Genomic DNA, 59,019 nt, shown 5'->3' with positions numbered 1-59,019 from the left:
GCCTATAAAAGCCAAAAGGCCCACCAAGCATCATGCCTCTGTTGCAGTGGTAGGTGATAGAGGATACAGCCACTTGGGTTTCAGCTCGAAAGATCTATTGCAACGTGCTCCAGACCATTAGCACATCAGAAACTTCACCACGCCACATGAGTCCCTGGATTTTTACGGGGTTTACCTCTCACTCTCCAACCTCACATGCATTTTACTAAGGCATCTCAAGTACTGTTTACTACCTTCGTGTCAGATCCAGTCTGCATTTCATCAGTGAAGTGGACCACTGTGATATACTGAAATGTCAGGATGACCCCAGTCTCTGCGGATTATATTGTAACAGACAGTAGGTTAAGGTTGCCCTAAGGGAAGACGGTAGAGGTGGTCTCTTGGTTCTGCAAGGTAAAAACAAGCTGCTTCTGGTCATCATTGCAAATTGATATGGGGGGGGGGGACATTTGCCAGATCACTAATGGTATATGAAGGGCCATAAGGGTTATGTTGATTTTCTCTCATAAAGATAGCACACCTGAAACAGCAGCTGTAATTGGAGTCCTCACCTGTTAAGTTTACAGTAATCCATAGTAAGTCTCAGATCCATCAACCTTTGGCACAGGACAAACAGATGAATTTAAGTGGAGACATGATAGATACCAAGCCTGTGGTGCATGAATCTCTTCAATTTCCTATAAGGATGTGCTGTTGCTTTTGGCTTGCTGCCTTGGTAAGGAGAGGACTTTCTAGGGTCTTCTACTTGACCGTTTTTACAACAATAACCCTCAGTACATGGATCAGAGAGGAAATTTGGGGATTCTGCCAGTTATGATGTATGTGTAATGTAATTAACATGTTCAAGAACTGGAGATACAACCACTGGGTTCACAGACCTACTAGGCTTTCTTTAATTTTAAGTCGGGCCAATATTCCATTCATTACCTGACTACCATTAGCCCCCATGTTGGCTGGTGGACCATCGTAGTGTTTTGAGGTCCCAGAAATTAGTGCCATTTCAGGACTAGTGCTTATTAATCCCCAACAGATCTGAGGATTTTTTTTTTTTTTTTTTTTTTTTTTTTTTTTTTTTTTGCAGTATACAGTCACCCCATTCAAGACTGCAACTCTCTGAGGAAGTATTGAAAGAAGGTTTATAGTATCTATTGTGGGAGTTTTGAGTTCTTAAGAGAACTCAGCATGTCCTTCAGTCAAGGGGCTCTGGGTCTGACAGCTGGTTTACGTCTGCAAGCTGGAGAAGAGGCTATGACTCTCTGTCTAGTGACTTTAGTCAGACTTCTGAGCACCAGACCTAGAGTTTTTCCTATTGTATGAATCAAGTAATATTTAGTAGACTTCCCATCTGTTTCGTTCCTAGGTCCCTATACCAACTACCTACTGCATTAGAGTTCTTCAGAGAAACAGAAAGAATAGGATGTGTGTATATATACATAGGAAGAGATTTATTATAAAAACTGACTCACATAATTATAGAAGCTGGCAAGTCCAAAATTGGCAGGGTGGGCTAGTAGGCCAGACAGGCAGCAAAGGGATCCAGTCTGAAGACAGTCTGCTAGAGATTGCATTCTTGATTGGGAAACTTGGTCTTTTTATTCTATTCAGGACTTCAACTAATTGGGTGAGGCACACTCATCTTTTGGAGGGCAATCTGCTTTACTCCAAGTCCACCAATTTAAATGTTAATCTCATCCAAATATACCCTTGCAGACACACCCAGAATAACATTTGCTCAGCCAAATTGACACATAAAAGTAACCATCAACAGCTACTATCAATGATCCCTGGTGGTCAAAACATTCTGAGGGCTGTTTTGTCCCTGCTGTGTATTATGTTAAGTGCATCCGCCTTGTTTCTAGCAACTGAACACTGCCATTTGGCCTCTGCTACTCTACATCCCTTCAAACCCAATGAAATTAATGAACAGCATTGAATCAATGACAGCATCTTCTACCATTATACCCACTAACAGAGAACAACCACCACAGAGATTTTCAAGAATATGGATGATCTCTTTAATGTATTGCTCAATACCTTAGTGAAGGAGTGTCCGCTGGGTCCTCTTCAACCATACCGTAGGGGGCAGTAGTGGGTGAGGGAATTTGAAGGTCACACACAGTGTATTTACCCCAACATTTCTCTCTCCCTAAATCTTTTAATTTCTTATTCTACATTATGCCAAGGAAGTTCTGGGATTTGAAACTCCTGATATTCAGGTCACTGTTGAGTCCAAATAAGCAAATTCTTAGTACAAGTTACCACATTAGAGAACCCCTGATAAGTACACCCATATCAGTCATTTGGCTGTTATATTCTGCTTTCTTGGGTCTAATGCTCTTAGACTCCCATTCCACACATATTCACTGGGTTTCTGCCTATATAAGTTAGAAATATCTTGCCGTTATCTTGGATGATAAAATCTTTCCTTCAGGATCAGACTCTGAACTTGTTTCCTTGTAATACGCTGGATCTGACTCTAGTTATGGGCCTAGTGGCAACAAGGAGCAGTGGCATAGATCTTGAAGAGCAAAAGCGACTCCTTGAAAAGCACCTGCCTCAGGTGAGGTTGTTACACAGAATTTAATTAAGCAAAGGAAGCCTAATCTCAGACACGGAAGGTGAAGACAACAAGGAAGGTTCAGAGTGACTTAGGGGTTAAGATTTTCAACTTCCTCTAAGCCTGTGCAGATGTCCTCATCCCAAGTCATGGAATCAGACACTGTCCCAATTCTCATCCAAGCTTTCAGTGGAAGACATAGACTGTGAATTCAATTTACATTTAAATTCTGCAACCCTCACAATTAAATATTGTGTCTGAGTTTGCAGCTACAAAAGATATGAGGTACTTCTAGGGCTGCCATGGACTCTCCCTAACCAGGAATTGACCTGAGACTTTGAAGACCCGAGTATGTCGCTTTCTTTGTGTAAGCACTCCTGCATTCTTAGAAGAAAGCATCCCACCCCACAGAGCTCGAAGTCCTCATTATTCCCAGCAGCCACTTGATCTCCCAAGGCACCTGCTTCAGGAAGTTGTTCATCACAATAATCTGCAGCCAATAATTTGATTAATCAGTACCGCTCTGTGCCACGGGTTACCAGCATCCCATTGCCATGACAAGAAGCTCAATATCACATTCAAGTCTAAAGACGTATCCAAACACCTGCAAAAATTGCATCTTTGGGCATCTGTTTCCTGAGAATTCTGGTACCAATTTCTGTATCAGTCAGGAGACACAAACTCTACTGATTACTCTCACAGAGAGAATTTAACATAAAGAATTGTTACCCAGGTATTAGAAAACTGGAAAAGCAAAAGTAATACTGTAGTAAAAACATAGAAAGCAGTTACCAACCTGACGGCCGGAAGAAAGAAGAGCTTGGGATTAATAAAATTTGGTAGCTTGGATAAAGGGTACCATGGAGCTGGGACAGGAAAGGCATCTGCAGGCTGTTACCAGTATGTCTGAAGAAGCATAATGAGGCTGGTTCTGAAATGTGAGGAAAAATGTAAACTTGAACCAGCTGCTCCCATAGGAAATAATTCTGTCATTGCCAGAGTGAGGAACTGTTGTTTGGGTGACACTGACTGTAACAGGAAGCAAAAGAGAAAAGAGCAAGATCCTTGCCACTCCTCTAGAGTTCCAGTCTCCCTCTAGTGCCTCCTGTTGGCAGACGACAGAAGGCCAGCTGGCAAAGAAGAAACCATTTGTGGAGTCCCAGCCTGGGCATCATAGAGCAGCAGCATTTGAAGCTAAGAAACTATAGCTTAATAGCTGTGTGTGTGTGTGTGTGTGTGTGTGTGTGTGTGTGTGTGTGTGTCATACTTCAGCATGCATCTCTGGACGATAACTCCCTAATACTAAGATCATATTCAAAGTTCCTCCAATTGCCCCCCAAATATCTTTTTAATTTTTTGAAACACCTTTTAGTTTTTTTAATGACATTAGCGTTTCAAAGAATGTTCCATTCTCTGAATTGTTTTCTCTTATATCATCTAACCAGTTCCTCTGTTCTCTATTTTCTGCTAATCAGAATTTAGCTATGAAGGCTTGATTATATTCAAGTTAAAATCCTTAATGCATCATATAATGTCAGACTGTTATATCCTTGGTAATATTGAATTTCCTTACATGTTAACAGAGCATTCCCCAAATGTCTCCATTTCTTAAGAGTGTGTTTTATTTCTAGTACAGAATACAGGCATGTGGGAAATGGAAAAAGCACAGTGAAGGCCGTGCCCCCCACCTCATTTCTCAGCCCCACATATCCTCTCCAGAGGCAGCTGCTGTTACCAGACTATCTTTAAAGAGATAGTTACACATAAACTGTGTGTGTGTGTGTGTGTGTGTGTGTGTGTGTGTGTGTGAGAGAGAGAGAGAGACAGAGAGAGAGAGGGAGGGAGGGAGAGAAGCTTTATTCTTCATAAGCAATAGCACGCATAAGGATTTTTTATTTTATTAAAAATTTATTATTTTTTATTTTTATTAAGTGAATAAGACATGTAGAGCTAAGTGTCTTCTGAGTGTTATTTCAAAGCAATCTGTAGAAGTCTTTTGAAATACAAGATTTAGAGAAATTAGTCTCCTTTCACTGCACAATAGCAGATAGATTAAAAAAGAACTTCCTATCCACTAGCTAAATCTCACCTATGCAGTTAAATTATGCCTTGTTTCCTCAGTCTGGGAGTTCTGCTTTTCTTTCCATTATTTCTCATAATCCCCCCTCAAATTATGCAGGCAAAACGTGGCAAGGCCTTGGTTTCTTTACTCATTCCCATGCTGCTCTCTCTCAGAGCTTGATTCTGCAAATCCTTAGACTTTCCTAGCAGGGCATGTCCCTGAAATCAAATGTCTGTTCATTTCTGTTCCCCACACTGACTTGAAAAACGTCATCAAGAGCTTTTTGCATTAGACTCCAAAATGTCTCTCCAACTGAAGTCCCTCGAGTTACATCTGGAAAGTGGTTGGATCTTTTCTGGGTCATTTCCTGTTGAACATAAGTGGTATCTATTTTGGTCTGACTTCATTTGTGCTGGGACTCTTGCAGGCCCGGGGCTTTAACTCTCCTGAAACCTTAGGCCAAAGGAGCCTCTCTGAATTCTCTGGTTTTTTTCCTTCCTGCGAAGACTTTGTGGAAGCCCTTGTCCCGCTGACTGTGGCCCCAGTAGAAGAACTTAGGGCTGGACAAGGGCTGCGCTCTCATCGCACCTCTGGCCCCCGCTCACTGTGTAACCTTGGGAAGATGGGCTGCTTCTGTGCCTCCGTTCCTTCAGCTGTATGACGGGAGAAATACTAGTCCCAAACTTGGAAGAATAGAACAGAATACTCTGTGAAATGTTTTTTTATTAACAGAAATTATATAATTGTTGGGGAGGTCACTATTATTAACTCTCTCAACTCTCTGCCACATCCCCAGATCCAACTCATCTATCAGAGCAAAGGAAGAATTTCCAAGAACTGCAACACAGTATATTCTGTATTTTTTTTTTAATTTTATTGAAGGGAAGGGTATACAATAAATACTAAATTCCCATGGTTTAAAAGTCAAATTATGGGGCGCCTGGGTGGCGCAGTAGGTTAAGCGTCCGACTTCAGCCAGGTCACGATCTCGCGGTCCATGAGTTCGAGCCCCGCGTCAGGCTCTGGGCTGATGGCTCGGAGCCTGGAGCCTGTTTCCAATTCTGTGTCTCCCTCTCTCTCTGACCCTCCCCCGTTCATGCTCTGTCTCTCTCTGTCCCAAAAATAAATTTAAAAAGTTGAAAAAAAAATTAAAAAAAAAAAAAAAAAGTCAAATTATTCCCAGGCGCCTGGGTGGCTCAGTTGGTTAAGCGTCCGACTTTGGCTCAGGTCATGATCTCATGGTTCATGGGTTCGAGCCCCACATTGGGCTCTGTGCTGAGAGCTCAGAGCCTGGAGCCTGCTTTGGATTCTGTGTCTCCCTCTCTCTCTGCCTCTCCCTTGCTCACACTCTGTCTCTCTCTCAAAAATAAATAAACATTAAAAAAATTTTTTTTAAGTCAAATTATTCGAGGAGTGCCTGGGTGGCTCATTCGGCTAAGTGTCCAACTCTTGGTTTCAGCTCAGGTCATGATCTCACGGTTCATGAGTTTGAGCCCTGCATCTGGCTCCACGCTGACAGTGCAGAATCTGCTTGGGACTCTCTCTCTCCCTCTCTCTCTGCCCCTCCCCCACTCTCTCTCTCTCCCCAAATAAATAAATAAACTTTGGGGGAAGAAAAAAGATTGGGACCCACCTTACATTTATTAAAAAAAAGCCAAATTTTCCCATACTGTGAAAAATAACTCTTCCTCTTAACAGTGTTTTCCAGTTCCCCTCCCCAGAGACAACTTCTTGGGTCACAATGTTTTGTCTATCTTTCTTGAGACAGATTATGCTTATACATCCTTGTGTGTTTGTGTGCATTTTCCTCACCTTTTTTTCTTTTAACTTGGATGATAGCAAACTATACACACTGTTCTGCTCCTTGTTTTTCCCCCTAAACAACGTACCTTGCAGATAATTCCATAGTAGTACATAGAGTTCTGCCTCTAGGTACGTATGCATAATGATTAATTATTTAATTAGCTTATTTAATTAGTTCCTTATGGCTAGCCATTTAGATTGTTTAAGTCTTTTATTAGTTCAAACACAGTTGCAATGAATAACTTCATGCACACTTCCAGGATGAGTTGTGGAAATAAAACAGCTGTGTCAAAAATAAACTGTATTTTCAATTTTTACAGATCTACAAACTTTCCTTGCAGTTCAGCTATCATCTTGTCTGATTCTAAGTGACATAGTACCCAGGGCAGCCAACACTCACTCCAACTTCACGATCTTTCTGTGGAATGGCAGCAAGTTCTCTCTTTCAGCAGCTGTCTCCCCAGTGCTGCCACATTAGCAAGACCCCATCTGGAATTATCTCATCCTGGAGAACTCCACAGCCCCAAAGCCCCTTGTTGAAAGTAAACATTGACAATCTGGGTCTTGGCCATTAGCTATTTGGAATGATTCGTTAATCATTTTTAACCCTCTTTTGTACCAAAATTGGAGAAAGGAAAGGGTGGAAGAAAAGGCAAAAAGAAAGGCCAGGAATGCCTACATTTTAATCATGGATGGAAGTCAAAAGATTGTGGACTTTCTTTGTCTTGATTCCACAACTCACTACCACAAGTCACTGAAGGACTCTGCCCTCTTTGTCTGCATGAAGACATGAAATGAAATGAAAACCAAAGACCAAATTATTCCTCAGGACCTTCCCTCCTTTGAAGATTCAGATGCAGTGTAGCTCAGGGGCACTTGTTCTCCCAAGTTCGCCATATTGAAAAGGCAAGAGATTTCACAAATCTGTACGTGATTAATGTCCAAATGGGTGGTACAGTTGAGAAGACATTTAGACAGTGGTGTGCTGGTAATCAGGCTGCAGGCTGGGTTGAAGGAAGAGAGTCTTGATTTCTAGCTTTTGCTGATTTCTGTCTTGTAATTATTCCCATTATGACAGTTACAAACTTAAGATACGTCACTTAACTCAGAATTGGAAAGGGAAGCACAGAATTGGCTGCTGTCTCCAGCTAACCACTAGTTAGGAACTCAAAGAAAGCATTTTCTTCAGACTGTTCTGTGTTGAGAGGCCCTTCATGAAAGAGAAGAGATTTGGGGATGCCTGGGTGGCTCAGTTGGTTGGGCATCCAACTTTGGCTCAGGTCATGATCTTGGGGTTTGTGAGTTTGAGCCCCGTGTTGGGCTCTGTGCTGACAGCTCAGACCCTGGAGCCTGCTTCAGATTCTGTGTCTCCCTCTCTCTCTGCACCTCCCCCACTTGTGTTCTGTCTCTCTCAAAAATAACATTTAAAAAAATTAAGAAAGAGAAGAGATTTGAAGTAGGCACTGAAGGATAGTGCTGTAGGAGTCTTCCCATGGTAAGTGACAGGAACAATTCACACCAGCTTAAGGAAAGAGAATGTGAGAATGTGAATGTTGTAGCACAATATCTGCACAAACGTTTTCAATAATGTAGTCAGAGCACTCCTCCCATCTTTCAGTTCTTACATCTGCTTCTATTTGTATATTGATGTCATTGACTCCTCCTTCAAGCAGGCTCCCTCCAAATGGCAGAAAAAATGGCTAGTGCAGCCCAGGGCTGTATCCTTACAATTAACAATTAAAAAGAAAAGCAGTACTCCTTTATAGAAATCACATGGAAAGACTGATTATCTCTGCTTGAGTCTCATGCCCACCATTTGGACTTTTAACTGGGCACAAAAGGAAGGGGTACCTGGTCCACATGCCCCTGCCCCTGCAGCTAGAGGGCAGGGAGAGTACTAAGATGGACCACTTTTTCTCTACTGCCCAATACATATGAGAATCACCCAAATAGAATTCCCCAATGGACAGAGGAATAATGGGCAGGTAAAAGCCATGAATCTCTAGTAGACATATGGGTAAGGTTGTGGAGAGACAGAAGAGGGGTGCTAGTTAGAGGGAATTGCATAAATGGAGGTACAGACACATAAAACTTGAAGGAGTAGTTGGGAGTCTGCAAAAAGATGACTCTGACCAAAGCAGAGCTACCCATAGGGCAGTAGTTCTCAATGGAGGGCGATTTTACCCACCTTGGGATATTTGGCAATGTCTGGAGATATTTTTGGCTGTCACAACTGGAGGTGGAAGGATTGCTGCTATCATCTGTAGAGTAGAAGACAAAGATCCTGCTAAACATCCTACAATGCACAGGATAGTCCCCCACAGTGAAGACTTACTGAGCCTCAGATGTAAGTAGTGCAGAGATTGAGAGATCCTGACACAGGAAAAATAGAAGTGTCTAGGAAGATGTCAAACCACAGAGGCTTCCAGTTAGTGAGGCTACAGAAAGGCTGACGGGTTGAGGATTTATCCTATGACCATTGCACAGGGAAGTATTATAAAGGTGTTGGGAACAGCTAGTGTAGCTCTTACATACAGGTCCTTCTGCCCTGTGCCTCTCTCACTCCTCCTTTGCCACCTTTGCATGGGTGGCTCGTTTTCATCCTTCATAAGTCAGCTTAGATGTCACCTACTCATGAGATCTTCCCAGACCCCCCAGTGAAGTAAATTCTCTCACGGGACTCTACACCACTGTTCTCTCCCATGGTTCATGGTTCCCTCTTCTTTTCCTTCATAACTCTTTTTTTTAATGTTTATTTATTTATTTTGAGAGGAGAGAAAAAGTGGAGGAGGGGCAGAGAGAGAAGGGGGAGAGGGGGCACTCATGTGCCTTCTCTGACACTCTCGGCACCTGTGGTTCACAGCATGACGTATCAGGGCTCTTGTGAAGGCACACAACTGTAGCTATTTTAAGAAAACACACATGAATAAAGAGAATCAAGTAAATTCAGAATCCTTGCAGAGCAAGTTCTGGCCTGGTGCTCCGAGAATGATTCCCAGAACACTACACAGTACTGACCCCCCAAGGAAGCTACTATTCCTACCACAATCTGGAAGCTGGCATTCAGGGAGTCGCCGGCCCAGTCTCTAGCTACAGGAATACACAGTTTGGGGTGTAATCTGGGACCAGGAGTTACTGCCCACACTCCAGGGCCATAATACATATGCTAGCTCACCACCAGCACAATGGATCCCTCTCAGACTGATGCCTCCTTTCCCCCAGACTCAATTGTTTTTCTTAACTCAATTTTGAATTCAGGTTTACACAAGTGCACAGGACTGGCTAAACATAAATTACAATGGGAACCCCAGCAGTAGAAACATTGGGAAGTGAGTTTTTAGCTTTCCAGCCTCTGTAGTATAGGAAGACACACCAAGAAAGGTTTGGACAGATGTGGAACAAGCCAATCTCCCACCTGGCACATGGCTGCCCCTGCTGGTTTGTAAGCACTCTATGGCCATAAATGTCACAAGGTCACTCATCTTCTCAATATGCTGAGCATGTTCTCCAAACATGAATAGTGTTATGGAATGAATTGAACTGAACCAAACAAACAGGAAAATCCTCATTTTTGTACACTGTATGTTTCCTGCAGCGCTTGTTGCATTATGCCTCTTAGACCAATTTGTGTTGATTCATTTTCCCTATAGACCAGAAGTTCACTTCTTTGTCCCCACACTCATAATAGGTAACAAATGTTTGCCAACTGAATTAAAGGCAGAAACAGGCTAGAGGAGGAAGTTCTGAGCGCCATTTCAGCTTCAGGCAGCTCCTGCAGCTCCTGGAACAACCATTTCATGAACTTTTTGGATTTCCTGCCACATGAAGTCATCACCACTAGGCTCCTAGGTTTCAGGTCTCCTCCATAAGTTGGAAGAACATCCGCTCCCATTCACTCCGCCAGGAAACATCCATTAAGTGCTTCCCTGGTACTGAGTGTGGCACCACTGCCTCTTCCTGTGCTTCTCTCTAACCATTTCCTTACCGACAAGAGCGTGTCAGGAATTTCAACCTCTGTGGCAGTGGAGTCCCATGGGTAACACATGGAGATTCCTACTCTACCCTAGAGTCTTTTAGGTTGAGAATGGCATCCATGCATCATTCAAAGGAGGGTTTCCTTACCTTTTCTGATTCCTGAAATATGTAGAAACAAACCAAGGTACCCAAAGGGAGTGGTGGACAGAGGTCCCCTCTCCAGCCATCTATGAATCAACACACTAAACCCTATTTCATAGGTCATCTTTCCTTTGTTTAGACCTCATACTTCCCCTACTCCCAGACAAGTCTCAGTTCTCCCTCAGGGCTCAACCCAGGCCTTCCTCTGAACACCCAGGTTTATATTCAGTGTTTTCCTTTTCTGTAACACTCATTTCACTTGTAGCCACTTGTGTCACCCCTACTAGACTCTAAGTTCCATGAGGACAGGCACCAAACCTATTTGGTTTATCTCCACATCTCCAGCACCTAACTCATAACACATAACCGATATTATCAACTGTTTGTTGAATGAATATCTGTTGAGCCCACTAACTTTCATCCTCAGACAATATTTATGTAGTGTTAGTAATAATTCTCTACATAGTTCAGTGGCTTATCAAACACCCTTATGGGTGAGTGTCCCAACTTCGGGGGGAAAGAGAATACAATAATATAATCATTACTCTCCACTTTTCAGAAAATAAAACACCATCCATCAAGTACTGACTTGACTTAGGTGGTGGAATCCGCAGAGGTCAAATGCATACCTGCATTAAAATTCTGAATGTGGGTCATGTATCATCTGCTAACCAGATGCTCTGACAGCTGAGTGAAATAGTGGTAGCTTGTAGAAAAGAACAGTGGAAAGAACAGGAAAAAGTTAAAGCCAGACCTCTATGATTTTTCTTTCCTCCGGTATCTGCTTGCAACCTAAACAGATCACTCTGTCTATTCTGAGACACTCAGCAATTTGACTCCAGGCCAGAGAGTTTGTGGAGCCAGTGAGCCTTTGCTTCTAAGAGGAGGGAGATGAGGGCTGGAACACAGGGGCACTATTATGTACATGCACACTCACATCTGGACAAATCTACACCAAGGCATGTGTACATATACAAAGTGAGCCACTGCACAAACAGGTGCCACACAGAAAATCATGCACATACACACTGATATGTGGTTGTGCACACTCATACACACATTTAAACATGTACCCAACACACAGATATCCAGCCACTGATGTGTACACCCGGAAAATGAAGTACACTTCAGTTATACACGGAGCTGCAATCTTGGACATGTGCTTATAAACGCACATACAGGAGCCCTGATGCACGTTTGGACACATGCGCTTATGAATGCACACACATACAACTAAACATGCACACACGATTCATAATCACTCTCAACTAGGTACACTCCCCTCGGTACACCGAGGAATTTACGCTGCTATAAGCTGTCACGCCCACAAGCATCCTCTGATCCACAGCCAGATGAATGCTCACGAGAAAGCAATACAGATGTCTCTTGAGACACAGGCACAAGTATCCACACCCTTGCAATCGCCTGAGTAGCAATCACTCTCGCGCATGTAAACCTTCAAATACACTGACAAGTTCTACACACAGACATGCATTGACACACTCAAGTTGTCACCAGCGCTGAAATTTTTTCCAAACCGACGCGGCTGCCAGAAGGAGAGCTCCGAGCTGCGGGCTGGCCCACGTGACCGGGAACCAAATGCTCCCGCCCATGACGGGATGGGAAAAGTATGCCTGGGGCGGGCGCTGGCCGAGCTGCTGCGGCTGGAGGCGGGGACGCGGAGCAGCGCCGAAAGCTTCGTGGCTCCGGAAGCCCCTGGACGTGGCCGAGACTGCTAGGGTGAGTATCGGCGAGCTACCCGAGCTACCCGCGCCCGCACCTCCGACGCCCTCCCGCGGGGTCGGAAAGCGCTGGTGGGAGGGGAAGGATCCGGTGCTGGAGAGGGGACATGGGTGTGTCCGCGGGAGGGAGGTGGAGAGCTGCAAACGTCCCCTCTTTGCAGGCCGGGCAGCCCCGGGATTCCCAGCTCCTGACCTCTGCCTTATGAAGTATAACATGAATTAACATGTGCTGAGCGCTTACTGTATGCCAGGCTCTGTGCTCAATGGCTTACCTGTGGATAGTAATACCTCTACCATTGATTGAGCGCCTATTTTGTGCCAGGCTCTGCCAGCCCTCTGGTGTGCTGTTTCATTTCCATGACGACAGGTTATCCCCAGCTGCAAAAGAGGAACCAGGCTCAGGGACGTTAATGACTTACTCAAGACTGCACAGCTAGTAACTGGTGGTAAAGGGGATTGAACCCTGGTAAGTCCGAGTCCAATGCCCCAAGCTAACCATCATAGTTGTTATTTATGGAGTGCATGATCTCATTTATATTAATTAAATATGTATGTAGATGGGCAAACTGAGTTCAAAAGGTACTAAATGGCAAGCTGAGGTTTGCACCCAATTCTTTACAACTCTCTTCACCCTCCCTCTTCCCCCAAACTACTTGTCTCCAAGCCTTGTCTTACTGTGTTCTTATTTCTCCAACCCACTGACGCCGTCCTGTTCCAGGACTGTATCTCTCAGCTGAAGGACTGCAATGGCCCCCAGTGGTCTCCCAGTCCGCTTCTCTCCCCCAGCACCACAAAGCCTTTGCACAATTTCAGCGTCCTCTACTCTTTGGCCACAAGACTCTCCTACCTGAACCCTTCAAAATTTCCCCGTCTTAGACCCGCCATCTCCCAGAGACCTTGTTGATCCTACCCAGACCTGTTCCTACCCCCACCCAACCAGCAGCAATAGCAACAAATCCTGCATATGTCAGCCCATGGCTGATGCTCAGTTGTTAGCATTGTTCAAAGTCTGTCCTCTCCTCTCCCCACCCCCTTCTGCCCCCTCCCCCGTCTACACAGTTCTTTCCTGATTTACTCTGTTATCTGGTAATTGTATCCATTAAGTCCACTTTCAACTGCTAACTCCTCAGACCCCCCACACCTCTTAGAACATCACTACTACCCTTCATTCTGACGCATCAAGTGTGCCACTGAGTTTGCTTCTTCCCAAATGTCTGACTTCTCCCCATCTCCTAGCAGGGACACCAAACTTGCCTACCTTCTGATCCTTAAATGTTAGGGTTACATTTTGTTTTAAATGACGTAAAACTAACAATGCTCATCATAATTCAGACAGTACAACAAAGGGGGGGGGGAGTGAAAAGTAAAAGCCCACACACCTGCTCCTAATTCTGAGAGGTAACCTGTTTATAAAGAAGCTGTGTCCTTTCACAAATTCTGTGTGTGTGTGTGTGTGTCCCTTTTTTTTTTTTTTTTTTTTTTTTTTTAGCTCAAGGAGAATCATCCTTTACATTCCATGCTGCAACTTGCCTTTTTCACTTTGTGTATGTTGGCCGTCTTTCCATCTGCACGTCTGGACTTACTTTGTTCTCATAAAGGCATCACAGTGTGTCGTTGTACGAGTAAATTGAGGTCTCTTCCACAAGTCTGGGGTCATCTCTGAAACTATTCTGCCTCCATCAAATAGTCAGCAGGTTCCCCCAGGAAGTGACTGCTTTCTCAGCAAATCCCTCTTCTTCCCTGTCTTGCTCCTCCTCATCCATTGATTGGACATAGGGGACTGAATCTTCCTTCCTACAGTACCAGGCTCTAGTGCTGTCTGCTCCCGAATGTTCAGCATAGGCTGATAGTCCATGTACACGCTCACGGCTTCCCTCACCCTTCCCCCCATCAGAGGCTTGCCAGCCGGGTTTGCCTCTGTGAGATGAACTCCTGAATAAAGCAGATTTCGGCTCAAATTCTATTCTAGGTTTACTTTTGAAAGGAATTCTATGCCAAGTCTTTTTCCAAGGAAATAATCCTCCTTGGATTTGTGCATTGCTGTGAATGGCTTACCTCTATTAACACACACGTGCACGTGCGCACACACACACATACACACACATAGCTGCCCTGTTAGTTAAGGCTTTATACTCATGGGTCCTGTGCCCAACACATGGTAGAGGGACATGAGCCCTGGTCCCTGAGTCAGCAGGCTTGGTTCCCCTCCCAGCTTTAACTGGGAAAAAATGACTTCACTTTTCTGAGCCCTGTTTTCTCTTCTGCCAAGTGAGGATGATAGTATTAGCCTTACTGAAGTGTAAAGACAGTAAAAGGAAAAAAGGAACATCAAAGCTTTGAAATCAGAACACATAACATACATGGAGAACACCCTTTTCCTCTAGGCCACAGGTTGCCAGCTCAGATGCCAGCAGGGGCCGCGGGTGACACCGAAGTAAGCAGAATGCACGTCGTTTGGGAGTGGCAAGGACTGTGGGCACAGAATGTAGGTCCTATGTAGTGGTCTGCTAGGGTGGCCATCACAATACCACAGACAGGTGACTTAACAGAAGGTTATTCTCAGAGTTCCAGAGGCTAGAAGTCCACGATCAAGGTGAGGGCCAGTCTGGTTCCTTCTGAGGCCTCTCCCCTTGACTCGCAGATGGCCACCTTCTCTCTGTCCCTCACAAGGTCAGACCTCTGTGTGCTGTGTCCTAATCTCCTTATAAGGATGCCAGTCATAGTGGATTAGGGCCCATCCATAGGACTTTATTTTCTTTTACCTCTTTAAAGTCCCAATCCCCAAATATATAGCCCCATTCTGAGGTTCTGGGGGCTAGGACTTCAACATATGAATTTGGGGGAACACATTTCAGCCCGTAACACTTCATCTCAAAGGGCAGTCAATTGGTGCCCTGCCAAATGTTTTTCAAGGAAATAATCCAGATTCTCAAGAACACCTGGAAATCTTGATTTATTTTTTATTTTTTGCTTTCTCCAACAACCTTTCATTAACCTGTTTAAAAGTGCTGAAGCTCTTAGGTTTATGGTGATGACTTTTTAAATATTTTTTTAATGTTTAATTATTTTTGAGAGAGACAGAGAGACAGAGAGAGAGAGAGAGAGAGAGAGAACAAGTGGGGGAGGCAGAGAGAGAGGGGGACAGAAGATCCGAAGCAGGCTCCACGCTGACAGCACAGAGCCTGATGTGGGGCTCAAACTCATGAACTATGAGATCGTGACCTGAGCCAATGTTGGGGAGGCTCAACCAACCGAGCCACCCCAGGTGCCCCAAGTTTATGGTGATGACTTTTGAACTTCCGTGAGCCCATTGAGCTTCCATTGAGCTCTTCTCCCAGTGCTTGAGAACCCTGTCCCTGTCTACTTCCATCTCTTCTCTGGCCCCAGGGCTCTTCTCCCCTGGATTCCTTGGCTTCTCACCCTCCTCCTCTGGCAAAAAGTCATCGGTGCTGTCCCCATGCTCAGTCCCTCCCAGGTCCTTTCTGGTGAACAACTCAGGCAGGTGCAGGTGTGTCGTGCTGTCCTCGCTGTCGCTCACAGCTGCTCCATGATCGCTGGACATGGGTTCCCAGAAGGCTTCTCTCGGACGGGGTGGCCCGGAGCTATGCATCTGGTCTCCCTCCTTTTCCTTTTGTGCAAGAGGCAGGCAGACGGGCACACATTCCATGTGCTGCTCCTGGCACTCTTCGCACAGTTCTCTGGTACCGCTGGCACTGGGTAGGCCTGAACGGGTGCTCCAGGGACTTGTTGATGTGCTGCAGGGTGAGTTTGCAGAACAGCTGGGGTGGGTTCTTGGTGCTGGGCACGATATGCAGTTCGGGGAGGTGCAGGCCAGCTGCCTGTATTTCTTGCCACAGGTGTAGATCTGGTGCTCAGGCAGAAGGCAGGGCAGCTCGTGCCGGTGAGAGAGCATTCCCTTGCAGGCACCAGGCTCCAGCCAAATTCTGATGCCCTTGCCCAGAAATCTTGATTTTAAGATAAGACCTCCCACGGTTTACATTGACAACAATTTCAAATGAAAAACAAAACCAAAAAAGCATCAGTCAGTGGTTTACCTAAGGCCACCGATAAGCCTCAGGTCTAGATTATCGTTCCCTCAGTGGCAGGGCCATCCTCCCTAGCTTTTTTATTTTTACTTTTTTAAGCTTTATTTATCCATTTTGAGAGGGGGTGGGGAGGGACAGAGAGAGAAAGAGAGAGAAACCCAAGCAGGCCCTGGGATCATGACCTGAGCCGAAACCATAACCTGAGCCACTCAACAGACTGAGCCACCCAGGTGCCACATTCCTCCCTAGCTTTTTAATGCCTTTCAACCAGAGGTCAGTGCACACTGCAGTGTTAATTAAGAGCTGTTTGCTGAATGAGTAAATTCGAAGTTTATAATCCTGTTTAAAGTAGGTTACGCATAGGGGCAGCTGGGTGGCTCAGTGGGTTAAGTGTCCGACTTCAGCTCAGGTCATGATCTCAAGGTTCGTGGGTTTGAGCCCTGAGTGGAGCTCTGTGCTGACAGCTCAGACCCTGGAGCCTCCTTCGGATTCTGTGTGTGTCTCTCTCTGCCCCTCCTCCACTTGTGTGCCTGTGCTCTCTCGCTCTCACTATTGCTCTCCCTCCCTCTTAAAATAAATAAATAAACTTTAAAGTAGGTCACACATACAGAAATCCTGGACCTTTGCATTTGTGCTTTGTTGTAAAATCATATCAGCTGTTATGACTGCCTTCCAGCTGTTTACCCCAAAGTTCCCAATCATTCAACTCCCCATTCTCACACTTTACAGAGGAGGAAGCAGGAGACCCAGGTCTGCTCAGTTAGCCTCCCATAATATCGTTATATCATATCTCACATTGTTTTCACTTATTATCATTGTATCAGAATAATACTACCATTAAGGAGTGCTTACTGTTGCCTGGTTACTGCATTATCTCATTTGATGTTCACAATTATTCTACCAGAGAGGTATGAGAGATCTAATAACTCAGGGAGACATGCCTAAAGACCTCAAACAATTCAAACTTGTGTAACTCAAAATGCAGATATTTCTGTTTACCTATTAGAATAATGCTGTCATGTGGCTCTGGCATAAGCACGGTTTACAATTTACAATTCACACTGCCTTCCAGGGTTCTTGACAAACTTTTAATTTGGGGATTTTGAATTATTTCAGATTTTACACATAAAACGAAACAATAAATATTTTTCTATCATGCTTTTTCAAATTCAAATGGTTTAAACAAGACCATGCACTATGTTTTTTTTTCCATTTTACACATAAGGAAACTGAGGCCCAGAGGGGTTAAAAAACAAAGGTCAAACATCTATAACATGACTCCTAAGCACCAGACCAGCTCTGTGCTTCTTGAAGGCCAGCCCCGTGTCAGGTCTTTAGAGTTACTGTGAATACCTGTCAGGGCCTGACTGGGACTAACTCCATGGAGACAGAAAGCCCAGAGAAGTCAAGGACAACTTAGCCTTTTCTCCCTAGCCCTTCAGAGTTCAGAATTTGTTCCTCTCCCTCAGCTCCTGGGTCTTCAACTGTGGTGCCTTCTATACTATTCCAAGGGATCATCTAGCCCCCAAATTTCCTTCCCTTGTCTTCTGCATGGTTCTGGATGCCCTTTGGAGAGATAGCTTGTTTTAAAGACAAAGGAGGTTCAAGGCTTGCTTTCCAAATGATCACACGGGTGTGCCAGGCTGGACCCTCAGTATAACCAGACCATGTGCCCTATGAGAGTGACAGTCACATCTTTTCATCTCCGGAACCTCAGTGTCTGGCCTCCTAGGCGATAAGAGTAAGTGACACCATTTACTGAGCATCCATGTGCCAAGCCATGGTACCAAGCTCATGACACCCCATTTGGCCTCCTGTCACTTGATGAGCTGAGCACTATCCCATCGATTCACCTCTTTGTATTACGGAGCATGAACACACCAGGTAGCTCAGTGATATGGGGCCAAGGCAGACAGCCCCATCCCTCCCTCAGGACGCAATGCCAGGGCGGGAGCAAAGGTCAAGCCTCCTCTCTTTTGGTGGCAACTGACAGAAACACAACACAAACCACCTTAAATGAAAATGGAGAAATAGAAGAAGGCAGGGGATCCGCCTGAAATGCCACAGGACTCAGAGGTCAGGACTGTTTTTCTTCATGAGTTCAGTTGCAGTTGGTGACAATTACAATTTTAAACAAGGTCTTAATTTTTGAGTCATGCTTTATTTTCAATATCCATTATCTTGTTTGATCTTCAGAAGGAGAAGAAATAACAATAATAGCTAATGCTCTTGTATCCCTTATCACATGCCAAGCGTTGTTCTAGGAACATTCTAACCTCATAACAACCTTCTAAGGTAGGTACTATTATTATTGTCCCCATTTTGGAGAGGAGGAGGCTGAGAGAGATAGAAGAAGTAATTTGTAACAGGTCCCACAGCTGGTTCATGGGATCTCAACTCAAGCGGCTGTGTATTGAGCTGATACAGTAGCCACCACGTGGCAGGTGAGCACCTGAAATGTGGCCAGTCTGAATTCAGATGTGCTGCAAGTGTAAAATACACACTGGGACTCCAACACTGTGTGCTAGTTTACAAATGTGAAATGCCTCATTAATAATTTTTACACTGATTACATGTTGAGATGATATTTGAGATGTTAGGCTACATAAAATATTAAAATTAATTTCACTGCTGCTTTTTACCTTTTGAACATGGCAATGAGACCCATTCTGAACGGTGGCCGCACATCATATTCCTACCGGATAGCGCTGCTCAAACACACTCCCCGGCACTCCGGCCTGCCACTTGAAGGCTGGCCCTCAGGACAAGCTGGATACAGGGCTCGGAACACCCTCAGGCCTCCTTCCCTCCCCTCACATCTGGCACATCAGCTGCATTCTTCTAGCTCACTGGAGTCCTTGGTCTCCATGGCAGAAAACAACTGTGGGCAGCTCCAAAGTTGATGGCTTTGTGCCCTCACTGCACAGGCAGCTGCGGCCCAATGTGAAGCAGCCGGGGGCCCAGGGCCACGGGCGGGCCCCTTGCCCCCCACGTCACATCACATGCCATGTTGGTTGGTTTGCAAGGGTTTGGGTGTGTATAGCAGAAGATCTACCTCTGGTGAGAGCACAGTGGTCGCCAGGCTGACTTCCCGTGTGCCTTCGGCAGGGCAAGCCCTGCGAGATCCTGGCCCCTGGGATCTCATTAGGTCGCGCTTTGTCCTCGGATCTCTTTTTCTACACTGAGCCAGAAGCGGGGAGTGGAGGAGGAAGAAAACAGCAGATAAAATAGTTTCTGGGGCTTCTTGGCAAGTGGACCCCATACCTTTTAACCTTCTGTGTTAGGCTCTGGCTGCTGGAGTGCTTCCAAATCCCAGGAAAGGGGCCTTTTCCGTGAGCAGTGTGCAGAGCTGCTGCCAGCCCCTCTCCTCCAGGCTGTCTGTCAACTTTTCGGAGAAGCTGGAGAGGGCTGTTTGCAATTTGCTTCCTGGAATTCAGAGAGGGCATGGGGTGTTTTTCATTATAGAATTCTCACTCCCATCAAAGGGAAGTTTCAGGGAGCTTCAGCCTGAAGCAAGCCCCACCCCATTGCAGCCACCAGCCCTTCCCTTTTAACCCCAGAGTCTAGGAGAATTGCTAGCTGGGTGGGATTCACATACCCTCCCCCCGCCCAGAACTCCCCCAAACACTCCAGGGGCTCCTAGTGGGAGGTCGGATCTGCTTGCTCTTAGTTCAGAGACAGGCGATGGCAATTACAACTTCAGGCTCTAACTTTGGTATCATGTTTGCTTTCAACATTCGCTATCTTGTTTGATTCTCAGAACAGCGCTGTAAGGTAGACAGTGTGAGTGTTACTACCTCCATTTTATAGGTGAGGAAATGGAATCTCAAATACAAGGACATGACTTCCTATAGTCACATAACCAGTAAGTTACAAGACTAGGGCTAGGACCCACATCTTCCAATCCAAAACCGGTCATCTCTCCCTATTTCCTTCATTGGCCAAGTGTGGCTTTGTCATCGGCACAAAGCAAATGACAGTTGTGATCCTGTTGCCCTTGATTAGGAGTGTTTTGTTCAGGCTGTGGAACAACTCTGGGCTGAGCATGTCCTATGTGCAGGGCAGGCACAGTGCTGGGCTCCGGTAACATAATAAAGAGCAAGACAAGCAGGGCCTTGCTTTCCTGGACCTTCCACACCAGCGGGAAGACACAGTTAGTGGGTCGAGAAACCAATATAATCACAACTTGATCCACGTGCTTTTGAAGGAAAAGCAAACCAGAGGTGGGTGAGATACTTTCGTTTCGTGACCAGGCAGGTCTCTCTGAGGAGACAGTAGTACAACTGAACCTTGAAGGATGAGGCAGGCAACTGTCTGTGGACTTCACAGGGAGGAGGTTAGGGTTGGGGCAGAGCTCACAGGGAGGAGGTTAGGGTTGGGGCAGAGCTCACAGGGAGGAGGTTAGGGTTGGGGCAAAGTTCTCTCCAACTGCTGAACAGTTAGGGTCCGCATACTGGGCTCAAAGATTTGAGTACGGCACCTCATTGTTCCTATAAAACTCCAGGAGTTGGATATATTATTACTTCCATTAGATAGTTGAAGAACTAAGTGGGTGGGTTTCCCATGGCTTGTTTTTTAATGTATATTTATTCAGAGAGAGAGAGAGAGAGAGAGACAGGCAGAGACAAAGACAGAGAGAGATGATCCACAGCTCGCTCTTTGCTGAGAACAGAGAGTCTGATACGGGGCTGGAACCTACGAACCATGAAATAATGACCTGAGCCAAACTTAGAAACTTAACCGACTGAGCCACCCAGTTGCCCCTGGTTTCCCATTGCCCTTAATTGCAGAGTGTATTACTACCACTACCTGTCAGTGTGTCAAAACCTGATAACCAACAGGCCAGATTTATTTAAGCATAATATGTATCTTCCTGTCTCCCAGGCAAGATGGCTCAGAATTCAGCAGCCTCGCTAAATGCTCAGGACAGTGTCCCACTCCGGTGTGGTCAGCAGGACACTGATGTCCCCAATTGTGGCCCTTTTCTCGGCACAGTCTGGGCTGAGGGCCCTTGGGAGTGAACCAAGGGCTGATGTCCTGGGGGCCAAGGGCAGAAAAAAGGAGGAAGGCTCATCCCCCTACATTAGCTCCTAGTGTTTTCCTAGAACATGTGTATCTGAATCTTTGGTGACTTAACTGAGACATGAGAAGCCCAGGGACTGAGCAAATTAAAACCAGACTGAAGAACGTCATCCAAGTTTAGTACCTCATGATTTCATTCTGGGAGGTTGACCTACTAATGTATCTTTTTTTTCTACGACAGGAAGACTGTCATGCAGCCTTCTTACTCAGCTCCCACCAGAAAGGAGAATTTAGGAACTAAGATAGCTTTTAAAAAGGTGAGGAAGAACCAATACTTTTTTTCTCTCTGATCAATTGAACAGATACTTATGGAATACCTGCTGTGTGTAAAATGTTCTGCAAGGTCTCTCCCCAGAGTGAGGGTGGGGGCCCCCTGTGCTCTAGGAGGTCAGGAGGAACAAGGGATTAGAATTAGATCTGGTTTGGGTTGGAAAAACTGAGAAAGGGAGAAAACTTTTTTGAATCCAAGGACTCCTTTTGGATTTAGTCCATCGCCTTGTCTTCTCCTCGCTGTGGATTTTCTTGAGGGTAGAGTGTGGGTCTCACTCATTAATCAGGAAAAGATTTCTCCAACACTCCCTGTGTGCAAGGAAGTTGGAAGACCTGGGGATATAGAAGGACCAGCTGGGGTCCCTGTTCCCATGGGGTTTCCACTTTACTAAGAGAGAAAACAGGCCCAATAAGCAGGTTAGCAAGCAAACACAACGAATACACATGCATTGTTGTAAGGGCTAGAAAGACACACACGAGCTGAAGTCCAGAGGGAGAGCTGTCTGAGAGGGCATGTCAGGGAAGGCCTTGGAGGAAGTGACATTTAAGCTGAAACACGAGGAGTAAAGAGCCAGGGAGCCAACAGGGTGCGGCTCCTAGGCTGGCAGAACAGAGCTTGGTCTGAAGGAGGTGGGGTGGCTAGGCAAGGGGGAGCAGGACAGGCAGGGGGAGCTGGGACTGGGGCGGTGACAGCGAGGGCCAGGTCATTTAGGGCCTTGTGGGCCACGTCAGGGTTTCCAATGTTTGCTATTTGCAGCCGGCAACAACTGGAGTAAGACCCTCCAGGAAGTGATGTGGCTGAGTTATGGTTTTGAACAGTCCTTCTGGCTTCACATGGTGAGTACGTTTGGGGGGTGGGGCGTGGAGGGAAGCAAGAGACCAGCGAGGAGGCTCCTGCTGGGATTAAGCAAGGAGTGAGCCGCTGGGGCTGGGGCTGTGCTTTGTGCTGGTTTTTTGGTTCAGCTCATGGGAACACCCTATTAACACTCCAAAGGGACTTGTTGACGTCAGGGCCAAGGACCCCCCAACCCCCACCCCATCACCTTGACTAAGCCATGTGTGGGCCTCTCAAAGGACAGGAGGTTTTTCCCAAGCATCGATTTCCTCAAGTATCCTGAGGAGAGAAAGCATCACTTCTACGTTTTCAGTCATGTATTATATATACACAGGTGTATGTGTATATGTGTGTGTTTACAGGTGTGTGTGTGTGTGTGTGTGTGTGTGTGTGTGTGTGTGTGTGTAAACTGATATGAAAGAAATCTCTCCATTGCTATGTGTGGCTTTGGCAAATGCTTCAAGGTCTCCTCTGTGATTCGGAATATTTAGGAGGAAAATCTAAGAAATGCTGACATAATGGAAAGCATTTGGGCATTAGGGTCAGCCAAACCCAAGTTCAAATATAACTTCTGCCATGAACTAGTTGTGTAAATATGAGCAAATTAGCCTCTCTGAGTTTCAGTTTCCTCTTATATAAAACACAAAAATAGCAGGGGGAAGGGAGAGAGGTATAATAGATGAAGTGTAGTCTTCAGAATCCCTCAGACATGGGTTTGAACGTAGTCCCCATTGCTCCAATTGTGTGACTTCGGGTAAATCATATCACTTCTCGAAGCCTCTGTTTCTTCCTCTGAAAAATGGGACAATAAGTTTATCACCCTCATAGAATTTATTATAAATGCCAAATAAAATAATTCATGCAAAGAGCCTCACATAGTGCCTGGAACATTGTAGGTGTCTAATAAAGTCAGTTTACCTCTGCCTCAGTTTCCCTGTCTGTAACTAAAGGGGTTGGTCCGTTGGGGCCCTCCTCAAGTTTCTAAATTTATTTAAAAGAGCTTGGAAGAGGTAACCTATCTGGATTCTTTGGGGGCTCTGTCTCCCCTCCAAGCATCTAGCCCCCAGGTTTGCTTACCACCATAGTGTGGAGAGTAGGCATGGGGGCCAGACTCAGGAAGGTGAGGGCACTGTCTGGGAGCAGGAGTTTTTGGAGCCTTGTTTTTCTTGGAGGTGCGCTAGAGGCAAAGAGTCTCTCCTCTCCCTCCAGAATCTAGTCTCCCCGCCTTCATTTCCAAAATAGTTCCTGGCTCAGACTTTGGGAACCACCAGCCTCCAGCTCTGAGAAATCCCTTCCTCCCTGCCTGTTCCAGAGCCCTGCTGCTCCGCCCAGCCACTGGGGCCTGCTCTGGGCCAGCTGTCATCAAGCGAGATCCCCTGTTGTCCAAAGAGGCAGAGGTAGGCGGGACAGCAGACCCTGCTCCCTCTTTCTGGGCTTGTATGGCTGAGAGTGATCATCAGAAGAGAAAAGGGGGCTGCAAACTGAAACAGATGCTTACTCTCTCTCCTTCCTCTCTCATCTAGCTGTCTCTCCTTCCTGCCTTTCTTCATCTAGCTGTTTGCACGACTCTCATCTGCCTGGGAGACTCACTCCCACCCACTTCCTTCCTCCCTCTCCCTGGTCCAAAATGTTTGCCGTTGCAACTTTTCCAAACCATTACAAACCTGCTTTGAGAATTGAGTTTCTCTTGTGGGCGCCCAGATGTGTCATAGCTCACAAGTAACAATGACAGTTTTCCAAGACTCTCATCAAGCAGACCAGGAGAGGAGATGGAGATACCTGGGGCCTGGGAGCATTGGGGACAAGGTTCTCTGAAAGTACATCATGCATATGACACTTCCACCGTGTTCACCGGGTCTGCCAACCTCCTCTACTGTCATTTAGGCCAACCATGTTGAGTACATGTGACACCAGAGGCACATCAAACTGTAACTTGATTTTTGTCTCCTCTGCCCCTTTGTGATGAAGCCAGGGAAGCCCTGGCAATCCACTCCCATCAAATCCAATCTTCGATCTTTTTTTTTTTTTTAATTTTTTAAACATTTATTCATTTTTGAGAGTGAGAGAGACAGAGCATGAGCAGGGGAGGGGCAGAGAGAGAGGGAGACACAGAATCAGAAGCAGGCTCCAGGCTCCGAGCTGTCAGCACAGGGCCTGACGCGGGGCTCGAACTCACGGACTGCAAGATCGTGACCTGAGCCGAAGTCGGACGCTCAACCGACTGAGCCACCCAGGCGCCCCTCTTCGATCTTTATTCAAAGGTGACACTTCCTCTTGTTGCTCAGCAAAGATGTGAAGCTGGCAGGGCCATCCGCTCCCTTTCTCAGCTCACCCCTTTCCAGGCTGAAGGAAGGAGAGATAAGGGGACAGGAAGCAGGAAGACTCTTCATGCTTCTTGGCAGGCACAGGGACTGAACTGCTCTGCCTCTCTGGGCTTGGCAGACATTGAAGCTGCCTCTTTCGGGGGTGCCTTTTGCCGGCTCCCTGGGGTTGCCATATTGGACTCTGACCGTAACAGCCCTGAAGCGGGCACGCACATTCTGTTTGTTGGCAAGTCCAGGCCTCGCCCTTGGCCTCTGGCTTTCCGGTGTCTGCCCTGCATGGTTATCACTGCTGGGACCCCTCACTTTCTGTCCAGACCCCTCTGGCCCAGGCTGGCTCCCACTGGGGAATGTCTACTGCCTTCCATCTCCTGGGGAGGCGAGAAGGCAATTGGCCCCCTTCCCATGCTCTCTTTCCCCTTTTGCCCAGCCTGTCTCTCACCTTCCAGCTTTCTCACACAGCCCTCAGAGGCACAGCCACTCTCCCTACCCCTCCCAGGAACACAGGTCATATTTTAAAATCCTTGATCTGCCAAGAGCGCCAGGAATCATGGAGTGGGCTCACACTGTTCCTTTGTCAATTCTTTGCTTTGGCCTGACCACTCCATTTAGCAGACAGCCTCTCATGAGTCCTGGTGCCCAGGTGGAAGTTTCGATTGTAACACTCTCTTACACTCGCTTTCTAAGTCTTGCTTTTCCCCCTTCTTGGAGACAAGTTGCCCAGAGCTCACCTATGCCCCAGTCCAGTTCTCCTTCTTCATGTGGGGCCTCAGGACTTCCCTCCATTCCAGCAGATGCCCTTCCCCAGGGTCCTTGGTGCTGTGCTCCTGTCTGGGGCTTTCCAAGGTCTCTGTGCATATTTGGAGGGGGTGGGGAGGGCCTGCTCGAGAGTCTTTAAGAACGGGTGCGCAATGCCACAGATAACAGTGCTCTTGATTAAAAAGGGTTACTGGAAAGGGCTAGGGAGGCATTAAAGATACTGAAATAATTTACCAGACTGAAATAATTTTCTTGACTTAATCAGGATTAAAGAAATTTTAAAGACAATAATTTTGTTATTATATGACATAATGTTATTGAAAACAGCATCTAGTACTAAATCACCTCTACCTGGCCAGGGCACCATTATGACACCTATCTAGAGAAACCATCTGAGGTCCAAACAAGGTGAGCCTTGGCTGGAACTAGAACAGCCCCTGCATCTGGGGCAGTACAGCACTGTGGTCTCCCCTCCTCTCCCTGGCAGAAGAGGCCTGGTTTTCTCTCCCCTTCATCTGTCCCCAGGGTTAAGGATTCTGGAGGGGCCAGGAGGAGAGGTAGAGTCAGCCTGTTTTCAGAGGCAGCCTGAAGTCTGGACAGGCTCCTAGGACTGGGGCAAAGCAAGGTTGGAAGGAAAGGGAGGTTGAGGACCCAGGAGGAGAGGGGGCCTGCCAGCACCACAGCACCTGTTGTTTGAAGGCTCTGGTTAGGTAGCCCAAAGCAGTGCAGTCACAGTGGAGCCAGTAAGGGTTACATATCTGCAAGAGGGCAGGTTGAAGTCTGAAAGGCTCAGCACCAGAGGTGAAGAGACCTGAGAGACCATCTAGTCTAGTGATTCTCAAAGTGGGTCCCTGAACTACCAGCAGCAGCATCACTCAGGTACTCATTTATAATGCAAATCCTCCAGCCCCAGCCCAGACCTACTGAATCATAAACCCTGGGGGCGAGGCCCAGCAAGCCAGGTTTAAACAAGCCCTCCAGGTGAGTCTGACCCATGCAGAAGTGTGGGAACCACTGACCTAGTTCAAACCCCTTATTGCTCAGGTGGGAAAACAGACCCAGAGAGGGAAGAGGTCTTGCCTAAGGTGACAAAGCAAGCTACACTTTGGAGCTCATCCCCACGGGAAGAAATCATGCCTGGAAAGTTCGTTCTTGAGAGAGAGGCTGTTGATTGCAAAGTGACCGAGCCAATTTATTGAGAGATCTTGGTCAAGTTGCTTATTCCTGCTCTGGACCAAAGCATCTGCGTCTTTACGTGTGGGGCTGGGAGTGCATCATTTCCGAGCATATAACACTCTGGCTTCTGGTGATCATGCTACTGCAGCCACCAGCCTTGAGGACACAGTGTAAAATCAAAATACATTGAGACTTGCAACATTTCTTTAAAGATGACTTCCCATACCACTTTTCCAGGAAGCTCTTACAGGATGGGTGCCACCAAACTGAGGGATTTTTTAAAAATTGTTTTTAATTAAACAAAGAGAGAAAGACCTAGGATTCCTAAAACAGGAGATATAACCCAGGAGAGAGGCAAAGACGATCGCCACAATGATCATAAAGAAGAAGCTAGGATGGCAACTGGTTAGCGTGTGTGGGGATCCAAACAGGAGGATGGGGGGCTCCGGGACTTCTATCATCAGGAAAATAAATGGAACAAATTATCTGATATATTTGATAGTGTGGAAAATAGTGACTTAGGGAACTAAGCCAAGGAAAAAATTAAGTTAATATCTCCAGTAAGGAAAAAATGTACAAGAAAGGACATATAATTATAGTACAGTGCTTAGCTTAGCAATAAACAATACTCATAATTATCCAGAGTGTAAATTTTGACTTTATCACAAATTATATTTTAACTACGTGTGGGAGAAGAAATAGGGGCTAGGGTGTTGGAAGGGGGCATATTCTTCATCTATTATAAATGAAATTCAGAAGATAATGTCTAAAATTGATAAATAAGGGGCACCTGACTGGCTCAGTCGGTAGAGCATGTGACTCTTGATCTCAGGGTTGTGAGTTCAAGCCCCATGTTGGGCGTGCTGCCTACTTAATTAAAAACTTTTGGGGGGGCGCCTGGGTGGCTCAGTCACTTAAGCAACCGGTTCTTAATTTTGGCTCAGGTTCGTGATTTTGAGCCCCGCATTGGGGGCTGGCAGCACAGAGCCTGCTTGGAATCTCTCTTTCTCCCTCTTCTCTCTGCCTCTCCCCTGCTCGTGCCCGCTTGCTCGCTCTCTCAAAATAAATAAAAATTTAAAAATTTAAAATGGTCTTTAAATAAAAATAAAAACTTTTTTTGGTTAATAAAAAACCATATACACAAGAAGAAATAGCTGAAAGGATTTGGGGTAGGGTGTGAGGTTAAGGATAGGTAGGACTGGAGATCACAGTTTTATGCTGTGTGTGACTTATAATATTATTTGACTTCACAAACAATGTAAGTGTATTATTTCACTTTTTTTAATTTTTTTAATGTTTATTTTTGGGACAGAGACAGACAAAGCACAGGCTGGGAAGGGGTAGAGAAAGAGGGAGACACAGAATCCGAAGCAGGCTCCAGGCTCTGAGCTGTCAGCACAGAGCCCGAGGTGGAGCTCGAACTCACAAACCACGAGATCATGACCTGAGTCAAAGTTGGACGTTTAACTGACTGAGCCACCCAGGTGTCCCTTCATTTAATTCTTAAAAAAAAAAAAAAAAAAAAAAAAGTATGCATTATAGCCTGCAGCGGAGTGGCACACACTTTGAATCTGGCCCGTCTGGCTCAAACCCCAGCCCTGTCACCTGCTAATTGCAGGAGTTAGGCTTGTTGTTAAAATTTCTGGGCATCCACTGCCTCACCTGTGTCTCTCTGGCAAGGATGCTCTGAGGTAAGTAACGTACAGAAAGCACTTGGCCTATGCCTGGTGCACAGGAAGCACTTACAAGAGAGGCTGCTACCATCGCCTGCCGTGCTGTTCGGGTCTGGGGCACCTTGACTCAGAACCAGAGCCTCAGTGCTCACCTGGCCATGTGCTACTCTGAGTCCCCCTGGAGAAGCAGCATAGTTGCAAATCATCACCTACAATTCAAAGTATTTCTACTTGTGCCACGGATTCGAATGAAATCCTAGCTTGTTTCTTTCCGCCCACTGCTCCTCCCAATCGGCCTGACTGGGCCGTTAGGTCCTGCCTCTGTTTCAGCTACACCGAAGGACAGCAGTGCGATGATGAGTGCCTCACCCCCAAGACTTCTCCAAAGTGTATTCTGCGTCCGTGACTCGGTTCATCCAAATATGTCCTCAAGACATGAGAACACTGTCCAGCCACTTGTATATGATAGAGGAGAGAGTCTCTTCCGGCTGCCTCCCCTCCTCCTCTGGTTTCCTTTCTGACTGACCACCAATCAGCTCACAGCTCTTTTGCCTTCCACAGGTGACCACCATGATCCCTTGGGTATTCTTGGCCTGTGCCCTCCCTTGTGCAGCTGACCCGCTGCTTGGTGCCTTCGCCCGCAGGGACTTCCAAAAGGGCTCCCCTCAACTTGTCTGCAGCCTGCCTGGCCCCCAAGGCCCACCTGGCCCCCCGGGAGCCCCAGGGCCCTCAGGAATGGTGGGAAGAATGGGCTTTCCTGGAAAAGATGGCCAGGATGGCCAGGATGGGGACCGGGGGGACAGCGGAGAGGAAGGTAAGAGGCCCAGTGCCTGTCTCTCCTATTCCTGCCTGGGGTTGACATCCTCTGGCACAGAGGGAGTTTAGTTATGAAAACCGGTATGAATCCCATTTCATTATAAACCAAATTAATGTCTTTTTAAAAAACAGAGCAGTGTATTCTCCTGAAAGGAACAGTAGGTATCAGATCTTGTGTTCCTTCGCCAGCTGCACCATTGACTTGCTGAGTTGCTTTAAACAAGTCTCCTGATATATGATTCAGAACACCTTTGGCTGCAAGTGACAGAACTCAATTCATAGCCTTGAATGGAATTTATTGGCTCATGCAACCAGGAAGTTCAGGAGCCAAGCTTCAACAATGGCTGGGTCTGGGAGCTCAAAGCTGTTGTCAAGGCTCTGCTTATCTGTGTGTGTGGGTTTTGTTTTCACAAAGGCTGGAAGTTTTGAAATGGCTACCAATGGGCTCGAGTCTAACTCTTCATGGTTTGATCCACAGAGCAAATCTCAGCATGACTAATCCTTCTAAATCATATAGGTATCCTGGACCACCAATCCTTTTGGCCATGGAGGTGAGGTACTACGATCTGCCAGGACTGGGTCATGTGCCCACCCCTGGTGTGTGTGAGTGGGTGGTGAGTTGGTCACTGTGGTTGACAGCCTTGCTGGGACCACACGAAGTCATGAAGGAGGAGATGCCAGGCAGCCAGCAGACTGGACAGTCTCTACAGGCCCTTTCAGCCTTGACATTCTTTGTCTCAGAACTTTTAATGTCAGCAACATCCCTAAATGTATGTTTTAAGCAGTAGGGGAATCATAACTTTTATTTGTATGGCATTTCAACGTTGACAAAGCACTTTTGAGTATGCTGCTCCACTGATTGTCCATACCATGCTATGAAGGAGGTATTCTTACCATCCCCATGTTACAGATGAGGAAACTGAGGGTCAAGGGTGATTAAGTTGAGAACAGCACGTCATGGCTGCGAGACCTGAACTCTGGAAACAAACTTGGGGACCTGTTTTGGTGAATTAGTTAACCTTTCTTCATTCCTCAGCTGCTTCATCTCTAAAATAGAGATGATAACAGCACCTACCCCACAGGGGTCTGATGATGATAAAATATGACGTGTGAGACATCAGCATCAAGTAGATGTACAATAAATGGTCATCTCCCCTTAACTGATGTGCTGAGATCATATAATAGGCTGGTACCTGACTCCAAATCTAGACCTTCTCCTACCATACTAAATTAACTCCTCCAAAGCACCTCCTTCCCCACAGAATAACTACATAAATAATGGTAATGGCTTTGACTTGGGGAGGTATCACAGTGTGTCAAGCACTCATGTCATGGTATCCCATTCCATGGGATACCCCAGTGGTAGCTTCAGTCTGGACTGGTGCTCCAAGCAGGGCCAGACAGAGTTTTCCCTGACATTCATCTTACAGGTCCCAGAGGTGAGAGGGTATCTCTGCTATTGACTTTTTCTCCTTGATCAAGAGCCATGAGGATATAGGCTTGCCCATCTCTCCTGCCCATGCAGAGAGTCTCTGCTGAGAATTAAGGCAACACACCAAGGAAGGTGGTGTTAAGAGACAGAGAGTCCTGACCTGCAAAGCTGGGCCACTCTGGGACAAGTACAGGATATCATCCAACCACCTCTCCCTGACATACACATACAAATCCATCTCCAAAAAGGTCTTAAAAAATAAAACCAGCTTTTCTTGAAGTTTCTTGAAAAGGTATCAAGAAGGAGGTACACCACATAACACACTGTAGAACTTCCTGATAAGCTTTCTTATCTATTTGTCTCACCCCAAAATCTCCAATTCAAAATGACTCAGTCTTTATTCCTCCTCACCTTTCTCCCACTATTAAAGCAATAAGTTTTGCTTATTTTTATTTTTTCATGGGACAGTTTTATAATCTGACTTTTTTCCCATGTAAAATTTTTTTAATTACAAGTAATACACAAATAAATTCTTATTGTAATATATTCAAACAATACAAATAAAGCAAGAGAGCTCCTTAATTCCTACCCTTCTCATCTTCTCCTCACTTTCCAGAGGTAATTACTATTAATTGGTTAGATGTATATCCTTCCTGGCCTTTTTCTACATAATTTATATACGTGCATAGTAATACCAGGCATTCATTGCCAGGCCCTTAACATTAAGCAATCTGCTCCTGAAAATTAAATGAGAAATTTCAGTGAGAAAATGCTCTTTGGGAATCTATTTCCCAATTACTTAAAATAGGAAAAATTTAAATGCATTACATGTTAACTCAAAAGTTTAAGACACAGTGAAATGCCTACCTATATGCATATAAGAACCAAAGTGCCTTTTTAGAATGAAAAATGCCTACAGCATTGCTTTTTGATCACCCAGTTCATTTGGTGGTTACAAACAGTCACCTGCGTACAATAATACTAGGATTACTTCTGGCACCAGCAAACTTCAGAAGAAGGCCCTCGATTAACATTCAGCAAACTTTTCAAACACCTACACCCAATTCTGCCAGTCTACCAATTGTACCAATTATACAATTGTATTTAGATATGACTCAAATCTTTACCCACTTTTGTTTTGTTTAAAATGATGTATTGAATTTAGGGGACATAAATAAACATGTTTCCTGTATAATCATTAGCCAAAAATACTGTATTGAGAGAAATGCACATGTTATGAAATCTGGGTATAAAAAACCAAGGGTCATTCTACAGGGAAACATTACTTGGGGAATGTTCTTCAGGATATGCCAACTATATTCTGTGAGTGTTTACTATGGGCCAGCAACTCTCCTATGCACTTAAATGGTTGTAGAACTAGTTCGTGTTGTGGTTTCCTTTCAACAAAAAAGTTTCAGTCACCTGCTTTTTCCTCTCAACAGTGTACTTTAGAGAAGTTTTCAAATAGTACACATAAATCGCCTCACTTTTTTAAAACTCCTGTATAGAATTGCACAGTATGGGTAGACCATAATTTTTGAATCATTTCTCTTTGAATGTTTATTTATTTTGGGGGAAGAGAGAGAGCACTTACAAGCTGGGGAAGGGCAGAGAGACAGGGACTGAAGATCTGAAGCAAGCTCTGTGCTGACAGCAGAGAACCTGATGTGGGGCTCAAACTCACAAACTGTGAGATCATGACCTGAGCCAAAGTCGGATGCTCAACCAACTGAGCCACCCAGGTGCCCCATGAATCATTTCTCTTTGGACAGGCATTTAGTTGTCCCTAGTTTTGCTATTATAAGCAGTGCTGCACTTAAACTCTTGCACTATGGACAGGGACCTTGTGTAGTAGGCAGGGCTCTTACTAAGATTGATATGTTGAAGTCAAGAGGCTTCTTCCAATTCTTTTGTCAACCCATTACCAACACAGCCCATTGAAGGACTGGTCTGGCAGGCAAACCAGACTCTTCCCTAGAAGGCAAGGAGAAGGAAAGGGGTGAACTGTTATAAGTTATTCTTTTTTGCCCTGATCCACAGTGGTTCTGGAGGGTAAGTATCACCATCCCCATTTTCCAGATAAGACTGGGAGAAGTGCCCCAGGTTATACCAGCAGGATTTGCATCCATTTCTATGTGACTCCAAAGCCTTCTTGCTCTTTCCATTACCCAAAGGCTCCTGCTCCAAGGATGGAAAGCCAAGGCCCACAGCCTCTGCCTAGTTCTGTGAAGGCCCCTCCATAACACCAGCTGCTCTGTCTTCCAGGTCCACCTGGCCGGACAGGTAACCGGGGAAAGCCAGGACCAAAGGGCAAAGCCGGGGCCATTGGGCGGGCCGGTCCTCGCGGCCCCAAGGGGGTCAGTGGTGCCCCGGGGAAGCACGGCACACCAGGAAAGAAGGGGCCTAAGGGCAGGAAGGGGGAGCCGGGCCTCCCAGGCCCCTGCAGCTGCGGCAGTGGCCACGCCAAGTCTGCCTTCTCAGTGGCAGTGACCAAGAGCTACCCAAGGGAGAGGCTGCCCATCAAGTTTGACAAGATCCTGATGAACGAGGGCGGCCACTACAACGCATCCAGTGGCAAGTTCGTCTGTGGCGTGCCGGGGATCTACTACTTCACCTACGATATCACCCTGGCCAACAAGCACCTGGCCATCGGCCTGGTGCACAATGGCCAGTACCGCATCCGGACCTTCGATGCCAACACGGGCAACCATGATGTGGCCTCGGGCTCCACCATCCTGGCTCTGAAGCAGGGTGATGAGGTCTGGCTGCAGATCTTCTACTCAGAGCAGAATGGGCTTTTCTACGACCCTTACTGGACCGATAGCCTCTTCACAGGCTTCCTCATCTATGCTGACCAGGACAACCCCAATGAGGTATAGACGGGCAGGTGTTGGGTCTCCAGGGAGGTTAACCAGATCGTGGACTTCCAGAATAAGACCCCTCAACTCTCTTCTGAGTGGGAGTGGGACCTCCCAGCCTCGGACATTCCTCTTCTGCCCATTGTTTCCTCCATCATTAAATCCAAGCTTTTTTATTCATCCTCCCACCTCTCCATTCACTAAATTTTTTTAGTGTCCACTGTGTGACAGGCACTATGCTATGCTCTGGAAGGTGCCTCTGTGAACAAGATAGACAGAGGCTCTGTCGTTGTGAGGCTTACATTCTAGTAGGAGATACAACTTACAAATAAACAATCAAAGAATATAATTATTGTTCCAGGATAGAGACACACATGCCATGGTCAAGAGTAACAGGAATTACTACTATAGTAATGAGACAAGGAAGAAGTTGAAACTGTTTTTAGATTTTACTTTTTTAGGTTTACTTACATAAGGTCTATAAATCTTAAGTGGACAGCTCAATGAGATTTTACACATGCACACAGCTTGTAACTTCCATGTAGGTCACGAACAGAATATTTCCCCCTCTTCCACTCCCCAAGGCTCTCTTAAGTGCCCTCCCAGTCAGCACCAGGAAGAAGTTATTTGTTTTCAAGTTTACTTATTTAGTTTGAGAGAGAGAGAGAGAGAGAGAGAAGAATAAGAAGAGAGAGAGAATCCCAAGCAGTCTCCACGCTGTTAGTGCAGAGCCCAACGTGGGGCTTAATCTCGCGAACCGTGAGATCATGACCTGAGCCAAAACCAGGAGTCAGATGCTTAACTGACTGAGCCACCCAGGCACCCCAGGAAGAAGTTATTTTTAAGCTGAGTCCAGAAGCAGAAGACAGAGCAAGACAAAGGTCTGGGGGAAGGGGCCTCCTGGAAGAAGGAGCTGTGGTGCAAAGACTTTGCATCAGAAAAGAGTTGAAAATATCTCAGGGACTGACTGAAGGCCAGAGAGATGAGTGAAGTGAGAAAGGAGACAGGAGGCATGAGGTGTGAGGCTGTATATGATACAGAATCTCACAGGCCATGGCAAAGAGTTCACTCTGCTCAGGAAATCTCATGGAAATGCAAGAGTGAGCTGACATTAATATGGGGATAACCTTGAATCTGCTCAATGCATGAGTAAGCCAGTCTCACACTTAAGCACTTTATTGTTAGTTACAAATCACCTACAGGCTCACTTCTCAATCAGGCGGATACACCAGGATAGGCAAGTGTGCCTGAGAAGATGGCAGGAAGGAGTAACGTGTAAGTGAATCTTGCCCCCTCCTCAGGGGTTTCCAAAGTACAGGGATCTGAGGGACAGAAAAAGCTACAATATGAAGTGGCTGGTGCTGAGAGAGCCCCACAGGTCAATTGCTGAAGAGAAGTTTCTGATGGAGCTGGCAGGTTGCTCTGACTGACCTCTAGCTGGAAAGGTGGGACCAGCAGGGCTGCCTGGGGTGGTCCTGGAAATGGGTGGCCCCTCCTTAAATAAAATGAGGATTACTTAAAATAGCTCCATTCTCTCTGGGCCACAAAAAGTAGGGGATTGGGATGGGTTTAAGAAACCCAGGAAGGGATTTGGGGCCCGAGTGGATTAGTGTATGGGTTGTGGTCCTGCCCATCACCCCCGTAGGAAGGAAGGTGGAAGGTTATCTTTGTCTGTGAAGAGTTCTTTTTTCTTTTCCTTTATTTAAAAAAAAAAAAAAAAACTTTTTAGGAGCATCTTTAGCCACTTCCTCTTCCTTCCCCCAGGGATTTAGTCATTTGAAGGCAGTTGACTTAACCCTTTATAGTCTAAGTAATAAATCCAGCCTGAACAAGATGGGCAGGATCCCAAAGCCCTGTGGTTGCCCCTTCTGGGCCTGACCTAACCCATGTCCCATTGGCACCTTGCCAGGGAAATCCCCAGGGAGGGCCATGGAGATGGGGAGGGGGGGACGGGGAGGGGGGATCTTAGCATTCTTTGTGGGGGGTGGGGCAGGTAGAGGCAGAGACCTTCCTTAGATGTGGTCCAGGAGCTGCTGGAAATGGTGTGATAGGAGCACCAGGTTTGTGGCATGTGGGACAGGAGCAGGTGACACGGTTGAGAGAGTTGCTGGCAGCCTGCTGATGGTGAGGGTGGGGGCTGGCTTATCCACTCCCACTTCTGAGGTGACTGCCTCTGTGGGGGGCCGCTTGAAGTCCTTAGGCAGATGATGCAGGATGGAGGCCCAAGTGAGGAAGGCGTTCCAAGTAGGTGGCCTTCCCAGGCATGCTGGGGTAGCAGCCCCTCCTCCTGCCTCTGGCTGCTCGTTGTGGGCCTCAGCAAACAGGACCTGTCTTTACACCTTCACGTTTGTAGGCATTGATGAAGACCTAGAACCCGGTGCATCTTAATGCAATAAAATTGCCCTTGAACCCCAGTTCTTTTCTCATAAGAGGCACACTTTGAAAGGCAGCCACTGTTAAAGATAAAGAAAGCTGCTACTAGTTAAAGTGGTAAAGATAGATTTTAATCAGTAATATAATCTTACAATAGGGAAAAGTGTCCCACCTGAACTGAACCCAACTTGGATTTGTACAGAGGTGACTAAGTGTTTTAAAGGGGGATGGAGGGAATAGGGATGGGGGGCTCTGTGGGACCAGGGAAGTGGAAAACTACAAAATAGAGGAAGGGAGCTGGTCCATGTGACACCCACCTGGGTCTGCTAAGTGGTGTTTATTGAAATTGGGTTCCTACCCTCCAACAGAGACTGGGAGACACAGGGTGCCATCTTCACATGTTGGCTGGAATAAATAGCACATTCCTTTGGCTTCCTAGAGTTTTCTCAATCAGCCACTTTAAGGGGGGCTTAGGGTCATCCTAGGGACCTGACCCTGAGCTATTAGAAACTGTGTTAATGTTCGTTCAAGTCTTTATAGGCTGAGCTTGACAGGCCTAGTCAAGAAGAGGGCTCCGAGTAGTGTGAGTGGTGTTTGAGCCAAGAAAGAGTCCTTGTCATCATCTCCTTTGGAGAAAGCCTGGACGATCTGCAGCTCTGATTATCATGGTGCAAAGAGCACCAGGCCCACGCCGCCCTGACAAGCCAGCCTTGGCCCTGGCTGGACCTCACGGCTCCTCTGACAAGTGAGGCTGGTTGCATGTCATGTGTCTGCGGGGTCTCCCAGGGCTGACATCCAAATTAGGACTATGGCTAGGGGCGGGTGGCAAATGAGACACTTACCTCAGACACAAAATTTAAGGGGGTGCCAAAAACCTCAGTAACAAATATGAATAGTATTTTAAGGTAATATTTTAATAAATCAAAATTTATTCCAAAAAAAAACCTCTACAATGAACAAAATATCAGAATTTTAAGTAAACCTGGGATCTGACGGTGCTGTGATTACAGTGAGGTAAGGGAGGCCACAGACCCTGGCAGCATCAGATGCCTGACAGCCAGGCCCTGGAAGGGGAAACTCTCTTTTCTTCCACTTCCGGCCTGTCATCTTCGCTCATTCCACTAGGGGGAGAACGTCTACCACACAAACCTCCAGTCCTGAGGCTTAGAGGCTTGAAGAGCCTCTCTCGTCTTTCTCTAGGCTGTTTTCTAGATTCAGAGCCAAAGGGAAAAAAGAGAGATTCTGGCCATTGGTATTATGCAGCCATGACCTTCCACTGGGGAAAAGAAAAGGAATAAAACACAAGAGCCGCGTGCCTTCCTAACACTTTCAGTTAAAGGATTTCACATACGCTCAAAATTGCAGAGATAGCAGGGATAGTGCAGGAATACAGCAGTTGTCTGGGAAACAAGAAATCTGGGTTCCAGTCCTAGCTCCTCCTTGATTTCTTGAGCGGCTTTGGCCAAGTCATTTCCCATCTGGTGGCCTCAGTTTTACCAACTGTACAAGGAAGGGTTGGATCAGATGGTCTCAGAATCCATTTTGGCACTGAACATCTATGTTTCTGTCTCTGAAGCAGAGCTAAGGAGAAGAGTTCATGAAACATAAATTAAAACAGCTGGATGAATGAGGCCAGCATGTTCTGAAAGGCTGAACTTCCATATTCAGTCTTCTTCCACTGAAGAGTTTCAACCAACTGCTGGTACTAGGTTTCCTGAGCTGGAAGACAAGTCACTTTCTCTCACATTAGCCTTAGGCTGGCTTTTTCCATGTATTGTATCTTTTCAGCTTCTCAACATCCCAGTGAGCAGCTATGAGGATCATCATCCCCACTTTACAGATGGAGAATTTTGAGCCCTTAGAAAGGTTAGGTCAGTGCCAAGGTCGCCTAGCTGGTAAATGCAAGGCCGGGACTACAAGAGCATCTGAATCCAGAGGGTGTGCTTTCAGCGATACTGGCCACCAGCAGATCCATGTGTGGGCCCTCCCTGCCACCTGTGTGTCCCCTGGGAGAAGGAGAGCCAGGGAATGAGAAGTGCCCTGATCTGGTGAGTGGTGAGGGGGCTGGGCCCCAGACACTGCCCTCCTACAAAGAAGGATCGAGTCTACAATGGATTCAGCAGACATCTCCTGAGGACTTGCCAGGTCAAGGCACCAGTGGTCCCCTGGTCAGGCAGGGAGTCAGACCTGGGGAGTCAGAACCCACCAGGGCAGGTGGGGGCATGGGAGGGGCTGAGACAGCTGTACCTCCTCCAGCCTCCTTGCAGTTTCCTTAGTGGGGCCTGCAGGGCCCAGGGAGGGGAGGAGTTGTCTGGCCTGTTAACAGGCCAGTTAGCTGGCCCTATGGCACAGCCAGTTTTGCCAATCCCTGACCCCTGGCTGAGGGAAAAACTAAAACAGGAAGGCTCCAATTCTGCTCTTTAATGGGGGGTGTTCATTTTTCATTATCCCCTTTCTTGGTGCCACTCCCACAGCTGTCCTTAGGCCCAGATGGACAAAGAATATAAAGCTCTGAGGATGAGTTGGAAGGTCTAACTCTTCAACCACAGTGCCTGAGGGCAATGCTATGCTCCCTGGTTCCTAAGAACCTTGGAGAAATTTCTGGCCTCGTCCCTCCCACTCTCCCGGCTTCAGAGACAGAGCTTAGAAAAAAATTTCTCAGAAAAAACACAAAGACGGCTCTGGCCAAACCGCTTTTTTAAAGCCATTCTTCATCTACTTCATAATTTTTTCCCTCAGATTGGCCCTGATTAAAAACAAGAAGGAAGAATTATCTCTGGGATTTATTTTCACTGATGCCCTTGTAAATTAGCAAGGCTATTTTACTATTCATGCCCTATCCCATGTGGTCTTTGATCTTCAAGTTGAGGCTGACAGTTATCCAAAATGGCCTCCTCGTATAAAAAGTCCATATTCCACTTGGGGCTCTCCTATCAAATAAAACTCATTTAATGTATGAGCTTAATTACATGGAGACCAAGCGCCCTGGAGGTGAAAGGCTAAGGAGGGCATTAAATCTGGAACCACTTCTCACTGCATCATCACTTGGTAGAACTGTATGGGCGAATCACTCTTGAAAGGCTCCCCATCCCCTAGTTGTTGTCCCCTTCAGGCACTGTACAACCAGAACTTGCCCAGGGCAGGGTGTGGAGTGTCTGGAATAGCCACCTTCTATGAGGAATAGAGAGGAGAGGGGAACAGGAGTCCTGACAGTGTCTGCCCACCTCTGCAAAGGGGCCTGGGGTCAAGGGTGCTTTGAGAAGCTCTAGAAGGCAGACTTAAACAACTATTGCACTTCATCTTGTGACTGTTTTTGGCCAGTTTATTTATTCAACATATAATTATTGACCCTCAGCTATGTGCCAAGCACTGAGTTAGGCATTGGGAATACTAGGATGAGCAAAACACAGATATGGTCTCTGTCTTCTTGGAGCTTAGAGTCTAGCACAGATGACAGATGTTGGACAAATGACCACCAAATAAATGTGAAATGTCAGTTGTGACATGGTCCCATGAGAATGGCAGTGAGGATTTGTTCTGATAAGAGAGGTCAGGGAGAACTTGAACTGGTAGAAAGAAGACAAAGATGAGAGCTACAGGGTGAATTAGCCGTGGGCAGCCAAGAGGAGAAGGCATTCCAGGGCAGAGGATCACATGCAAAGGCACTTGGTGTGACAAAACCTGGCAGCTGGAGGCAATCAAAAAAGTCCCCTCCCTCAGGCCATGGGGCGGGGGAAAGGTGTAAGAGGAGGAGATGACTGGAAGAGCCCAGATCTTGAAGACTGGTGGGTCAAACTGAAGGCTTCTGTCTTGACCCCGAGAATAACGGAAAACCACAGAATGATTTTAAGTGGGCGGGTGATAGAAGCAAACTTGGGTTTGAGAACTTGCTTGAGATCACTCTTACAGCCATAAGAATAACATTTGAAGTTAACCTAAAGAAGAGCTTTCTAATGGAATGCTTGACTTTGGGAAAGTAATGACAATGAACACATTTGTTGGCCTTTTACAAGGAATGAAGCACTGTGCCATGTGCTTTTCATGGATTAATACATTTGGCCTTGAGAACAGCACATCAGATAGGTGTGTTACTATGATGCATTTTTTACAGATGAGGAAATAGAGGCACAGAAAGTTGGTTGTGGTCACTTAGTGGAACAAGTTGCAGAGCAGGGGCTCAAATCCAAGTCTGTCTGACCACAGAGACCCCACTTATAATGACTGCAGCACCAGAAGGCATCAAGTGACCACAGCCCTGGTCCCCAACCTTGGTTGCACATTGGAATCACCTGGGTGGGGCGTTAAAAATGTGAATCCTCTTCCCAGAGAGATTCTGTTACAATCAACCTGGAGTGCAGCCTGGGAATTGGGAATTCTTGTGAACTCCCCAGATGGGTTTACAGATTGTGTGGCTTGGTTGAGCCCCACTGCCTACAGCCTGGGAAGACACTTGGGAGTCTGTTGTAACTTACAGCCATCTCTCCGGCTCTACTCAGTGACCTCCGAGTTCCCTTCCAGTTTGGATATTCTGCGATTTTATGATATACCAGTTGTGCTGCCAGAAGCCTTTCTCCCAAGGTGAATGGGTTTCTGGAACTGACAAATAGAGGCCAAGGGACCTAGGTAACGCAGCATTGGCTCTAATGGGTAGGCACCAAGAGCCAAGTCTTCAAGGCTGCATCTTGAGTCCTGCCAGCCACCTTCCCTCTGGCCCAGCCCCATCCTGCAGACAACTGGAGAGGAGGAAGAGCTCTCGGAGCACAGCCAGAGCTGGATGTTGCTGGCTATTGGCCCCATTACGGGGGACTGATCCACTCCTTTGAGAGTATCTGCGACCTTGGAAGATAGGAGGATCCCTCCCAAGGCCAATGCCTCCCAGACCATGCCTGAGAGCTGGGTGGTGAAAAGAACTGGAGAACATCCCTCACCTGGCCCCCTGGAGGCTCCTTGGCTTCTTGTAAGTGTGGCTGCCTAGAGCAGGTTATGACCTCTTCCCCTTTGTCTCTCCAGCCAGGCTGGTTTGCTACCACTTGAACCTGCCAAATTTATTCCCCCATCTAGGCCCTGCATTTGCTGGTCCTTGGGCTTAGAATGCCTCCTCCAGCTATTCCCTTGGCAACTCTGGGCCCAGCACCCAGGCCTGACCACTTGGCAGAGCTCTGAGCAGACCCTGAGTTGAGGGGCCCAGAGGCAGCTCATGCCTGAGCCCACACACACTCCCCACTCCCACCCCCCTCACCTCCCCCCATCCATGCTCCTCCCAGATGCTTCCTCCCTAACATCTGGGGTAAGATTTCATCTGCCCCTAAGGAGGCCAGCCCCACATGAACTACATCACTGGCAGTCTGAAGATTCAAATCACAAATGCTCACATGACTCTCTCTGAGCTCAGAGGCTGCACAACCACAGGAAGCTGAAAACAGGTAAGACATGGGGCACCCAGGTGGCTTGGTCAGTTAAGCATCCAACTCTTTGTGATCTCATGGTCACGATCTCAGGTCGTGGTCTCAGGTCGTGATCTCATGGTCATGAGATTGAGCCCGTGGCGACATGGAGCCTACTTGGGATTGGGGTACTCTCCCTGCCTCTCTCTCTGCTCCTACCCCTCCTCAAAATAAATAAATGAACTTAAAAATAAAAGCAGTGGGGCAGTGGAAAATAAAACCACTACCTCACGTTTGAGAGCTGCTTTCTGGCTTTTCCAGGCCCTCCTGGAACTATTATCTCATTTATAGACTTAGAATCTGACAGCCTCATAGCAGCCACATGTGCCCCCCTCACAATATAAATAAAAAATTTAGGGGACCAGAGATTTTATGGCTGGTACAAAGTCATGAAGCCTAAGCTCCAAGCCCAGCCAATTTGGATGCATCTTTGATTTTCAGGATAATTGTGCAAGATTGGCAGAACAGTATCAATAGCCCATTTGACAGATCAGGAAACAGAGGTGCAGAGACGAATCAATCTGCCCAAGGTTACACCGGACCTCACTGGCAAATAAACACCAGAAATCTGCACTCTTGGCCCTGCCACCATTACACCCCAGAGCGCTGCTTCTATGACGGGCAGCGAGAAGGCAGGGGCAATGAAAATAATGCCAGTTGAAGTGAGTTCTGAGTGGAAAAGCTGCTTTTAGGACTGTGAATTTGCAACTCCTCAGAACTAGAGTTTGCCAGAAAAGGTCAGTCCCAGCCCAGTATTTTTCCTTCACCCCTGGGAGTTTTGTTTTTTTCATTTATTAAATGACAATAAGTGATCATTCTTACTCCATAGGGCCATCATGAAGATTAAATGAGATAAAACCCCAAAATCTATGATCTAAACTTAACAGCCAATAAAGAATAGTTGCTATTTTTACTTTAATTACCATTATTATAATTTCCATGATAATCATAACCATTCTGGAAAACAAAACGAAACAAAATATGAAAACAGCTTCCTCCAGTGTTGAGGCCTCATTTCCAGCCTTCTGGGCTCCTAGCTGGTAAAATCAACCCAGAGGGAATCTGTCCTTTCTTCCCTTTCCTTTTTTCTTCCTCAAAACACATTTGTGTGCTGGGGCCAAATATAGTACTGGCTTCTGAGGGCCTATTGTTAAATTTTCAGGAATTTTGTGAGCTGGTAAACACAGCCATTATTAAAATTAAATTATGTAAACCATTGGGAGCCAATTCTTCATGGTTCTCTCTCATTTTAGCTGGTATCGCAAGTGGAGGCATTGACTCTTCATTCCGGGTGGTCTTTTCAGAGTTGTTTAGCATTTACCTCCAGAAGAAAGGGCAGGTTTGCTTATCATTCAGAATAATAAAAATGATGTTTACCTCTGAGCATTACAAAAGATGATAAGTTATCATAAGAGATTCAAGTCCCTAAGCTCAGGCTTCCTCTCCCATGTTCAACCCACAGCAAGCGTAAGTAGCAGCTGGCCCACTTTGCATCCCCCCATGGGAATCGGGGCTCAGGGAACTAGTGCAAGATAATGCTGATTACTGATTACTGCAGCTGCTGTGAGTAATAAAGGCCTTTGTTTCTGACCTGGGAGTCTCATGTATTTTGCTGGCATCCATGAAACTGACAATTTGTTAGCTTACAAGTAGGATAAACTCTTAGAACTTTCCAAAGTCTTGATATAAAATTAAATAAATTACACTAAAACAAACAAAACAAAACAAAGGTAATAAATACTTCCTACTACATTTTATTATTACCTGTATCTGTTGTAAGTTTGGAAATACTACATATTAGTGTGCTTCTGAGCAGCTCTTCCTGACTCTGTGCTCAGTGGCATAGTACTGGTAGCTTGAAGTCAGCTATGAAGGCTGTATTTGTACCACAGAAATTTCCCCTCCCCATCTGGAGCCTGTTGTGAAACATTTACCTTCACATCACTATTGAAATCCTACAAATTTCTCCCCAGCAGTTCTCAATGAGGAGCTTGTTAAAATGCAGACTCTACATTATACAAAAATTAACACAAACCTGATCACAGATTTAAGTGTAAAACTTTAAACTTTCAAACTTTTAGAGAAAAGCTTAGGAGAAAATCTTTAGGATATGGCTGGTCAGAGAATCCTTAGACTTGACTCCAAACTGACCTATATAAGGAAAAATTGAAAACTAAACACTAAAAACTTTTACTCTGTGAAATACCCCATTAAGAGGATGGGAAAACAACCTATAGAGTGGGAGACAGTATTGCAAAGCACAATTACGACAAAGGACTAGTACTCTATATTGAAGAAACTCTTAAAACTCAATACTAAAAAGCAAGCAATCCAATTAGACCATGGGCAGAGGACATTAAGAGACATTTCAGCGAAGATAAAGAAATGGCAACTAAACACACAAAAACAAGATGTTCAAGATCTTTAGCTATTAGAGAAGGTACAAATTAAACCTACAGTATCACTAGGCCTCAAAATGGCTAAAATTAAAAACAGTGATGATAACCAAATTCTGGCAAAGATGCGGAAAAACTGGATCACTCTTACATTGTTGGTAGAGATGTAAAATGGCAGTCCCTCTAGAAAACAGCTTGGCAGTGTCTTTTGAAAAGTAAATATATGGGGCTCCTGGGGGGCTCAGTCGGTTAAGCATCCAATACTTTTTTTTGTTTTGTTCTGAGAGAGAGAAAGAGAGCAAACACACACTCACAGTGGTGGGGCAGAGGGAGACAGAGACTCTCAAGCAGGCTCTACACCCAATGCAGAGCCCGTTTCAGGGCTCAATCTCAAAACCATGAGATCACAGCAGAAAACAATCTTGAGCATTTTGCTGAAGTTTACTCTGAGCCAGACAAATACTTTGTTGGGTACTTTTTATGGCTGTCTCCCTCAATCCTCACAACACTATATATTGCAGACTGGACTATCTTTGGACTCATTCTTAAAGATGAAGAAATGATACAAAACGAAGTCACAAGGAACAGCTGATAAGTGCTGGAACCAACACAAAAACCCAGACAGCTTGAGTCTGGAACTGTGCATAACACTGTGACAAGTAGTATTTTGGATGCTTCAGAAGTATCTTGTCTAGGAGTGCCTGGGTGGCTCAGTGGGTTAAGCATCCAACTCTTGATTTTGGCTCAGGTCATGATCCCATGGTGGTGGGATCAAGCCCAATGTCAGGCTCTGTGCTGAGTGTGTGGAGCCTGCTTAAGATTCTCTCTCCTTCTCTCTCTGCCCCTGTCCCCTGCTCATGTTCTCTTTCTTAAAAAAAAAAAAAAAAAGTAAATATACAACTACCATACAAGCCAGCAATTGTGCTCATAGGCATTTGTCCCAGAGAAATGAAGACTTGTGTTCACACAAAAACCCGTACACAATTATTTATGACAACTTCATTCATAATAGCTCCCAAATGGAAACAGCCCAGATGTCCTACAATGAGTGAATGGTTGAACAAATCATGATATACTCATACCATGGAATACTACTCAAAGATAAAAAGAAACACACCATTGATACACACAACAACTGAGGTGAAGAACTATAAAGAAAAAAATTCATCCCTTTGGCCCAGTAGTCCTACCTTGAAGAAGAGGGAGATGCTAAACATGGAAAGATTAGTTATTTAAATAAATACTTACTAAGCACCTATATGTTCCAGGCTCTGTTGTAGGCACAGCAGGTAAAGCAACAAACACAATAAAGATTGCTGCCTTTGTGGAATTTATGTTCTAATAGAGAGATAGGCAATAAATCAGGTAAATAGGTAAAATAGTATGTTGGTTGTCCCTACCTACTATGGAGAGAAAGTAAAGTGGAGGAGGAAATAGGAAGCTGGTTGGGGGTGGGTTGCGATTTTGGCAAGGTGTTCAGAAAAGGTGTTATTGCAAAGGTGACACTTGAGTAATGACCTTTTCGAAGATGATATGCGAATATCTAAGGGTGTTGTGGGGGGGGGGAAGGGGAACAGTTAAGGAGGAGGGAACAATAAGTACAAAGACCTGAGACAGCAGCATTCACGGTATGATGGCCAAGAAGCCACTGTGACAGGAGCAGAGGGTCAGGGAAATAACGGTGCAGCAGATCACGTATGACATCATGGACCACTGACCTGACACTGGCTTTCACATAGTGATGGAGAGCCACCTGCAACATTTTTAACAAAGGTGTTACATAAATGATGGACATGTAAACAAATAAATGCAGGTCCCAGGTCCTCCAGCAGAGTGCTGATTGGGCGGGCCAAATCTGGCAGTGTTCTCAAGTAGGTTTCCTAGTGATCCACAAAAGAAAGGGAGTGGGGTAGGAACCAGCTCCAGAGAAATGCCATCCTTGAACCTAGTTACACCAAATTATAGATAAATAACCCCGTGGAGCAGGGAAGAGATGTTTTCCCTCTCCTTTTTCTAGCTGTGCTGCCAGGCTTTGATTCTGTGGAAGGCTACATGAAATCCTAGCAGCACATTGGCCTGGGCAGTGGGACATTGGCAGGCTGCAGCTGCCCCTCCTCCCCACCCCATCTCGACCCCAGGGTCCAGTCACTCCTTAATGCCTCGTATACAACTTCTTGTTTCCACTTTATTTAAAGCTTTTATTTGGGGGACAGGGATGCCTGGGTGGCTCAGTCAGTTGAGCGAGCCACTCTTGATCTCCGCTCAGGTCATGATCTCATGGTTTATGGGATCCAGCCCTGCATCTGGCTCTGTGCTGACAGTGTGGAGCCTGCTTGCGATTCTCTCTCTCCCTCTTTCTTTGCCCCTCCCCACCACCCATCCCTGTGTTCATGCCCACACACACTCCCTCTTTCTAAATAAATAAACATTAAAAAATGAAATGAATGATAGAATTGAGAAAAATTCAACTATCACACCCATTCTGCAGATAATAAAGTTGAGGCTCCTACATTTAGAAGTATAAAATCAAAGACTTGAACACACAACTATTGCTTCTGGCCCAGCTCCCTTATTTTAGCAACTGGCAACCCCATCCACCTGCGTGCTTAGCTCAAAAATCTTGGGATCAGAGGCACCTGGCTGGCTCAGTCAGTGGAGCATGAGACTCTTGATCTCGGGGTAGTAAGTTCGAGCCCCACATTGGATGTAGAGATTACTTAAAAATAAAATCTTAAAAAAAAAAAAAGGTTGAGACCATTCCCTCTATCACAGTGTTGACAAAGAGAGTTCATCTTAATCCTAAATTAGCGGGACCTCGGTTTGGCAGATGGAGCCTCCTACCACAACTACCATCTGTTGATTTTTTTGCTCCATGGCCCAGCTCCTGAATTTTGCTGATATGCTTTAACCTTTAAAATACATGTGACTTTGACATTCTACTTATTAACATCTCTGTCTATTGTGAACATAGAAATAAAATGTATTCTTAGCCATATTTTTGAATAATAGTGAAACTTGAAGGAAAATGGGCCGTGGCCTTGGGCACCCAGAGCACATTGATAACATTATTCCATTTAGTTGTGTGTTTCCAATTAGTCAACCACAGCTTGCACTTGGCAGATATGGGTAACAGATGAAAAGCACTCTCTGTGTCAGCATTAATGTCTCGCTGAAAGCAAGTCAGTAACGATTTGTAAGATGAGGCATACATCAAAGAGAAAACCACCATAGCATCAGGCCGAACCATTTCAGGGTAAGCAAGGCTTTATGTATTTAACGTGAAGGATGTGTTTGGATGTGCTTTTGGCATGCTGCTTCTTATAAATTCTTAGTGTTGAAAGCAATTACGACTTTTCGCTCTGGCAGTGGTGAACTCAAAAATATACTTTTTATTTGTTTATACCTAAAATACATATATATTTGTTAATTATTATCTTTGTCTTGGATTTTATTGTTCTATCTTCAAAGCCATCTCTTATTTGTGGGACTGAGGCTTAATCACAAGTACTTGGGCAGAGTATAGTACTGTAGTTAATTTTGCCAGGTATTTTTCAGGTTTTAGTATACTTAGGATGAATGCTTGTGCTAATACTAGCTCTTGCTGGGATGCCTGAGTGGCTCAGTCAATTAAGTGTCTGACTCTTGATCTCGGGTCTTGAGCTCAAGGTTCAAGCCCTGCGTTGGGCTCCATGCTGGTTATGAAGCCTACTTAAAAAAAAAAAAAAAAAAAAAAGACTAGCTCTTGCTTACTGAGCCCTTACAATGTGCCAGGACCCCTAGTGTTTCCTCTGCATTATCTAATGTAATTCCTTCCTATCCAGTGTAGATTTCATGGTCCAACATTATAATCACTCCCTTACACAAATGACCTTAATGTCCTTATCTTCTCTTCCTATTATTCTTCCCTAGAAAAACTTTGATCTGGCCACACCCAAACCTCTTCTTTCTCCATTCACTTATTCCCAATTGAATGTTGAAGAGAACAAACTGTACCAATTGGCCTCACTTTATTATTATTATTTTTTTAATTGGTCTCACTTTATTTTTTTAAATATTTTTTAAAGTGTATTTATTTATTTATTTTGAGAGTGAGGAAGTGCAAGTGAGGAAGGGGCAGAGAGAGAGGGATAAATAGAGAGAATCCCAGGCAGGCTCCACACCACCAGTGCAGAGCCTGATGAGGGGATCCAACTCACAAAGCATGAGATCATGACCTAGGCTGAAGTCATCTCCTGAAGTTCATCTACTGAGCCACCCAGGCACCCCAATTTGGTCTCACCTTAAATTCATGTCTTCAAATCTCTAATGGCACAAAATGTACCCTGGAAATTCTATCAGCTTCCCTCCTAGACTCCCAGCATTCTCGGTGAAAAGTTCCTGAAGTGGCAAGCAAATGGTTTGTCCAAGGAGCTGAGTGATGAGGTAGGGGGAGAGTAGCGGGGGGAGTGACAGAGAGGTTATAGGGACCCAGATCATGTAGGCCCTTGTAAGACCTTGTAAGGACTTGGCTTTTATGTTGAGTGAGCTGGAGGACATTTGGATGGTTCTGAGCAAAGGAGTGGCAAAGTCCAACTTAGATTTTTACAGCATCACTCCAGCTACTGTTTTGAGACTAGACTGTAAGGAGCAAGGACAAAATCAGGGAGACGGAAGATGGTTGCAAAAACCTGAGCAAGAGATGATCTTGGCTTGGCCCCAGGTGGTTGCAAGGAAGGAGGTCAGAAGTGACCTGATTGGTGCTATCTTTGAAGGCAGAGCCAACAGGGTTTGCTGATGATTTGGACATGGGGTGTGACAGAAAGTAAAGAGTTTGGCCTGAGCAACTATGAGGCTGGGAATTGTCCTTTCCTGAAATGGCAGTGGGAGGAGCAGGTTCAGAGGGTAAGGGCTCAGGGAAGGAAGTAACCGAAGACCTTGTTCTGGACACATCAGTTTGGAGTTGTCTGTTAGATGTCCTATTAGTTTCCTAGGGCTGCTGTACAAATTACCACAATCTTGGTGACTCAAAAGAACAGAAATTGGTTCTCTCACAGTTCTGGAACTCAGAAGTCTGAATGCTAAGTGTCAACAGAACCATGTTCTCTCTGAAGGCTCTGGGAGGACCTGGTCTTTGCCTCTTCCAGCCTCTGTGGCTGGTGGCATTCTTTGACTTGTGGCCATATTGCCTGTCTCCCACAGAGGCAGGAGAGAACCAAGGGACTATGGTGTGGGAAGCCAAGTATCTTAGTCCATTTGGACAACTATGGCCAAGTATCATACATTGATTGTGTCATAAACAATAGAAATGCATATCTCGTAGTTCTGGAAGCCGGAAACTCCAAGATCAAGGTGCCAGAAGACTTGGTATCTGGTGAGAGCCCACTTCTTGGTTCATAGACAGACATCTTTCTGCTGTGTCCTCACATGGTAGAAGGGACAAGGAGCTCCCTGAGGTCTCTTTCAGAAGGGCAACGGTCTAAAGTTCATGAAGGCCCCATGCTCATGACCTAATCACATTCCAAAGGCCCCACCTCCAAATACCATCACATTGGGGATTAGGTTTCAACACATGAATTTGAGGGGGATACAAATATTCAGTCCACAGCACCAAGTGAAGATACTGTTGCAAAAAGGAAGAAATGATCAACCATGTCACGATACAGCAGGAAAGGTAGGATGAGGACCAAGTGTTGACTGTTGGCTTTAGCAAAATGGAGCTCAGAGGAAATTTTGGAAAGAGCCATTTAGGAGGAGAAATAGAGGTAAAACGTGGCTGGGGAAGATTCAAGAGACAACAGGAGGCTGGACCTTTTCTGAATCTGTTCATTAGCTCCAGTAGCTTTCTTGTGACTTTGGGATTTCCTATACATAGGAAAAAAATTGGAAACAGTGATGATGGTTGCCCAGCAGTGTGGATGTGATTAACACCCCTGGATCATACACTAACAATCTTTTAAAGGGCATATTCTGGGTGGCTTTGTCCAACTAATTTAAGTGGCCGACTCTTGATTTCAGCTCAGGTCATGATCTCACGGTTCATGAGATTGAGCCCTGAGTCAGGCTCCACCTGCTGTGTGGGATTTGCACACACACTCTCTCTGTCTTTCTCAAAAATACATACATACGGGGCGCCTGGGTGGCGCAGTCGGTTAAGCGTCCGACTTCAGCCAGGTCACGATCTCGCGGTCTGTGAGTTCGAGCCCCGCATCAGGCTCTGGGCTGATGGCTCGGAGCCTGGAGCCTGTTTCCGATTCTGTGTCTCCCTCTCTCTCTCTGCCCCTCCCCCGTTCATGCTCTGTCTCTCTCTGTCCCAAAAAAAAAAAAAAAAAAAAAAAAAAAAAAATACATACATACATGTTTAAAAGGGGCAATTTCTCTGTTATATGTATTTTATCACAATAAACTATTAAAAAATGAGAAGAGATGCTGGTGGAAAACTGTTTTGAGAAGTTCTGTTGAATGTTTGTTGAAAGCAGTGAGGTGAGGTAGCAAAGAGGGAGATTTGAAGTCATTTTTGCCTAAGGGAATGTTGCAGCATGTTTCTATACTGATGGGGGCAACCTGGCAGAGAGACAGTTGGTCTGTGATAACAGGAGGGAAGGCAGCAGGAAGGTGAGGAAGAATGATGGGGGACTTGTGCAAATCCTCTTCTGAAGGCTTCTGTCTTCTCAGGGAGGTTGGAGGCCAGGGTATCAGTCAAGAGTGAAGATGGGGACAAGGTGTTGGAGGTTGAGCAAAGGTGTGAAACAGTGGCCAGGGTCCTCACCGGGGCCTTCACACCAGCACAACAGCCTGACCTGGGCACTGTTAGAAATGCAAATGACCAGGCCCACCCCTTCTTATCAGGGATTCAGAACCCCGGGGAATGGGGCCAGCCATCTGTGTTTAACAAGCCCTCCCGGTTTGTCTGAGGTCGATCTGATGCCCTGTCTGGCCTGAGAAGGCCAGGCCTATGGGGAAATGTGCTGTACCTGCTGGGCGTTAGCAGCCCTGAGCGCTGGCGTAGAGGTTCTGATGTGGAGTCTGGAGCTGAACTGCCCAGGGTTCCATTAGAATTCTCCCACTTAGCTGTGTGATCCTGGGCCAGTCCCTGGACCTCTCCATGCCTCAGTTTTCTCATCCTGAAAATGCAGATGATGATAATAATCCTCATGAGGATCAAATGACTTCTTCTGCGGAGAGCACTTATAATGGTACCTTCCCATAGGGAACAAAATGCATGTAGCTATTATTAATAATTCAAAATGAGGCCTTCAGAGGCACCTGGGTGACTCAATCGGTTAAACATCCGACTCTTGATTTGGACTCAGGTCATGATCTCGTGGCCATAAGATCAAGCCCCAGGTTGGGCCCTGCACTGTGCATGGAGCCTGCTTAAGATTCTCTCTTCTTCTCCCTTTGCCTCTCCCCCTCAAAAAAATAAAAGTAAAAATAAAAAAGTAAAGTGAGGTCTCCAGCATGGTTCTGTGTTTTTTATTGCAGCACCTAGTTGCTTAGGAGTAGAGCAAATGACTGTTACATTCTCCAGAAGGCTGGAGTTTTGCCATGTAGAAGTCGTAAAATGAGAAAAGGTAGCTGAGGAGTTAACTTCTAAGTTAAGCTTAAAATTTCACTGGTAAGCTGTGGAATCTGCTGTGGGCAGAAGCAAGTATGGGCCTGAGAGCAGGTGCTTGGGACAGTGAAAAGGTGGAGATCAATGGATGGAGGGTGTAGTGAGATGAAATGGTTGTTGGACTTGAGGGGCCAGAGGGGTGGGTTGGAAAGATTGGTAGATGGTTATAGCATGTAATGCCTGAAATGGATGGGTTAAAGCTATTAGTAATAACAAAGTCTGTGTCTGGGCTGAGTTAGTGTGGAAGGCAACATCATTGAAGAAGACCTCAGGACCTGAGAGTCCTGGGTCTTGGAAAATGACTTAGCATAATAAAAATCAGCAAGAATTATGATGAGGCAGTGGTAGGGATAGTGACAGTGAGACAAGGCCTCAAGTTCTCAAGGAATGAGGGGAAATGCCCTGGGGCCACAGGACATTGTGACCAGATGGTCTAGTCTGAGGATATGAATTTCTAAGCAGTGGGGGTTTATGGAGGAAGGAGAGAGAATGGTTTGGGTGTGGCAATGAGGCGCAGGAGGTCACCCACCACTTCCCCTTCAGGACCCTTGGTACAAGGGGAATGGAACAGAAAACAAACCCAACCTAAGGATAATGGGAGAACATTCTCAGAAAGGAGCCAAATTTTAGGTAAAGAGAAAACAGGAAGCAAATAGTCAAAAAGACTGGTGGTCTTAGTCTCTTTCTATGCCAAACATTCAGCTGGGCACAAAAGAGTAAAATGTCCTGTCCTCAGAGACAGAGTAAACAAGATTGAAAAGTCAAATATATACTCTATTAGTGCTAAATATTAGGAGAAAAAATAAAGCACTGGAGAGAGATTGAAGTGTCAGTAATTGGGAATTAAAACTATAATAGATGGCCAAGAAAGGCTCCCTGAGAGGGTGACATTGGGTATTGACTTGAAGGATATGGAAAGCTGACCAGATATCTGGTAGCAAAAAGAACAGCAAGTGCAAAGGCCCTGAGGTGGGAGGATATGCAGAATATCTGAGGAAAACAGGGAGTCCAGTGTGGTGGTAGCAGGTGGAGGGAGGGGGCATCATGGCAGGAGATGAGGTCAAAGGGGGAAACAGAGGGGTGGGCAGATCATGTAGAGCCCTGTAGGTATAGGTAGAACTTGGCCTCTACTCTGAGAGAGATGGGGAGCCACTGAAGGGTTTGGGACAAAGGAGAGATGTGAATTGCATTTCGATGAGAAGATTCTGGCTGCTGTATGGAGGACAAAGTGGTGGGGCAAGGACTGATATAAGGAGACTCGTTAAGAAACTTTTGCCAAAATCCAGCCAAGATTTCGTGGTGGCTTGAACCAGGGCAGTCATTGGGCCATGGCCTCAGGAGCCCCGACAGCCAGTACATCCTTCCTAAGAGAGAGCAGGCAGGGTGTGAGGACCTGCGTGCAGTAAGAGGAGCACAGGTATGTTGTGGAAGTTCCTCTGATTTCTTCCGGTTCTTACTGAGTAAGGAAGCAAACTGCACGTGAGGTGGGAGAGAACATATCACGCCTTTGCAGGCAGAAGAGGAGGGTGGGAGAGGAGACAGACTAGAGCATTGGCTCTTAAATCTGAGCACGCACATCAGGCTGGACAACTACTAATGCAGACTGCTGCCCTGCCCCTCTCCCTTCCCAGGTTTCTGATTCAGTAGGTGGGGGGTGGGGCCTGACAACTGCATTTCTGACGCTGTCCATCCAGGAACCACCTTTGAGAACCACCAGCCGATAGTACAGTGGGCTAATCTGGCAGAATGGAGCGCTCACTTGTGCTTAATGATGGTGGCTTCACTGAAGGCCACGAGCACGGCTATTTTCTTGTCCAGTCACGCTCAGCTGCACTGGAGCTGGCACGGAACAGACAGGTGGGTTTAACCGGGGTTGAAGTTTAGCCAAGCGGATGCTACGAATCATAAGAAAGGCAATGGGGTTAAGGGTAGATCCAATGGAGTGGTTTGACAGATTGAGCTTGGGGCCAAAGGTGGACAATGTGGGAAGAGAGGACATGAGTCAGTGGAGAGGGGGCAGGATCCCGGCCTTCAAGGATCACTGGGGGCTGAGTCCTAGAGGGAGTGAACTAGAAGCTCAAATTATAGATGGAGCCAGACCCTAGCATGGGGTGGCCAAGGCAAGGTGATTGGAAGACAGAAGGCCATGGAATGAGAATGTTGGAAAGTACATGTGTCTGTTGGGAATTGAAAACAGCAAGACTTAAAACAGGACCTGGTCAGAGAGCATGACGGGTAGCCAGGAGCTAAAATCCTCAAGCAATGAGGTGGTGACCTGCTGGCCGGGAGGTGACTGAATGGGAGAGGTGACAAGACCTGCGCTCCCATGACAGGAGGTTCAAAGCCAGAAGGTTTTACAGGAACGATGGTGGAGAAAGGTCTGGCAGTGACAAAGGGGAGCAAGGAGGAGCCCCCCACCTCCAGGCCCATGGAGCAGAGGCAGGAATGGCAGCACCACCACTTGAGAGAGACAGCGGCTGGGGAAGCTGAGCGCTTGGCAGAACCGGGGTCTGGGTCCTGGTTCTGGAGGCACAAATTGGAAACAGCTGGGGAAGGGCGCCTGGGATGTTCAGTCGGTGAAGCATCCAACTTTGGCTCAGGTCATGATCTCACGGTTCCTGGGTTCGAGCCCCGCACTGGGCTCCACACTGACAGTGCAAAGCCAGCTTCAGATCCTCTGTCCCTCCCTCTCTGCCCCACCACCGCTCTCTTTGTCTCAAAAATAAATAAACATTCAAACTAAAAAACTGGAGGGGCGCCTGGGTGGCTCAGTCGGTTAAGCGTCTGACTTCGACTCAGGTCATGATCTCACGGTTTGTGGGTTCAGCCCCATGTCCGGCTCTGCTGACAGCTCAGAGCCTGGAGCCTGTTTCGGATTCTGTGTCTCCCTCTCCCTTCCCCTCCCCTGCTTGTGCTCTGTCTCTCTCTTTCAAAAACAAATAAACATTAAAATTTTTTTATAAAATAATAAAAGTACTAATAACAAATAAGTAACTGGGAACCAGGATACCATACTACTGCCTGCACCCCACTGTCAGAGATTTTAATTTAATTAGTCCAGTGGGGTGCCTGGACTCTGGTGTGTTTCCAAGCGCTAGAAGTGATTTGAATGTCCAGCCCAGGAATGACAGCCAAAAGGTGAAGGGGACACTAAGGAGTCTGATGATATGGGGGGCTTTGCCCATGGCTGGGTGGGGTCCCTGTGGGCCATGGGGAGAAAGTGAGGGGGCACTGCCAGGAGGATCTGAGTCTGGGGGAGGGAGGAAAGGCCTGGGCTGAAGAGGGCTCAAATCCCCAACATGGTCGTGAGGCAGATTGTGATGGCAGTGGTGAGGCTGTGAGTGGTAGGGACAGGTACGGATGGGCTCTTGCCTGGAGCCCAGCGATGTCAGTGGCCCCTTCTTCACCAGCAGTGGAGGCCTGGGGGCTGGGGGGACCAAGAGTTCTAACAGAACGTCTGCAACTCTGGGGGCCTGCTTCCCTTCAGGCTTCCTCCTCCCCACATCCGATCCCTCAGTAGGCACTAGTGAGGCAGAGTATGCCTGTGGAACCAGATGGTCTCAGTTCAAATCTCCTGCCCCGTGACCTTAGGCAAATCACTCAATCTTTCTGTGCCTCAGTTTTCCTATCTATAAAATGGGACTAAGAATAACACCCATCTTCCTAGGATTTTGTGAACATTTAGTTAATATATAGAGGGTTGCTAGAAGAACATGGGACAAACAGTAGGCCCTATTTGTGTTTGCCATTGTTCTTTGTAAAACATATCCCAAATCTTCTATTTCTCTCTATTCCCATTATTACTACACTAGTCCGAGCCACCGTCATGGCTGGGCGTCCCGTTTTTACTCCCTCCCCACCAACCTACACTCACAAAACTGCAGATCAATCCATGTCACTCCTTTGCTTAAAACCTTCCCATGACCTCTCCTCCATGGCATTTAGAATGATGTTCCTGGATTATGATGTCCCTCACCATCTGGCCTCCTCTCCACTCATTTCCTCACCCGCTAAATTCCTAGTTCACTCTCCTTCCTCTTCTTTATCATGCCAACCACACTCCTGCTTCAGGCCTCTGCACCAGCTGTTCCCTCCGTTCCAGATTATTCTTTCCCCTAGACCATGCATGGCTGAATTCTTCTTGTCCCCAGGTCTTAGCTGAGGCTTTCCATGCCTCTGATTACTTACTTTGTTCATGTCTATTTTAATTCTCTGCATGGCTCTCACTACCTTCTTGTATTTTTTCTTTCTTCTTCTTTTTTAATGTCCATTCTACTTTGAGTTTCCCTTAAAGCAGAGTGAGACAAGGATTTGACTGTGGGTTGGTTATTTGGAAGACATTGCCAGAGTGGGGGTGAGGGTGCAGGTTGAGTGTATATGCTGCTGAAGCGAGCACAGGGATGTGGGAAGAGACAGGAAGATGCAAAGTCAGCTAAGAGTGTTAGCCTTACTACTGTGGGGGAGACACCTCTGGGAAGCTTGTAGAACACCTCACAGAGTTGTTCTGCTGAAACACGAGCGTGGGAGGTGGAAACCTTTATCCACTGGCTCCCATTCCCCATTGGCTGAGGGCTGCATTTGGGGCATTAATTCCCTGACTTCCAGGTTGGGTTTACCTAAGGGCCAAGCTAATTCTGGCTGCCTGGCTGCTTTGGAGAAGGGTCTGGCAGCCAGAGGCCAGTCAGCACTTCCCAACACAGCTATGGCTAAATGCAGAGGTATCACGGGCTCTGGTATCTGCTGCCTGACCCATGTCCCTTTCTAGAGGGTAAGCTCTTAGTGAGGGGAGACTATCCTTTCTGTTCACTCTTGTATCCCAAGAGCCCAGCACAGTGCCAGACAGTCAGTATTTGTAAATACTAGTTGAAGGAATTTAATTCATCCTTTCTTCAATCCAGGGGTAGTTACTATTGTTATCTGCATGTTTTTAATTTTTTTTTTTTTTTAAGTAAGCTCTATGCCCAACATGGGGCTTGAACTCACAACCCTGATATCAACAGTCACATGCTCTACAGACTGAGCCAGCGAGGCGCCCATCCCTTTTTTTTTTTTTTAAGACAGGATTCTTATGTATGTATGTATTTTTTTTTAATTTTTTTAATGTGTATTTATTTTTGAGAGAGAGAGAGAGAGAGAGACAGAGCACAGGTTGGGGAGGGGCAGAGAGAGAGAGGGAGACACAGAATCTGAAGTAGGCTCCAGGCTCTGAGCTGTCAGCACAGAGCCTGACACGGGGCTTGAACTCACCAACTGTAAGATCATGACCTGAGCTGAAACTGAATGCTTAACCAACTGAGCCATCCAGGTGCCCCTGTATGTGTATATTTAAAGTAAGTTCTAGGCCCCAGCCATGTACCCCATTATCCGCATTTTTAGGTGAGAAAAGTAAAGGGCAGTCTTGTATACTGGGGTCACTCAGTTTACCTGTGTTACAGTTGGAATCTCAACCCAGGCAAATCTGACTTTAGACCCTAAGGTTTGAACTGCAAGAACTTACTTCATCAGTAGTTACTTCATCTCCAGTTACTGAAGATTATTCTTAGTCTTGATCATCAAATTTCATATTGGCAGTATAATGTTATTAGGTATGTTTTACAGATTGCCTTGCTTATATGGCATAATGGCTTTCATGTTGTGTGAGGGTGTGATTTAGAGGATTAATAAGAATGAAAAATGCAAATGATTGAAAGGCCTTGGAGGGTAAGAGAAATACTTGCAACTGGCCAGGTTTGATCTACGAGTGGGTGGGGGGGTTTCCTGGCAGGAACTGGAGATGTGTGCTCCATTTAAAGGGAGCCTCTATGGTGGCCCACATTTGGTGCTTTACAGTAGGGCTCAGCAAACCTTTTGTGTAAAAGATCCAATAGTAAATAGGCTTTGTGAGCCATATAATCTCTGTGGCAGCTACCTACCTCTGCCATTGTGGCACAAAAATAGCCACAGGGAATATATAAACAAATGGGTGTGGCTGTGTTCCAATAAAACTTTATTTACAAAAACAAGCGACAGGCCAGATTTGGTCCTTGGGCCATAGTTTCCTGAACCCTGCCTTGTAGGACTGTAATTCAAATCTTCTGATTTTTCAAGAGAAATGGAATTGGGAATTTACGTGACATTTCCCAATTCTAAAAATATCATATAGACTGACAGTTTGCACTCACTAATTTAGTGGCTTGCCATATTGCCTCAGAAGTTTGTGTACTTCTGTTCAGGAAATAAGACCTAATATCAACAATCATAGCACATGTGGCACGTGAAAAATACTGTGACTCAAAAGAGAGAAAATTTCCTTTGGGTCGGGAAATGGTTGCTAAGACTTGAAGGAGGAGGTGGTGCTTAACCAGGGTTTAAAAGTTAGGTAATATTTTTCCATGTAAAATTTATACTGTGGGAGCATTCCCAGCAAAGGCAATGGTATGAGCAAAAATATTTGGAGCACCACAAATATTTGTTTTGACAGAGAGCAGTAGGCAACAAGGCTGGAGAGCAGGGGAGAGATCAAGGACTGCCAAGGAGGTGGGGGTCCAGTCTATAGACCTTGAGTAGCGTTCACAACTGCCTTCTGGGAAGGTTGACGTCACCAGTGCCCATTTAAGATTGGAGACTGAACACAAAAACAGACACTCAGATCAAGGGAACAGAACAAGGAACCCAGAAATGGACCCACAAATGTATGGCCAACTAATCTTTGACAAAGCAGGAAAGAATATCCAATGGAATAAAGACAGTCTCTTCAGCAAGTGTTGCTGGGAAAATTGGACAGTGACATGCAGAAGAATGAACCAGGACCACTTTCTTACACTATACACAAAAATAAACTCAAAATGGATGAAAGACCTAAATGTAAGACAGGAAGCCATCAAAATCCTCGAGGAGAAAGCAGGCAAAAACCTCTTTGACCTTGGCTGCAGCAACTTCTTACTCAACACGTCTCCAGAGGCAAGGGAAACAAAAGCAAAAATGAACTATTGGGACCTCTCCAAAATAAAAAGCTTCTGCACAGCAAAGGAAACAATCAGCAAAACTAAAAGGCAACCAACAAAATAGGAGAAGATATTTGCAAACGACATATCAGATAAAGGGTTAGTATCCAAAATCTATAAAGAACTTATCAAAATCAACACCCATAAAACAAATAGTCCAGTGAAGAAATGGGCAAAAGACATGAATAAATGCTTCTCCAAAGAAGACATCCAGATGGCCAACCGAAACATGAAAAAATGCTCAACATCACTCATCATCAGGGAAATACAAATCAAAACCACAATGAGATACCACCTCACACCTGTCAGAATGGCTAACATGAACAACTCAGGCAACAACAGATGGTGACGAGGATGCAGAGAGAGAGGATCTCTTTTGCACTGCTGGTGAGAATGAAAACTGGTGCAGCCACTCTGGAAAACAGTAAGGAGGTTCCTCAAAAAATTAAAAATAGAAATACCCTACTACCCAGCAATTGCACTACTAGGTATTTATCCAAGGGCTACAGGCTTGCTGTTTCGAAGGGGCACATGCACCCCCATGTTTATAGCAGCACTATAAACAATAGCCAAAGTATGGAAAGAGCCCAAATGTCCATCGATGGATGAATGGATAAAGAAGATGTGGTATATATACACAATGGAGTATTACTCGGCAATCAAAAAGAATGAGATCTTGCCATT

General features: G+C 46.0%; 1 protein-coding gene and 1 pseudogene across 9 annotated transcripts; one reads left to right on the top strand and one right to left on the bottom strand.

The window, feature by feature from the left end:
• Nucleotides 1-12,153: 12,153 nt before the first annotated feature.
• Nucleotides 12,154-33,728, top strand: C1QTNF2 (C1q and TNF related 2). 9 transcript variants are annotated; one of them, XM_060634908.3, is made up of 6 exons: nucleotides 12,155-12,278; nucleotides 12,603-12,746; nucleotides 21,590-21,665; nucleotides 22,436-22,515; nucleotides 29,004-29,256; nucleotides 32,956-33,728. In XM_060634908.3, exons 4-6 carry the CDS (start codon nucleotides 22,471-22,473, stop codon nucleotides 33,567-33,569), a joined length of 912 nt encoding a protein of 303 aa, XP_060490891.1. In that variant the 5' UTR covers nucleotides 12,155-12,278; nucleotides 12,603-12,746; nucleotides 21,590-21,665; nucleotides 22,436-22,470; the 3' UTR covers nucleotides 33,570-33,728. The 9 variants fall into 9 exon arrangements, with proteins under 9 accessions (XP_060490898.1, XP_060490891.1, XP_060490893.1 ...); XM_060634909.3 differs by having other exon boundaries at nucleotides 12,183-12,278; nucleotides 12,648-12,746; XM_060634910.3 differs by lacking the exon at nucleotides 12,603-12,746.
• Nucleotides 15,339-17,381, bottom strand: LOC144617204 (surfeit locus protein 2 pseudogene; annotated as a pseudogene).
• Nucleotides 33,729-59,019: the final 25,291 nt, after the last annotated feature.

The sequence above is a fragment of the Panthera onca genome, chromosome A1 (genome assembly GCF_046562875.1).
Source record: "Panthera onca isolate mPanOnc1 chromosome A1, mPanOnc1 haplotype 2, whole genome shotgun sequence".
Classification (NCBI taxonomy): Eukaryota; Metazoa; Chordata; class Mammalia; order Carnivora; family Felidae; genus Panthera; species Panthera onca.
This window is presented reverse-complemented; position numbering and strand designations above follow the sequence as displayed.

Bases quoted from the DNA above. Each gene is read 5' to 3' on its own strand.
- C1QTNF2 (XM_060634910.3), top strand. From the start codon at position 22,471: ATGTGGCTGAGTTATGGTTTTGAACAGTCCTTCTGGCTTCACATG. The intron at 22,516-29,003 runs GTGAGTACGTTT...TGCCTTCCACAG, and splicing joins AGTCCTTCTGGCTTCACATG to GTGACCACCATGATCCCTTG. The intron at 29,257-32,955 runs GTAAGAGGCCCA...TCTGTCTTCCAG, and splicing joins GGGGGACAGCGGAGAGGAAG to GTCCACCTGGCCGGACAGGT.